Source organism: Sphaeramia orbicularis, chromosome 5, assembly GCF_902148855.1.
Source record: "Sphaeramia orbicularis chromosome 5, fSphaOr1.1, whole genome shotgun sequence".
In the NCBI taxonomy this organism is placed as follows: domain Eukaryota; kingdom Metazoa; phylum Chordata; class Actinopteri; order Kurtiformes; family Apogonidae; genus Sphaeramia; species Sphaeramia orbicularis.
Window position 1 is genome coordinate 60228 of NC_043961.1, and position 72089 is coordinate 132316.

General features: G+C 39.2%; 1 protein-coding gene and 1 pseudogene across 1 annotated transcript; both read right to left on the bottom strand.

Annotated features, from left to right (window-relative positions):
- Positions 1 to 22576: 22576 nt before the first annotated feature.
- LOC115419444 (scavenger receptor cysteine-rich type 1 protein M130-like) lies at positions 22577 to 44638 on the bottom strand. Its single transcript, XM_030134237.1, has 12 exons — positions 44538 to 44638; positions 39588 to 39620; positions 38450 to 38737; positions 36765 to 37061; positions 35716 to 36015; positions 33138 to 33437; positions 31069 to 31386; positions 29893 to 30192; positions 26899 to 27195; positions 24911 to 25237; positions 23020 to 23105; positions 22577 to 22936 (listed from the first exon to the last, which is right to left on the bottom strand). Exons 1-12 carry the CDS (start codon positions 44581 to 44583, stop codon positions 22880 to 22882), a joined length of 2649 nt encoding a protein of 882 aa, XP_029990097.1. The 5' UTR covers positions 44584 to 44638; the 3' UTR covers positions 22577 to 22879.
- Positions 44639 to 60209: 15571 nt separating this feature from the next.
- Positions 60210 to 61195, bottom strand: LOC115418889 (tripartite motif-containing protein 35-like; annotated as a pseudogene).
- Between the last annotated feature and the right edge of the window lie 10894 nt (positions 61196 to 72089).

The following is a 72089-nucleotide window of genomic DNA, read 5'->3' on the forward strand; positions in this document are numbered from 1 at the left end:
TTTGTGTATTAGTGTATGTATTAGTGTGTATCTCTGTGTATTAGTGTATGTATTAGTGTGTATCTCTGTGTATTAGTGTATGTATTAGTGTGTATCTTTGTGTATTAGTGTATGTATTAGTGTATGTATTAGTGTGTATCTTTGTGTATTAGTGTATGTATTAGTGTGTATCTTTGTGTGTTAGTGTATGTATTAGTGTGTATCTTTGTGTGTTAGTGTATGTATTAGTGTGTATCTTTGTGTGTTAGTGTATGTATTAGTGTGTGTCTTTGTGTATTAGTGTATGTATTAGTGTGTATCTCTGTGTATTAGTGTATGTATTAGTGTGTATCTTTGTGTATTAGTGTATGTATTAGTGTGTATCTCTGTGTATTAGTGTATGTATTAGTGTGTATCTTTGTGTATTAGTGTATGTATTAGTGTATGTATTAGTGTGTATCTTTGTGTATTAGTGTATGTATTAGTGTGTATCTTTGTGTGTTAGTGTATGTATTAGTGTGTATCTTTGTGTATTAGTGTATGTATTAGTGTGTGTCTTTGTGTGTTAGTGTATGTATTAGTGTGTATCTTTGTGTATTAGTGTATGTATTAGTGTGTATCTTTGTGTGTTAGTGTATGTATTAGTGTGTATCTCTGTGTATTAGTGTATGTATTAGTGTGTATCTCTGTGTATTACTGTATGTATTAGTGTGTATCTTTGTGTATTAGTGTATATTCCTGTGCTCATATTGTCGGTCGCTGTGTGTTTCCACTTCTCTGAACAGCCTGTCAGTCTGGGCTCCACTTCCTGTCCCTGTTCCCGCCCACAGAGCGTTCCCTGACTCTGCACAGGAGAACGTCCTCACCCATCTCAGACCTGCCGCCCATGTTTGGACCTTCTGCGTGGTGTGAAGCCGGTGCAGACCAGCTGACTGACACTGACTCCAAACCTGGGGCGGTGGAGGATCTGTGAGACGGTGACGCTGATGATGTTCTCGTCCTGTAGGACGCGGTGAGGAAGGAGAAGGAGGTGGACGTGTCCGTCCTACGCAGGAGCTTCTATCTGCGGAACCTGCCGGAGAGTCTGCCGGCGTCACAGCTGTTCGGTCCCAGAATATCCCAGTGTGACTTGAATGCAACATCATGGACATCCCAAATCAGATGTGCTCCTGAATGCACCGTGACGTCACCTCATCCTCACACCGGTGTCCACAGAAGAAGTTCACCGTCTGCATGTGCAGCTGTAGAACGTCAGTGAGTCAGTGTTTGGAACGCAGTTGGCTCTGTGTTGGAGTCTTTGTTTGGCACTTCATTTTTTTGGATTCTTTTGTTCATTCTTGTATTTTCTGATGATTTTTTTTATTCACTTTTGTTCATTTTCTGGATTTTTGGTCTTCATTGTTGCTCATTTTATTTGTAATTTTTTTCATTTTGTTGACTGTGTTCTTTTTGTTGATTATTTTTGTTCAATTTGCCGACCATTTTGTTCATTTTTGCTCTTTCTGATGATTATTTATTAATTTTTGCTCATTTTTGTTGATTATTTTGTTCTTTCGGTTTGTCATTTTAGTCATTTGTATCCTTTTTATGTGTACATTTTTTTCATTTTTGTTAATTTAGTTGACCAGCGGCGTGGTGCCATTATACGGTAGCATGAGAGGCTCAAATCTCCCATCATACCTCCCAACTTTTGAATATGGACACAAAATGGTGCCCAGTAAACAGTCAGGTCATGTTTGTGTTCGTTTGGTGAGTTTGTCGTGTGTGGGCAGAGGAACGCCTGCACGAACGCCCTCCAACACCCATCCAACGGACAACCAGACGCAGAACACAGAACGCACACAGAACGCTCACAGAACGCACACAGAACGCTCACAGAACGCACACAGAACGCACACAGAACGCTCACAGAACGCACACAGAACGCACACAGAACGCACACAGAACGCACACAGAACGCTCACAGAACGCACACAGAACGCTCACAGAACGCACACAGAACGCACACAGAACGCACACAGAACGCACACAGAACGCTCACAGAACGCTCACAGAACGCACACAGAACGCACACAGAACGCACACAGAACGCTCACAGAACGCACACAGAACGCACACAGAACGCTCACAGAACGCACACAGAACGCTCACAGAACGCACACAGAACGCTCACAGAACGCACACAGAACGCACACAGAACGCACACAGAACGCACACAGAACGCACATTACATAGTAGGATCATTGTTGTATGGTTTTTGTTTAATATTTTGTTCTCTTTTGTTGATCATTTTGTTCTTTTTGTTTGTCATTTTGGTATTTTTGTTGATTATTTTGTTGTTTTTTTGTTGATTATTTTGTTCAATTTGTTGACTATTTTGTTCATTTTTGTCTTTCTGATTATTTTATGAATTTTTGTTCATTTTTGTTTATTATTTTGTTCTTTTTGTCATTTTGGTTAATTTCTTGGTTATTTTGTTCTTTTTGTTTATTTTATTCATTTTGTTGATTTTGTTGATAGTAGTTTTTCATTTTTGTTCATTTTGTTGATTATTTTTTTCTTTTTGTTTGTCATTTTGGTTAATTTCTTGATTATTTTGTTCGTTATTTTATTCTTTTTGTTGATAATTGCTTTTAATTTTGGTCATTTTGTTGATTTTTTTTTTTTTTTTACCTCTGCCAAGGGGGTTCTGTTTTTGTCAGAGATGGTTCGTCTGTCTGTCTGTCTGTGTGCAAGATAACTGTAAAAGTTCTGGATGGATTTGAATGAAAATTTCAGGAAATGTTGATACTGGCAAGAGGAACAAATGAGTGCATTTTGGTGGTGATGGGAGGGGGGGGGGGGCACTGATCTGCCTTGGCGGAGGTCTGCATTTCTAATTGTTTGTTATTTTGTTCTCTGTGTCATTTTGGTGGTTATGCTATTCAGTTTGCATTTAATTCAGAGTAGAGTAGAATAGAGTAGAGAAGAGTAGAATAGAATAGAGTAGAGTAGAATGGAGTAGAATAGAATAGAATAGAATAGAATAGAGTAGAGTACAGTAGAGTAGAATAGAGTAGAGAAGAGTAGAATAGAATAGAATAGAATAGAATAGAGTACAGTAGAGTAGAATAGAGTAGAATAGAGTAGAATAGAGTAGAGTAGAATAAAATAGAGTAGAGTAGAGTAGAATAGAGTAGAGTAGAGTAGAGTACAGTAGAGTAGAATAGAGTAGAGTAGAGTAGAAAAGAATAGAGTAGAGTAGAGTAGAGTAGAGTAGAGTAGAATAGAATAGAGTAGAATAGAGTAGAATAGAGTAGAATAGAATAGAGTAGAGTAGAGTAGAACAGAGTAGAGTACAGTAGAGTAGAATAGAATAGAGTAGAATAGAATAGAGTAGAATAGAATAGAATAGAATAGAATAGAATAGAGTAGAGTAGAATAGAATAGAATAGAGTAGAATAGAGTAGAATAGAATAGAGTAGAGTAGAACAGAGTAGAGTACAGTAGAGTAGAATAGAGTAGAATAGAATAGAGTAGAGTAGAATAGAATAGAATAGAATAGAGTAGAGTAGAGTAGATTAGAATAGAATAGAATAGAATAGAATAGAATAGAATAGAATAGAGTAGAATAGAATAGAGTAGAGTAGAGTAGAACAGAGTAGAGTACAGTAGAGTAGAATAGAGTAGAATAGAATAGAGTAGAGTAGAGTAGAGTAGAATAGAATAGAATAGAATAGAGTAGAATAGAATAGAATAGAGTAGAATAGAGTAGAATAGAGTAGAGTAGAACAGAGTACAGTAGAGTAGAATAGAATAGAGTAGAGTAGAATAGAATAGAATAGAATAGAATAGAGTAGAATAGAATAGAGTAGAGTAGAATAGAATAGAATAGAGTAGAGTAGAATAGAATAGAGTAGAATAGAATAGAGTAGAATAGAATAGAGTAGAACAGAATAGAGTAGAGTAGAACACAGTAGAGTACAGTAGAGTAGAATAGAATAGAGTAGAATAGAATAGAATAGAGTAGAATAGAGTAGAGTAGAGTAGAATAGAATAGAGTAGAATAAAATAGAGTAGAGTAGAATAGAATAGAATAGAGTAGAATAGAGTAGAGTAGAACAGAGTAGAGTACAGTAGAGTAGAATAGAATAGAATAGAATAGAATAGAGTAGAATAGAATAGAGTAGAATAGAATAGAGTAGAGTAGAGTAGAGTAGAGTAGAGTAGAATAGAATAGAGTAGAATAGAATAGAGTAGAGTAGAATAGAGTAGAATAGAATAGAATAGAATAGAGTAGAGTAGAATAGAGTAGAGTAGAACAGAGTAGAGTACAGTAGAGTAGAATAGAATAGAATAGAATAGAGTAGAGTAGAATAGAGTAGAATAGAATAGAGTAGAATAGAGTAGAGTAGAACAGAGTAGAGTACAGTAGAGTAGAATAGAATAGAGTAGAATAGAATAGAGTAGAATAGAGTAGAGTAGAATAGAGTAGAATAGAATAGAGTAGAGTAGAATAGAATAGAATAGAATAGAATAGAGTAGAATAGAGTAGAATAGAATAGAGTAGAGTAGAATAGAATAGAATAGAATAGAGTAGAATAGAATAGAATAGAATAGAATAGAGTAGAAAAGAGTAGAATAGAATAGAGTAGAGTAGAACAGAGTAGAGTACAGTAGAGTAGAATAGAATAGAATAGAGTAGAGTAGAATAGAATAGAATAGAGTAGAATAGAGTAGAGTACAGTAGAGTAGAATAGAATAGAGTAGAATAGAATAGAATAGAATCGAGTAGAGTAGAATAGAATAGAGTAGAATAGAATAGAGTAGAGTAGAATAGAACAGAATAGAATAGAATAGAGTAGAGTAGAATAGAGTAGAATAGAGTAGAGTAGAATAGAATAGAGTAGAATAGAATAGAGTAGAATAGAATAGAATAGAGTAGAGTAGAATAGAATAGAATAGAGTAGAATAGAATAGAGTAGAATAGAGTAGAGTAGAGTAGAACAGAGTAGAGTACAGTAGAGTAGAATAGAATAGAATAGAATAGAGTAGAATAGAGTAGAATAGAGTAGAGTAGAACAGAGTAGAGTACAGTAGAGTAGAATAGAATAGAGTAGAATAGAATAGAATCGAGTAGAGTAGAGTAGAATAGAATAGAGTAGAATAGAATAGAATAGAATAGAGTAGAATAGAATAGAGTAGAGTAGAATAGAATAGAATAGAATAGAGTAGAATAGAATAGAATAGAGTAGAATAGAGTAGAATAGAATAGAGTAGAGTAGAACAGAGTAGAGTACAGTAGAGTAGAATAGAGTAGAATAGAATAGAATAGAATAGAGTAGAATAGAATAGAATAGAGTAGAATAGAATAGAGTAGAGTAGAACAGAGTAGAGTACAGTAGAGTAGAATAGAGTAGAAAAGAATAGAGTAGAATAGAATAGAGTAGAGTAGAGTACAATAGAATAGAGTAGAATAGAATAGAGTAGAGTAGAATAGAGTAGAATAGAATAGAGTAGAGTAGAACAGAGTAGAGTACAGTAGAGTAGAATAGAATAGAGTAGAGTAGAATAGAATAGAGTAGAGTAGAAAAGAGTAGAGTAGAATAGAATAGAATAGAATAGAGTAGAATAGAATAGAATAGAGTAGAGTAGAGTAGAGTAGAGTAGAATAGAATAGAATAGAATAGAGTAGAATAGAATAGAATAGAATAGAGTAGAATAGAATAGAATAGAATAGAATAGAATAGAATAGAATAGAGTAGAGTAGAATAGAATAGAGTAGAATAGAATAGAGTAGAGTAGAACAGAGTAGAGTACAGTAGAGTAGAATAGAGTAGAATAGAATAGAATAGAATAGAGTAGAGTAGAGTAGAATAGAGTAGAATAGAGTAGAATAGAATAGAGTAGAGTAGAGTAGAACAGAGTAGAGTACAGTAGAGTAGAATAGAATAGAGTAGAATAGAATAGAATAGAATAGAATAGAACAGAATAGAGTAGAGTAGAATAGAATAGAATAGAATAGGAGTAGAATAGAATAGAATAGAGTAGAGTAGAGTAGAACAGAATAGAGTAGAATAGAGTAGAATACAATAGAGTAGAATAGAATAGAATAGAGTAGAGTACAGTAGAACAGAGTAGAGTACAGTAGAGTAGAGTAGAATAGAATAGAGTAGAATAGAATAGAATAGAGTAGAGTAGAATAGAATAGAGTAGAATAGAATAGAATAGAGTAGAGTAGAGTAGAATAGAATAGAATAGAATAGAATAGAGTAGAATAGAATAGAGTAGAACAGAGTAGAGTACAGTAGAGTAGAATAGAATAGAATAGAATAGAGTAGAATAGAATAGAGTAGAGTAGAGTAGAACAGAATAGAGTAGAATAGAGTAGAATAGAATAGAATAGAGTAGAATAGAATAGAATAGAATAGAATAGAATAGAATAGGAGTAGAATAGAATAGAATAGAATAGAGTAGAGTAGAGTAGAACAGAATAGAGTAGAATAGAGTAGAATACAATAGAGTAGAATAGAATAGAATAGAATAGAATAGAGTAGAGTAGAACAGAATAGAGTAGAATAGAGTAGAATACAATAGAGTAGAATAGAATAGAGTAGAGTACAGTAGAACAGAGTAGAGTACAGTAGAGTAGAGTAGAATAGAATAGAGTAGAATAGAATAGAGTAGAGTAGAATAGAATAGAGTAGAATAGAATAGAGTAGAATAGAATAGAGTAGAGTAGAATAGAATAGAATAGAATAGAGTAGAATAGAATAGAGTAGAGTAGAACAGAGTAGAGTACAGTAGAGTAGAATAGAATAGAGTAGAATAGAATAGAGTAGAATAGAATAGAATAGAGTAGAGTAGAACAGAATAGAGTAGAATAGAGTAGAATAGAATAGAATAGAGTAGAATAGAATAGAGTAGAGTAGAGTAGAATAGAATAGAATAGAATAGAATAGAATAGAATAGAATAGAATAGAGTAGAGTAGAGTAGAGTAGAGTAGAGTAGAGTAGAACAGAATAGAATAGAATAGAATAGAATAGAATAGAATAGAATAGAATAGAATAGAAGATTCAATTCACGATGTCCAGCAGCTCACACCAAATCCCCCATCACAACACAACAGTACAAGTCTGTACATGAACAGGTATTTAAATTAAGAAACATAAAAGTTATATGTAATTGAAAAAAGGTTCGTAGCTGTAAAAGTAAAAATTAAATCATTGTTTAACACGACCCAGTCCAGCCTGTATGTGGTCATTTTTTTACCACTGTCAGTGATGGTTTGTGTTAAGTTTCTCAGGCACAGTTGTTTTGGAGGTGATTGGTCACTGATGTAGAAGCAGTTTGGAGGTCAGTCTGTTGAGTTGAACGACACTGACGAATGAATGAATGAATGAATGAATGAATGAATGAATGAAATGTTTATTTTGAACATGTAGACAGTGAAATCAAAACAAAATCAACCAGCAAAAAATATAAGTACTGGTACAGAAATGACTGATGAGCAAACAAACCACAAAATTCAAGAAATAAATAATAATAGTAATAGTAAATAATAATAATAATAATAATGCTAATAATAATAATAATGATGACAATAAAACAGATTAAATGGAAGTGTACATGCTGAAACAGGAGTAGGAGGCAGTAAAGCCTTCTCTGGTCCTCCCCCAGTGGAAGGTGTCAGGTGTGGTTTGTGCGGCTGCAGATCAGACAGTCTGTTCTGGGACTGCATGGATGGGAAGCACAGGCGTGGGCGCAGCGCTGCAGCTGCAGGACACTACACAGGTGGACAAAGGTAGGAAGTGTCGACGGAGCCGTGGAGGGGCAGGTAGAGACGGGCTGGGAAGTGGGGGGGCAGGTAGAGAGGGGGTGGGAAGTGGGGGGGCAGGTAGAGAGGGGGTGGGAAGTGGGGGGGCAGGTAGAGAGGGGCTGGGAGGTAGAAGGGGGGGGCAGGTAGAGAGGGGGGGGGAAGTGGGGGGGCAGGTAGAGAGGGGGTGGGAAGTAGAAGGGGGGGGCAGGTAGAGAGGGGGTGGGAAGTAGAAGGGGGGTGCAGGTAGAGAGGGGGTGGGAGGTAGAGGGGGGGGCAGGTAGAGAGGGGGTGGGAGGCAGAAGGGGGGGGCAGGTAGAGAGGGGGTGGGAAGTGGGGGGGCAGGTAGAGAGGGGGTGGGAGGGAGAAGGGGGGTGCAGTTAGAGAGGCGGTGGGAGGTGGGGAGGGGCAGTTAGAGAGGGGGTGGGAGGTAGAGGGGGGGGCAGGTAGAGAGGGGGTGGGAGGTAGAAGGGGGGTGCAGTTAGAGAGGGGGTGGGAGGTGGGGGGGGGGGCAGTTAGAGAGGGGGTGGGAGGTAGAAGGGGGGTGCAGGTAGAGAGGGGGTGGGAGGTAGAGGGGGGGCAGTTAAAGAGGGGGTGGGAGGTAGAGGGGGGGGCAGGTAGAGAGGGGGTGGGAGGTGGGGGGGAGCAGTTAGAGAGGGGGTGGGAGGTAGAAGGGGGGTGCAGGTAGAGAGGGGGTGGGAAGTAGAAGGGGGGGGCAGGTAGAGAGGGGGTGGGAAACACTGCAGCGCCACTGAGTTGAATTGTATCGGTGGCGCTCTGCTGGGAGGCCGGTTAGCTGAAGGCAGCGGATGATGAGAGATGGAACGAAACAGGGGAAGAAGGAGTGGGAGGAAGAGACGGAAACAAAGGGAAGGACGGGATGGGATGGAGTCTCAGAGGGAGGGTGGGTGGGGGGGTGGGGGTGGGGGGTGAGACGGGAATTAAACAGAGCTGGGTTTCAAAAAAAAGAGATGCAGAGAACGGACAGAAAGACAGATGAATGAAAGACAGACAGATGGATGGACGACAGACAGATGGATGAAAGACAGACAGATGGATGGACGACAGACAGATGGATGAAAGACAGATGGACAAAAGGCAGACAGATGGACAAAAGGCAGACAGATGGATGAAAGACAGACAGATGGACGAAAGACAGACAGATGGATGAAAGACAGACAGATGGACGAAAGACAGACAGATGGACAAAAGACAGACAGATGGACGAAAGACAGACAGATGGACGAAAGACAGACAGATGGACGAAAGACAGACGGATGGACAAAAGACAGACAGATGGATGTATGAAAGAAAGACAGATGGACAAAAGACAGACAGATGGACAAAAGGCAGACAGATGGACAAAAGGCAGACAGATGGATGAAAGACAGACAGATGGACGAAAGACAGACAGATGGATGAAAGACAGACAGATGGACGAAAGACAGACAGATGGATGAAAGACAGACAGATGGACAAAAGACAGACAGATGGACGAAAGACAGACAGATGGACGAAAGACAGACAGATGGACGAAAGACAGACGGATGGACAAAAGACAGACAGATGGATGGACGACAGACAGATGGATGAAAGACAGACAGATGGACAACAGACAGATGGATGTATGAAAGAAAGACAGATGGACAAAAGACAGACAGATGGACGACAGACAGATGGATGAAAGACAGACAGATGGACGACAGACAGATGGATGGATGAAAGACAGATGGATGGACGACAGACAGACAGATGGATGAAAGAGACAGATGGACGACAGACAGACGGATGGATGAAAGACAGACAGATGGACGACAGACAGACGGATGGATGACAGACAGACGGATGGACGACAGACAGACGGATGGATGAAAGACAGACAGATGGACGACAGACAGATGGATGGATGAAAGACAGATGGATGGATGACAGACAGACAGATGGACAACAGACAGATGGATGTATGAAAGAAAGACAGATGGACAAAAGACAGACAGATGGACGACAGACAGACAGATGGATGAAAGACAGACAGATGGACGACAGACAGATGGATGGATGAAAGACAGATGGATGGACGACAGACAGACAGATGGATGAAAGAGACAGATGGACGACAGACAGACGGATGGATGACAGACAGACGGATGGACGACAGACAGACGGATGGACGACAGACAGACAGATGGATGAAAGACAGACAGATGGATGAAAGACAGACAGATGGACGACAGACAGATGGATGGACGACAGACAGATGGATGAAAGACAGACAGATGGACGACAGACAGACAGATGGATGAAAGACAGACAGATGGATGAAAGACAGACAGATGGACGACAGACAGATGGATGGATGAAAGACAGACAGATGGATGACAGACAGATGGATGGACGACAGACAGACAGATGGATGAAAGAGACAGATGGACGACAGACAGATGGACGGATGAAAGAAAGACAGATGGACGACAGACAGATGGATGAAAGACAGACAGATGGACGAAAGACTGACAGATGGACGAAAGACAGACAGATGGACAAAAGACAGACAGATGGATGAAAGACAGACAGATGGATGAAAGAAAGACAGATGGACGAAAGAGACAGATGGACAAAAGACAGACAGATGGATGAAAGACAGACAGATGGACGAAAGACAGACAGATGGATGAAAGACAGACAGATGGATGAAAGACAGACAGATGGACGAAAGACAGACAGATGGATGAAAGAAAGACAGATGGACAAAAGACAGACAGATGGATGGACGACAGACAGATGGACAAAAGACAGACAGATGGACGAAACACAGACAGATGGATGGACGACAGACAGATGGACAAAAGACAGACAGATGGATGGACGACAGACAGATGGATGAAAGACAGACAGATGGACAACAGACAGATGGATGGATGAAAGAGACAGATGGACGACAGACAGACGGATGGATGAAAGACAGACAGATGGATGAAAGACAGACAGATGGACGACAGACAGACGGATGGATGACAGACAGACGGATGGATGAAAGACAGACAGATGGATGAAAGACAGACAGATGGACGACAGACAGATGGATGGACGACAGACAGACGGATAGACGACAGACAGACAGATGAAAGACAGACAGACAGATGGATGGACGACAGACAGATGGACGAAAGACAGACAGATGGACAAAAGACAGACAGATGGATGAAAGACAGACAGATGGACGACAGACAGATGGATGGATGAAAGACAGACAGATGGACAAAAGACAGACAGATGGACGACAGACAGACAGATGGATGAAAGACAGACAGATGGATGACAGACAGATGGATGGATGAAAGACAGATGGATGGACGACAGACAGACAGATGGATGAAAGAGACAGATGGACGACAGACAGATGGATGGATGAAAGAAAGACAGATGGACGACAGACAGATGGATGAAAGACAGACAGATGGACGAAAGACAGACAGATGGACAAAAGACAGACAGATGGATGAAAGACAGACAGATGGATGAAAGAAAGACAGATGGACGAAAGACAAACAGATGGACAAAAGACAGACAGATGGATGAAAGACAGACAGATGGACAAAAGACAGACAGATGGACGAAAGACAGACAGATGGACGAAAGACAGACAGATGGACAAAAGACAGACAGATGGACGAAAGACAGACAGATGGATGAAAGACAGACAGATGGACGAAAGACAGACAGATGGACGAAAGACAGACGGATGGACAAAAGACAGACAGATGGATGAAAGACAGACAGATGGACAACAGACAGATGGATGTATGAAAGAAAGACAGATGGACAAAAGACAGACACATGGACGACAGACAGACACATGGATGAAAGACAGACAGATGGACGACAGACAGATGGATGGATGAAAGACAGATGGATGGACGACAGACAGACAGATGGATGAAAGAGACAGATGGACGACAGACAGACGGATGGATGAAAGACAGACAGATGGACGACAGACAGACGGATGGATGACAGACAGACGGATGGACGACAGACAGACGGATGGATGAAAGACAGACAGATGGACGACAGACAGATGGATGGATGAAAGACAGATGGATGGACGACAGACAGACAGATGGACAACAGACAGATGGATGTATGAAAGAAAGACAGATGGACAACAGACAGACAGATGGATGGACGACAGACAGATGGACGAAAGACAGACAGATGGACAAAAGACAGACAGATGGATGAAAGACAGACAGATGGACGACAGACAGATGGATGGATGAAAGACAGACAGATGGACAAAAGACAGACAGATGGACGACAGACAGACAGATGGATGAAAGACAGACAGATGGATGACAGACAGATGGATGGATGAAAGACAGATGGATGGACGACAGACAGACAGATGGATGAAAGAGACAGATGGACGACAGACAGATGGATGGATGAAAGAAAGACAGATGGACGACAGACAGATGGATGAAAGACAGACAGATGGACGAAAGACAGACAGATGGACGAAAGACAGACGGATGGACAAAAGACAGACAGATGGATGAAAGACAGACAGATGGACGAAAGACAAACAGATGGACAAAAGACAGACAGATGGATGAAAGACAGACAGATGGACGAAAGACAGACAGATGGATGAAAGACAGACAGATGGATGAAAGACAGACAGATGGACAAAAGACAGACAGATGGACGACAGACAGACAGATGGATGAAAGAAAGACAGATGGACAAAAGACAGACAGATGGATGGACGACAGACAGATGGACAAAAGACAGACAGATGGACGAAAGACAGACAGATGGATGGACGACAGACAGATGGACAAAAGACAGACAGATGGACGAAAGACAGACAGATGGACAAAAGACAGACAGATGGACGACAGACAGACAGATGGATGGACGACAGACAGATGGACAAAAGACAGACAGATGGATGAAAGACAGACAGATGGACAAAAGACAGACAGATGGATGAAAGACAGACAGATGGACAAAAGACAGACAGATGGACAAAAGACAGACAGATGGATGAAAGACAGACAGATGGATGGACGACAGACAGATGGACGAAAGACAGACAGATGGACAAAAGACAGACAGATGGATGAAAGACAGACAGATGGACGACAGACAGATGGATGGATGAAAGAAAGACAGATGGACAAAAGACAGACAGATGGACGACAGACAGACAGATGGATGAAAGACAGACAGATGGACGACAGACAGATGGATGGATGAAAGACAGATGGATGGACGGTAGACAGATGGATGGATGAAAGAAAGACAGATGGACGACAGACAGATGGATGGATGAAAGAAAGACAGATGGACAAAAGACAGAAAGATGGACGACAGACAGACAGATGGATGAAAGACAGACAGATGGACGACAGACAGATGGATGGATGAAAGACAGATGGATGGACGACAGACAGACAGATGGACGACAGACAGATGGATGGATGAAAGACAGATGGATGGACGACAGACAGATGGATGAAAGAGACAGATGGACGACAGACAGATGGATGGATGAAAGAAAGACAGATGGACAAAAGACAGACAGATGGACGACAGACAGACAGATGGATGAACGACAGACAGATGGATGACAGACAGACGGATGGACGACAGAGACAGATGGATGAACGACAGACAGATGGACGACAGACAGACAGATGGACGACAGACAGATGGATGGATGAAAGACAGATGGATGAAAGAGACAGATGGACGACAGACAGATGGATGGATGAAAGACAGATGGATGGACGACAGACAGACAGATGGACGACAGACGGATGGATGAAAGACAGATGGATGGACGACAGACAGATGGATGAAAGAGACAGATGGACGACAGACAGATGGATGGATGAAAGAAAGACAGATGGACGACAGACAGACAGATGGATGAACGACAGACAGATGGATGACAGACAGACGGATGGACGACAGACAGACAGATGGATGACAGACAGACAGATGGATGAAAGACAGACAGATGGACGACAGACAGACAGATGGATGAACGACAGACAGATGGATGACAGACAGACGGATGGATGACAGACAGACAGATGGATGAACGACAGACAGATGGATGACAGACAGACGGATGGATGACAGACAGACAGATGGATGGACGACAGACAGACAGATGGATGAACGACAGACAGACAGGGCTGGTGTCTGAAAAAACCAACCAGGATGTGGACCAGTGAACGCCACACAGGAACATCATATCGTTAGCCTTCATTAGCATAACTGCCTGTGCCTCACTTAGTGAATAAAAAGTACTTTTACTACTACTGGTACTTTTACTCTTTCTTTCATTTGGAGTATCGTTTACATTTTTACAGCTACATAACATCAGAATGACTTGTCAGTTGTGATAATAGTAAAACGTGTAAAAAAAAAAAAAGAAAGAAAGAAAAAGAAAAATGTGAATTGTCATATCATTAGCATAATTGTCTAAGTCCTATTTTTGTTCAGATTGTGATATCTGGTAACTGTAATCTCCTAACGCTGCTGATTCATTTTGCATCATTAGCCATGAGCAGTAAAATCTGAATTGCCTTATTGTTAGCCTTCGTTAGCATCGTTGCCTCATTTGCAAGTGTCATGACATCCAAAGTACTTTGACTAAGTATAGATGTGTAGTCTACATCCGAACCACTGCAGAACATCACAGTGACTTTGCAGTTATGACAATAAAAGCAAAATGTGCAAAAAAAAAAGTCAAATATTAATTTCCATATCATTAGTATAATTACCCCACCTTTGCCCACAGGATGCTGGGATAGGCTCCAGGCAAATAAAAACAGTTTGATGGAAATGCACCTTCAAAATGTGGGTTCTAAGGGTTGTACTGATATATAATACAAGTAGTAATAAAGTAAAGTTTAATGCAACTGTGTGACTTTGATCTGCTGACCTACTGGGTGTGTTTCAGGTGTTCCATTTATTCTGGATCTGTTTCAGCATATTTTATTTTTTTGTATTCTTAATCACATGTATGTATTTTACTTATATCTTCGGGCACCTTGTGGTCTTCTAAATGTGCGATTTAAATAAACTTGACCTTGACCCATAGCAACAATCCTTACATCCCACATTCTAATGATATGAACTAGCTGCATCGTACCCGTGGTGCCGTTGTACGATAGCGCCCTCCCGTGGTGCAACAGCAGCATTGCACCCGTATGCCGTCCTGTGCTGCGACAGGCGCCGGACAAAGACGCGCAGAACGTCCATTATAGTAGGATCATTAAACAAGTGGTTCCAGGCACAACAAACGCCACCCCTCGCACAAATGTAGGTTTTTATACACGTTTTAAATGTTGCTCATTGTAAGTAAATGGGAGAAGAAAAAAGATTTTAAAATTTAGAAAAAATAATTGAAAACATTAAAAAACTTTGACCTACTTTTCCCAAAATGTAATAATATCTATTCTGAGTCACTGGCAGTCTGTAAACCCAGTTTGGTCTGAATTCAGCCGGTAGTTTTGCTGCTGCAGACAAATGTTGCCCATTATAAGTAAATAGGGATTTTTTTTTTTTTTTAATTCACAATAAACTTTTAGGTTTGACCTGCTATTCCTAAAATGTACTGAGATCTATTCTGGGTCACTGGCAATCAATAAACCCAATTTGGTAAGAATTCAACCAATAGTTTTAACAAACAAACTGAACCTTCGTGGGGGGGGGGGTGTAATGAAATACAACCAGATGCTGCTGTAAAAACGTAGCTTCCTGTAGCATTTACAGCTAAATCCAGCATAAGAAGATGAAAAGACTGTCAGAAAAAGACTAAAAAGACAGAAAATGACCTTTTCACTCAAATACTTCATACATTTTCTACAGTTTTGCAGCATCTGTAAGCTAGCTGATAGCCGTTAGCATGGGCTCTCCCATCAGCCCCTGCAGCTGACTCCGCCCCTCAGCTCTGTGCAGAGGAAGTCAAAGCCTGTTCATTTCCAACACTGATAACACATCCTCTGCACAGACTCACTGAACCCACGCTTTTCTTTCTTGTCTGACTGAACGGTACAGAATACATCCGAACCTACTCATTTCTGTTTTTTTTGTTTTGTTTTGACTCATTTCTGGTTTCCGTCAGCCTCTTAGTCACAGACGACCTAGTGAGGCCACTCAGGATGATGGGCAGCACAAATCTGTGAAGCGTTCTGCTGTTTGTCATTTTCTGACCTCAAAGACATTTTCCAAATCTACCATTAAACTGGGACAAAATGGAGCCGTCACACTTATCAGGATCATTACTGAGCGTATACTGACGGATCTGGACCTTTAGTGTGACTCACCCAGACCTACACAGAACACTCCAGAAAAAGTCCAGGATAATCCACGGTTCTTTATGTTGCCTTCACTGAATATATGCTTTATGATGAAGTAAACACAGCCAAATATTATATTCCTCATATTTGACTTCATAAATGTGTTTGGACTTCCTGTAGTTTTCCTCTTCAGGCTTTGCTATTTTATGAGTGTATTCCTGCAAAGGAAGTGTTTTTAACCCTTAAAGACCCAGCGCTGCTTTTACGGTAGTTCATAAATGACCTTTTCTCTCTATTTTACCTTTCTTAAATGATTTATCACCATTTATTATAATATTATCTTCCATATTTTGCATTTTTCAGTGTAAATGATGTATTTTCCTATATTTATTCACTAATCATGTAGATCACAGCTGTCAAACATACGGCCCGGGGGCCAAAACCGGCCCGCCAAAGGGTCTAATCTGGCCAGTAGGATGAATTTGTGAAATGCAAAAATTACACAGAAGATATGAACAGTCAATCCTTTAACTTCAGGTCCATATAAAGCCCTACTTTAGTCTCAAGTGGGTCAGATCAGTAAAATACGACCATAAAAACCTGCAAATAATGACTATTCCAAATGTTTCCTCTGTTTTAGTGTAAAAAAAGTGAAATTACATGAAAATGTGTAAATTTACAAACTAGCCTTTCACAAAAAAATATGAAAAACTAGAAATGTCCTAAGAGAAGTAAGTGCAATTTGACTAATATTCTGCCAGTTACTCAAATATTTGGTGTATTTTCAGATCCGTTGTGATCTGTCAGTTATAATGCACATTTACAAATGATAAGCAGAGGCAGAATAGAGTTAAAATTGCGCCATAGTAATTATAATATATTTGAAATAAACTGAACTTAACTAAATAAAAAAACTATTAAAGAGCGACAGGAACAGCTGCCTTTAGTAAACACTGCACACTAGTGGCTTTTCCACTGAACCTCAGACTGAGCAAAAATAACCTGCGCATAAAAATTAACCTAATGGAAAAATTTGAGCATAGTACAAATGTTCTATCAGCAAAACTGCAGTGGAAAGACCTTTTTTCCCCAACTAGAGTCAGGTGAATTAAAAACTGGACGTTGACGTACGTTACAACAAGCGAAGAAGAACAAACGTGTGTATGTGTGGACACACCAGGAAAGCACATCATTTTAGAATTTAGTAGGAGATAGAGGAGTAAGACCGAATAATAATGAATACATCTGGAAATCAACACCATATTTATGTTTGTCATGACATGTTACAATAGAATAGAATAGAATAGAATAGAATAGAATAGCCTTTTTGGCATTAGTTGCTTTCCATTGACCCTCAGATTGTGCAAAAATAACTTGCGCATAAAAATTTACCTAACGGAAAAACAACAATTTTTGCGAAACTCTTTTTGCATTTGCAAGAGGTGTTTTTGTGGGCAAAGTGCAATTGGTATATCACGCAAAACTAGAGTCAGGTGAATAAAAAAATAAAAAAGAATGTTGACGGATGTTACAACAAGAGTTTTAAAAGAAACGTGTGTGTGTGTGTGTGTGTGGACACACCAGGAAACCCAATCCTTTTTTTAATTTAGGAGGAGACAGAGGGCTAATATAGAATAATAATGAATCTATCTGTAACTCAACATGATATTTACCTTTGTCGCCATGTTTATGGAATGACTTCTCGGGTCATCTTGCGATAAAAAATAAATAAATCATCGCATTTTTGATTTAATGGAAAAACCAACATTGTGCATTTCTGTTTTTTGGACATTTAGTAAATATGGGTAAAGTTTTTCGCAGATGTCCAGTGGAAAAGAGACTAGTGACGAGTTCTGCATTCATCAGCTGACATAGATAAACAGAATAATCATAAACAGAGTCCAGTGTCCTGAATGTTGCATGTGCAGAATAGCAGTGTGACGTCGAAGTGATAAAAGTGACTCCTCTTCTTCCAGGGTTGTGTGTGGGTTCAGTCATTGTCAGGCGGACTGTGTAACGGGACGTCCGCTGTTCTGCCAGGACACAAACACAGGCCTTATGCGGCTGTAAAATGCAGGTTGTGTCTTGTGTCTGCTTGTCATAAACAGCAGAGCGGCCGGACCAGCTCACAGACTAAATATGGACGTTAGGAGCTGGTGTGTGTTCAGAGCTCCAGTATAAACACACACACACACACACACACACACACACACACACACACACAAGTCATGTCCTGTAGAAGAGGAGCAGCTCTTACATCTATGGAAGTCTGTCACAACTACCACCAGAAGAAGACAATCTGATTCACTTGGTTTCTTCCTAAATGTCAGAATATCTGGTAAATACAAGCTTCAGCTTAATTTAAGGAAGGAAGAGAAAATCTAATAAAACTAACAGTGAAAAGACATTAAATGAAACAAATAGAAACTGTTTTCAGCTTGTACGGATGAAAACTTTTTGTAAAACATGGAAATGTCAAAACTAACAGAGTGAAGGTCAGTTTGTCTAAAACTACTCATAAAAACAAAAACTATTTTTATTATCTTCAAGGTTTATCCATATTTTAGGATGTTTTATGATGAAGATAAAACTGTAAACTCATTAAATCCTTGTAACTTTAACCTCATTATCAGTGGCTGTTGTCTGTAACAGGTGGAGTTTGTCTCCCTCTGCTGGAATAAACCTGCAGCTGTAGCCACAAACAAAGAGGTGCTTAGAGAGATAAAGATAAAGATTATTATTATTAGTATTAGTATTAGTATTATTATTATTATTACCTATGATCAGAGCAGAAGCTGATGAATAAAAGCCAAACCTTTTTTTTCCCACTGCCTCTGGGCTGAGTCAGTTTGGTTTTCACTGCTGTTTGTCAGCGACAGTTTGGTTGAAATGACTGAATGTGTGTCCCAGCGTTTGTGCAGGTTTCAGCTAATCTAATTGAATGCTTTTGAATGCCCTTTTAATGCCACTTTAAACACATTTAATGCCCATGTCCAACTGCAGACACACTTTTATATCTAGTTTTATGACAGTTTACCGTCCACAGGCTTTAACCAGGTTCTAAATAGTTCCTCCTCCAATCACTTCCGCTGAAACTTGCATTTTCCCATTTTTCCCACATTTACTAATATTCGCTCTGCTCTTCTGCCACAGCATGAACACGCTCACAGCACGCTGCATTCCAAGCATCCGCCGCTGTGACTTCGTACATCAGCCATAAACAACAGAAAATTCAAGGGTTCCACCTGTCAATCATCACACTATACTTCCAATCCAAATTATTCAATGTTTATAGAATCAAAATAAATTGTGAACAACAATACTTTTTTCCATCAAGTGTATTTAATTTTTTAATGCCTCTGGACATCAAATTTAAGGCTTTTTAATGCCATTTAAGGCACTAATTTTCACAAAATCTATTTAATGACTTTTAATACTTTTTCCTGACCTGCAGAAACCCTGTGGAAAAGATGGCAGGTTGGACTGAAAGACGGTTTCTCCTCTGAACCTGAACTCAGCACAGCTCAGCATGGAATCACACAAACCTCGACCTGAAAGCCTCACAAAGCAGCCAGGGGGTCGAACATGCAGCCTGTGGACCAAAACCGGCCCACTACAGGTTCAAAACTGGCCCACTACAGGTTCTAATCCGGTCCACTACAGGTTCTAATCCGGTCCACTACAGGTTCTAATCCGGTCCACTACAGGTTCTAATCCGGTCCACTACAGGTTCAAAACCGGCCCACTACAGGTTCTAATCCGGTCAACTACAGGTTCAAAACCGGCCCACTACAGGTTCTAATCTGGCCCACTACAGGTTCAAAACTGGCCCACTACAGGTTCTAATCCGGTCCACTACAGGTTCTAATCCGGCCCACTACAGGTTCTAATCCGGTCAACTACAGGTTCAAAACTGGCCCACTACAGGTTCTAATCCGGTCCACTACAGGTTCAAAACCGGCCCACTACAGGTTCAAAACTGGCCCACTACAGGTTCTAATCCGGTCCACTACAGGTTCTAATCCGGCCCACTACAGGTTCTAATCCGGTCAACTACAGGTTCAAAACCGGCCCACTACAGGTTCTAATCCGGTCAACTACAGGTTCAAAACCGGCCCACTACAGGTTCTAATCCGGCCCACTACAGGTTCTAATCCGGTCCACTACAGGTTCTAATCCGGCCCACTACAGGTTCTAATCCGGTCCACTACAGGTTCTAATCCGGCCCACTACAGGTTCTAATCCGGTCCACAGGATGGATTTGTAAAATACAAAAATGACACTGAGGATATTTCAAGATGAAGGCTGTCAAACGTGACGAACAGGAAGAAAAATGAGTCTTTTTTCCTGTTTGTCGTCTACTTTCTGAATCCCTAGAAGCATTTCTTCCCATGATTTTTTGAAGGACGTCAAAGTTGTTTTAGTTCAGAGGTCACATCCAGACCAGCTGGGCTCTGAAGTATAATAATAGTATAATAACCTGTAGACAATGGCTCCAAGTTTTCTTCTGGGTTTAAAGTGACAAAAATAGTACATTACACCTATAAATAATGATAACAACATTTTCTCTTTGTTTTAGTGCAAAAAACCCCCCATTAAATAATGAAAATATTTACATTTACAAACTATCCTTTAAAAATAAAATGTGAATAACATGAACAAATATGATAATTCTGAAAGGTCTACAGAAAATTAAGGGCAATTTGAAGAATATTCTGTCTGTTACTGAATGTTTAGTGTCTTTGTAGATCTGATCCATAATTCACACGTATAAATGATACGTTTAAGTACAACATTGTTAAAATTGCACGTATTTTCCTTTAAAAATGCCTTTTTTTTTAGGTTATTCAGATGTTTTTTGATTGAATAGTTTGCAAATGTAAACATTATCATACTTTATTGTGTTTTTGTGGAAAAAACCAAAAACCCAAACAAACAAACCTGTCATTATTTACAGGTTATTCTGTTTTTATTTCACTGGTCCGGCCCAGTTCAGATCCCATCGGTCTGGATGTGGAACCTGAACTAAAATGAGTTTGACATCTTTGAAATAAATACTGTGATGTAGACTATTCAAATCAGAATTTTGACATATGCAAGAAAGGAGTGAGTTTGTGAAATGTAATTTAGAGAAGATGAGTTCATGAATGGCTTTTTCAAGTATATGGTGTAACATAAGTTCCACCAGCAGAGGGCGCTGTTGGTCAAACCTGTCATCAGTGACTTCATTAACACTGTCCTCACTGCAGATGGGACTTTTGCCCTGAAGTTCTATTAAAATAAAATAAAATAAAATAAAACATCATCAGTTGAGAGTTAGAGAGAACTGAGGTGTGAGATGATGTGCATGCTGTCATCTAGTGGACAGGAGGGGAACTACATCAACATATGATAGTTTAGATCTTAGTTTCTGTCATCACTTGATTAAATAATAATCACAGAAGGCACATGTTGTGTAGTCTTACATTAACAGTTTCCTCATTTTGCAATTTCAATTAGAATGCTTGAATTCTGTCATTATTTTGTGGGTTAAGACTATCACTGCACGCCAATAATAAAGTTTACCAAAATGAAAGAAAAAAAAAAGTAACTTTTTGGACATTTGTGACCAATATCTGATTTATTTATTTATTTATTTATTTTTATGACAGTCTGAAAAACACAATTCCAATTCTTTCCAATCAGATCCAGGTCACTTTCATATCTGGTCCTAAATTAGATTCATATCAAATGTTTTACAATGTGATGTATTTATTTGTATTAAGTCAGAATATGCTTCTGTAGAATTCAAAAATTGTTCATTTTCGCAGGATTTTTAAAATTCTGACCCAGCCACTAAAATCAGCACATTCTAAACAACGTTAAATTCCTACATTAACACCCTTCTACCAAGTGAGTAAAATATGCACACTGACACATTTTAGAACTGACACATTTGACCAAGCCCAAAAAATAAAACTGAATGTTAACCACCTTTGTTGTTAATCACTGACATATGCCAGGCTGCAAAAAAAGAAAAAAAAAAAAAACTAAATGAAATAAAATAAAAAATGTAATTTTTATGTGGTATATTGAAAAAAAGTTTTATTTTGGGTTTTTTTTAATATCAAAAAATGTAGCTTGTTTACATTATAAACATGGCATTTATAGGGTTAAAATCATACCATCTATCTATCTATCTATCTATCTATCTATCTATCTATCTATCTATCTATCTATCTATCTATCTATCTATCTATCTATCTATCTATCTATCTATCTATCTATCTATCGTATTTAAAAAGCTAATATTTACAGCTAAAATGCACTTATCAATGAACTCTAAAAATGGTGAAACTCGACAAAAACACGGTAAATCACATTAGTAGAACACTCCAAAACAGCCCTATAACTATTATAAATAATTATTTACAAGAATTTACCACCAAAAACACGGCTAAAAACTCACTAAAATGCTGCTAAAAGTAATAAAAATCTTCCATCTCTCTCTCACCGACCACACTCTGCTGCTCTCTGCTCCGCCCACTTCCACCCCTCCCCCTCAGCCAATGCAGGCCTCGACCCAAATGTGTTACAGACCAATATAAAAGAACCTCACCTCAGCCTAAGTTCCTTCAGGAGTTGAAATAATGAGACGCAGACGCAGATGCAGTGTCACCACAGACACAAAAGCTTCAATAATGACGTACACCGCTGAACATAAATGGCAGCTGGAGTCAAACTGCTCTTTTCTAATTGTGAGGGCTTTTGTTTCTGTAAATATACGTGTTTTTTTTTTTTTTTTTATCTTGGCGGTCCTGGTGCTGTGCGGGCCTTCAGTCTGAGCTGCCCCCCCCAGACCTGGAAAACACAAACACACGTCCTGTCGACCCTCCAGGGGAAAAGTCCATGGAATCCAACATGTGATGAACATGTGAACGTACCTTACAGAAGAAGAACATGGAGACGGTGGATATGAAGAGGATGAGGATGACGAGCACCGTCCTGATGACCACTTCCATCACAGAGGCTGAAACGACACAAACACATTCAGTGTTGAACCCAAACTTTCACCTGTTTTAAACCGGATCCAGTTTGAACTCACACTGGAGGACTTTCACCTTTTACAACAGCTGCATTCTCACCTCACACCACAAACTTATGACCCCATATGCTGCTAAGACGTTTTTACACTAGGTTTAAAATATTGCTTAAAAAATGGAATAAGAACCCTGAGCCACCTCACATATAAGTACCATCTGAACAATATTCTGTCTCAGTTGATCATTTACACATGTACATTACAACTGACAGTTTATCTACAGATTCACAAAACTTTTAAGAACAGAAAGCACTGCACTTACTTTTCTGAAGACATTCTACGTAGTTCATATTTATTGTATTGTATGTTTGTACTATAAACATTTTCCTGTAACTGTACTTTTTTTACACCAAAATAATGATAAATATTTGGAGCTGTTGTTATTCAGAGGTTATTATGATGGTATTTTCCTGGTCAGATTCACAAAAGCTCATATTAGTCTGTATCTGGGACCTGAATTAAAATGAGTTTAATACCCTTGACTGTTAATTTTGCACCTCAAAAATTCAACCCATGGGCCGGATCGGACCGTTTACAGGCCGGTTTTGGTCCACGGGCCGTATGTTTATCACCCCTGATGTTGTTGTTTGTAAAAGCTTGGAGTAATTTCAAAAGTTGTTTAATCAAAACAGTGAAAACTGAAGTAAAAATGAGTTTTTCAGCAAAACATTAACTGAACACACTGTTGTACAAATTTGTAGAAAATATGTGCTTCAGACGTTAAATGTACTAAACCTTTGAATAGGATGACTCAGAAAACAAATGACCAAAGCACTGGTTAGCTCATGGTTTCAGTATAAATGATGGTGTGTTATTCCACATACCCTAACCCTTTATGTACATTTATCCAACAGATGCACAAACGTTCTACTGACGGAACCTGTAAAGGGAATGTATTGTCATGTGCAGACAGTCTGAAATAAATGTGGTAGATGTGAGACAAATATTCCTTTTGAATTAATTCTATGAATTGTACATTTTGGCCCAAGACTGCATCTTAGAAACTACAACTGACTAACACTTTGGACTTAGTTTTTCTTTATTAGTGACACAAATTTGGTAAAGTTTAACTACTTTTATTCTGGAAGCATTTTACCTAACCCATAAAGACCCAGTTCTACTTTTGTGTCACTCTCCAAATTAATTTTTCTCTATATCTGACCTTTCTTAAGTGATTTATCACCATTTATTATAATATTATCCTGTGTATTTTGCATTTTTTAAATGAAAATCAAGTATTTTCCAATATTTAATTTACTGATCATGTAGATGTTCATTAAAGCTCAAATTAAAGTTGATTGTCATAATATCAGAAACAGAGAAAAATGAAGAAAATGTGATTTTTTTCAGTTAAATCTCTCATTAACTGAACATAAACCCAGTGTGTCCATTCACTGGCATTGATCCAACTCCATGGGTTTGACTGGAGAATCAATGTTGTAGAAGATGACAGTGTTTCCATGGGAACTACAGAGCCTCTGAACGTCCAAATGGGTCATATCTGATGACCATGAACAGAAGAACTGTATTTGACACCAATTATTGACATGGATTGATAGAATTAGTGGATCAGCAGGTATGAAACAGTTCAGATCAGCAGATGTTTTGGTCGCCAGTGGATGTTTGGGTCTTTAAGGGTTAATTATCCACTTTATAAACTAAACTGATTGGATCTGAACCAGGTCATGTGACTGTCCTGGTGCACTGTGGTGGTTTGTTTCTCCTGAAGTTACCTCCGATGGTGAGATACAGGACTGGGCTCTGAGGCGAGGAGAAGCTGCGGTTGAAAACGTCGAGGTGATAAACACATGTGTAGTCCCCTCGGTGGGCGTGGCCTATGGCAGCGAACAGGAAGTGGGCAGAGTGATTGACAGCTGGCAGGGTGAGGTTCTGTGGGTTCGAGGTGTCGGAGATCAGCTGGAAGGAGCCTCCAGGGTACTGAGGTTCAACGGAACATGTGACGGTGAAGGCGGAGCCCAGCAGCAGCCGGAACCCCCGCTGGTAGACCTCGAAGAGCCCGTCAGACACCGACAGAGAGATGATTGGCTGAGGCAGCAGACCTGTGCACACACAGCCACGTGATTGGATAAGACACAGCTGCTCATAAAATACATGAAGTGACGTTAGGTGAACTTCTGTCTCGTTCTATACAACGACAAAATATTTAATTCTGAAGTATCAAATTTTTTTGTGTTATATACAAATAAATAGAATTCATTTCTTAACCCTTTCACGCATGAATCATGAGAACCTTAGTCAAGATTGTTTTTCTTGTGTGTTTCTATTCTTTTTTAGGCATGAAAATAGAAGAGCAATTAAACATGTTTTATGAACCAATTTTTCATGGAGTTACAAAAATGTGCACTCAGCTGGACACCCTGAGTTTAACTGCAGAAGCAAAGAAATATGTGTTTAACAAACCAATAGCAGACAGTGATAAACTGTGTGAAAACTAATACAGCACTTTCTTAAAAAGCAATTGTGTTGCCAATCTTTGACATATCCAAGACTCTGATCACAACCAATGTCCCATCCTCCAACTATTTAATATATGGAAAATATTACGTTGTGTGTTTTTTTTTTTAATAAATCAATCAGAATTTAAATAATCAGTGGCATCTACAGGGTGGAAATCCTGAAAATGTTTGAATGTTTGGTAGTTCTGAGCAGGACTGAAGTAGTTTAAGAGATTAATTTATGAAAAACAAAACAAAAACAAACTAGAAGCACTCGGAGAGCGCAGACCTCCGCCAAGGCTGATCAGTGGCCCCCCCCCCGTGGGCCCCCCCACCCCCGATCACCACCAAAATTTAATAATTTCTTCCTTATCCCATTTCCAACAAACCCTGAAAATTTCATCCAAATCTGTCCATAACTTTTTGAGTTATGTTGCACACTAACGGACAGACAAACAAACAGACAAACAAACCCTGGCAAAAACAGAACCTCCTTGGCGGAGGTAAAAAAGTAGTTCCAGGTACAACAAAGCCCGCCCCTCACAATGTATTGTAGTTTATTTTGTCATCTTTCCAGCTGATGTCATCATGTGTATGCCTGTGCTGATGTCATCATGTGTATGCCTGTGCTGATGTCATCATGTGTATGCCTGTGCTGATGTCATCATGTGTATGCCTGTGCTGATGTCATCATGTGTATGCCTGTGCTGATGTCAGCATATCAGCTGCCTCTATATATGTGACAGGTTTGAGGTAAATTGAAACAAAATTGATGTTTTTATAGACATGTGAAATTTCACTCATTATAAGTAAATGAAGAAAAAAAAAAGATTTAAAAAAAATTCATAATAAACTTGGACTTTGACCTACTTTTCCCAAAATGTATTGAGATCTATTCTGGGTCACTGGTAATCTATAAACCCAATTAGGTATGAATTCAACCAATAGTTTAGCTGCTAAAGTGTAAACAAACAAAGAAACCACCAAACCGAATCAAAAACAATACCCCTTGTCTCCCTTTTGGGGGGGGGGGGGGGGGGGGGGGTAAATGCATCAACGGAGTATAAAACACATGGAAGAGTAAAAGACACTATTTAAAAAATATGACTAAAAAGAAAAGTTCTTGCCAAATTTCAGCCAAAATGACCAAATGAAAAAAACAAAAAGAGAAACATGTCTAAAACTGCCTGAGGAGGAAATAGGCTCAAACGGAAACAGAAGCAGAGTGAAGAGTCCAGCTGAAGGTCCAGTTTGTGTAGTTCTACCTGAGCAGACCACCTCCACACCAGATGTGTGATTGTCGTTATGATTCATCAGCCAACAGTCTCTGAGTCCAGACGTGGACTTGACGCAGGTAGATGAGATGAACCACACCGGCCTGTCTGGAAAGTCGTCTTTTGTCTTCACTGAAACAGCTGAGCCACAGTCCAGACGCTGACACAGCGCAGACCCAGACTCCAGGCTCCACTGCTCCGACGTTCCCACTGCTCTCCAGTCGCTCTGCTTTTCCATCTCTACAGTCCCGGCACAGCCGCTGGGCTCTCCCACCAACCTGATGGGATCTGAGCAGACACATGGACACGTGAGCCCCAAACACAGCAGTGGATCCACAACCGTCCTTTAAACTTCTGAAGGGCCTGAGTGGAACCACCCACAAGACCTCAGACTCATCTATGAGAAGAGCTCCATGAGTTCTCTACAGCGCAGGTGTCAAACATGCGGCCCGGGGGCCAAATACGGCCCACCAAAGGGTCCAGTCCGGCCCCATAAGTGGATCAGACCAGTGGAATACTATCATAATAACCTACAAATAATGAAAACTATTTTTTTCTCATTGTTTTAGTGGAAAAAAAGGCAGAATTACACAAAAATGTTTACATTAACAGACTTGCCTTTTACATATATAAAAAAAAATGTGAATAACCTGAAATCTCTTAAAAGAAGTCTGTGGAATTTACTAATATTCTGCCAGTTATTTGATGTTGTGTGTATTTGTAGATCCACTGTGATGTGTACGTTGTGATGCACATGTAGAAATGATAAACTGAAGTGTACTATTGTTAACAGTGCACTTATTTTACTAAAGAATTTTCAGGTTGTTCATATTTGTTCATGTTATGTTCAAGTACAGTTCATAGATGTAAACATTTTCAGTACAGAATTGTACTTTTTTCACTCCAAAGTTCTCATTGTATTTTTTCGGTTACTGTACTGGTCCGGCCCACGGCAGGTCAGATTAGGCTGAATGTGGAACTGAACTGACATGAGTTTGACAGACCTGATCTATATGCAAACAAACAGTCAGTGACTCCTTCAGCACAGGATTTACTGACACCCCCCCCCCCCCCCCCCGTTCTAATGGGTTTTCATACAGTCACACATGTGGGCAAATGTCAGTGGACAGGGGGCGGAGCCTGACTGTTCGCCTGTAAACCTTTACAGAGTTCTATTGAAATCATGGAAATAAATGAGTGCTATCAAATGATTAAAATTTTTAATCAGATTAATCACAGGGTTGCTGTGGGTTAATTTTGATTAATCACAATCAAATATCATTCATTACCTCCGCCAAGGAGGTTATGTTTTTGCCAGGGTTTGTTTGTTTGTTTGTCTGTCTGTTTGTTTGTTTGTCTGTTTGTTTGTCTGTCCGTTAGTGTGCAACATAACTCAAAAAGTTATGAACAGATTTGGATGAAATTTTCAGGGTTTGTTGGAAATGGGATAAGGAAGAAATGATTAAATTTTGGTGGTGATCGGGGGTGGGGGGGCCCACGGGGGGGCCCACTGATCAGCCTTGGCGGAGGTCTGCGCTCTCTGAGTGCTTCTAGTTTTTAATCTATATTCATCATGTTTCATTTTGCATGAGCAAACAGACTCAAGAAAGAAGGGAATACATATTATATATATACATATATGCACTTAACATGTTTATTACACATCTTCAACGGTTTCAACTAAACAACTGGAAACAACTGTTCTGTCTTTTTTTTTTTTTGTCCTCATATTTCCATCCAGAAGGTCAACGTGCTGTTTAGCATCTTCCATCTTTATGGGTTGGTTCTGCTGTTTACATCAAATACATGGTATTTAAAAAGTAAAAAGAAATATGACAATTATTACCTCTGCCAAAGAGGTTCTGTTTTCATCAGGATCTGCCTGCCTGTCTGTCTGCCTGCCTGCCTGCCTGCCTGCCTGTCTGTCTGTCTGTCTGTCTGTCTGCCTGTCTCTGTCTGTCTCTGTCTGTCTGTCGGCCTGCCTGTCTGTCTGTCTGTCTGTCTGCCTGCCTGTCTGTCTCTGTCTGTCTCTGTCTGTCTGCCTGTCTGTCTGCCTGCCTGCCTGCCTGCCTGTCTGTCTGTCTGTCTGCCTGCCTGTCTGTCTGTCTGTCTCTGTCTGTCTGTCTGTCTGTCTGCCTGCCTGTCTCTGTCTGTCTCTGTCTGCCTGTCTGCCTGCCTGTCTGTCTGTCTGTCTGCCTGTCTGCCTGTCTGTCTGCCTGTCTGTCTGTCTGTCTGTCTCTGTCTGTCTGTCTGCCTGTCTGTCTGTCTGTCTCTGTCTGTCTCTGTCTGTCTGTCTCTGTCTGTCTGTCTGTCTGTCTGCCTGCCTGCCTGTCTGCCTGCCTGTCTGTCTGCCTGTCTGTCTGTCTGTCTGTCTGTCTGTCTGTCTGTCTGTCTGTCTGTCTGCCTGCCTGCCTGTCTGTCTGCCTGCCTGCCTGCCTGCCTGTCTGTCTGTCTGTCTGTCTGTCTGTCTGCCTGCCTGCCTGTCTGTCTGTCTGTCTGTCTGTCTGTCTGTCTGCCTGTCTGCCTGCCTGCAGGATAACTCCAAAAGTTATGGATGGATTTGAATGAAATGTTCAGGAAGTGTTGATACTGGCATGAGGAACAAATGATGACATTTTGGTGGTGGGGGGGGCAGATCTGCCTTGGTGGAGGTCTGCGCTCTCCGTGTGCTTTTCTAGTTCATTGTGCAAGTTGATGAAAGGCAAAAAAAAAAGTTGAAAACAAACTATATGAAAAAAATTCCGACATTACTATGGTGTTGCACAGATTACACACTTTTTGGGATCAGGACGGACCTGTGTGGGATTACATCAGATACCAGAGGGTCCAATAACAGGAGCAAAGGGACGAGGCGTCCAACAGAACAGAACAGTGTGGTTTCACCACAGCAGAGCCACCAAACATCTGTCCAACACTGATAGGAAGGAATTTTTGGGACTTTTTAAACACAACCCTAAAGCCATCAAAGCCACGCCCCCTTTGTACCTGCACAGGTAACGTCCACAGCTCTTCCAGATGAGCAGGTATCTGACGCTGATCTTCCACAGTCCAACAGAACAGACTCATTTCCTTCACACTGGAACTCACTGGTCCAGACTGGAGCCTCCCCCTGTCCATAGAGCGCCCCCCGGAGGACTGAAGGAGCCCCGCAGCCCAGTTCTCTACAGACCACCTGGGCGTCGTTCAGGTCCAAATCCTCTTCACACACTGAGGACCAGGACTGGTTAGACCGGACCTGCAGTCTGCCTGAACACAGACTGGACCCATGGACCAGTCTGACCGAGTCTGTGGAGCCACAACACACAGGTTTATTCTAAACTGCACTTTTCTGCACCAGACCGAGGCTACATTCAGAACAAAATGAAAATGTGGTAATATTTTAAGGAAAAAAAAAAAAATTGCAATATTTAAGTTGGAACACTGAAGATCCCCTTAATCCCACAGATACAGATACTGTGTTTTTACTGAGTTTTGTCCTTGTAAGTGCTTTTTGGAGTTCAACCAGGTGCCAAAAAGCAGCTGGACTGATTTAGAAAAAAGAGCCCAAAACAAAAACTACTGAGTGTGAATTCAAATACTGGTTAAACATCCTAAATCTCTTACTGATGTACATTCTGAGTTCCTTATTTAGTCAAAACCTGTCGAATTTAAAGTCCTGTCTTTGTCTTTTTCTGTTATTCCACGCTGTTTTGGTTTATAGAAGCTGTTTTTCTCACTGAAACTTTTGTTTTTACTACAGTAAAGTACGTACAGCAGTCCAAACTAAAGTTTCAGTGAAAAAAAAATTAGCTTCTATAAACCAAAGCGGTTGTATTTAGTGTGACCTTCCTTTTAAACTTAACATGTCTTTAATTCTTTCGTTCACTTTCTGATTTTTTATTCCAGGTTTCATTCCACATGCGCCAGATGTTTCTAAGGGTTTTTGTTGCTTCTCGTCATGGGGTCAGGGGTCACTAAGTACTAACCTTTAGAACCCATTTAGTTCATTTTTGGTGTGTCTTTTAAGGCTGTGCACATATTTCCTGTATTTTCTTGTTGTATTTGAAGAAAAGAGACAGAGAAATAAATATGCACGTTCAATTCAACGCTGCAAAAGCAACAAATCTAAAGGCCGCCTGAAACTTTTGCACAGTCCTGGACCGTAGACGTCATCAGAGTTACCTGAACAGTTGAGGAACAGCATGTTTTCACCGCTCATACTATGGTCTGAAGACACACAGTCCCTTAATGTGGAAGTGGATTCAACACATGAGGAGCTGATCGCCCACACTCGATGGTACGGTATTATGGTATGGATGGTGTTATTTCTTCCGACAGAAACAACGGAGCCACAGTCCAGTTGACGACACATTACAGCTGCTGCCTTCAGGGTCAACGGGTAAAAAAAGTTCTCCACGTGTCTCCATTCATCATGTTGTTTTATCTGTACTGACCCATCACAGCGGCTGGCTCCTCCCACCAGTTTGATACCGACAGGATCTGAACAAAGACGAGTCAAAGATGAATCAGATCAAAGTGAGCGAACAGATAAAGCAGGGCTGCCACAGCAGGGGACACACTCAGCCAAATGTGCTCTGAAATGGGCCGCACCAGTGAAATTATAATAGTCCTGGAGCCAGGACAGCCTACCATGCACCCCCCCCCAGCAAAATGTCACCTGATTTTTTTTAACCTTTGTGATGTCCTAAATGACAAACTGAGTGGTAACACTAAAGCAGCTCCTTCCCACTCTACTTTTGGACCTCATGTTTTCAGGTGCTCCGAAGCGCCATATTTTCCACTGCTCTTGTGGTTCGTTTTTGCCACAAATTGACATCGGTATCGTATCCATTTATCCCATGGCAACTGCAGCATGTTGTACAGCAGAAAAAAGCCTAGAGTCTGTAGTTTCCAAATATGATCATTTTGTTTTTGTATCTTTATCACAATAAAAATGACATATGATATAAGGACAGCATGTCTTAAAGTTAACATTTACGCAAAAAAAATTTCATGGCAGCAAATAAACTTTTAAGAAATATAAATGTCTGACAACTATTCTGGTGATATATGACACATTCCTGATAGAACGCAGTATATATTCCATATTCATGCTAGAATTACATGCATTACAATGTTTTGATGCCTACATGTTTAGATATTAGGGTATTCAACAGTTCAATATTTTCTGCTCCTCTTTCAGTTCGTTTGATCATAAATTGACATAAGTATTGTAGGAATACATCTCTTGGCAATGTTAGACATCTTGACACAGTCTATAATCTCTAGTTACAAGTCAAATAATGTTATTCTTGTAATTATAACATACTAAAATGACAAAATGATTAAACATTACTCTGCCAAATCTTCAGTATTTATAAACACGTTACTTGAAACGACTCAAAATGTCACAGATTCCTGTCATTCTACAAAACCTAAACTACCAAACTTACTGTTTAAATCATTAAGCAAATTCTAAAGAGTGAATATTATTTGTGTGTCTCAATGTTGCATTTGGGACATCACAAAGGTTAAAAAAAAAATCAGGTGACATTTTGGTGTGTGTGTGTGTGTGTGTTGGGGGGCAGGGGGTCATGGTAGGCTATCCTGGCTCCCAGACTATAACAGAATAATACAGAAATAATGTCAACTCCAAACTTTCCTTGATGTTTTAGAGCGAAAAAGTAAAATTATGTGATAAAAATGTTTACATCTACCAACTATCCTTTAAAACAATGTGAATAACATGAACAAACTGACATTTCTGAAGAAAACTAAGTGCAATTTTAACCATATTATTTCACAGTTTATCATTTACACATGAAAATTATAACTTACAGATCACAGTGGATCTACAAATACATGAAACATTTAATAACAGACAGAATATTGGTAAACTTGCACTTCAGACATTTCGAAATGCTCATATTTGTTCAGGTTATTCTTGTTTTGTGAAATGTTAGTTTGTTTTAGTGTAAATACAGTAAAATGACATGAAAATGTTTAAGAGAAACATTTAAAGTTGGCCTTATTTCTGGGTTCTTCTGACAGTATTTGACTGGTCTGACCCACTGCAGATGAAACTGGTCTGTTTGTGGAACCTGAACTAAAAGGATTCACATCTTCAGTGTAATTTTTGCTTTTCACAAATTCATCCCAGGGGCCAGACTGGACCCGTAGGGGGGCCGGATTTGGCCCCCGGGCCAAATGTTTGACACCTGTGAGATAAAGGCTGTGAATTAAAGCTCCACCTGAGCACGAAACGTCCACAGCTCTTCCAGATGAGCAGGTATCTGACGCTGATCTTCCACAGTCCAGCAGAACAGACTCATTTCCTTCACACTGGAACTCACTGGTCCAGACTGGAGCCTCCCCCTGTCCATAGAGCGCCCCGCGGAGGACTGAAGGAGCCCCGCAGCCCAGTTCTCTACAGACCACCTGGGTGTCGTTCAGGTCCAAATCCTCTTCACACACTGAGGACCAGGACTGGTTAGACCGGACCTGCAGTCTGCCTGAACACAGACTGGACCCGTGGACCAGTCTGACCGAGTCTGTGGAGCCACAACAACACACACACAGATGATTAAAGTGACAAAACAGCAACAGTAGATCTGAAGAATTCATTAAAAGAGTTAGGCTGGGTTGTGTTCTGTCACCAACGCCCCCCCCCCATTTGATCTGTACAATGAGCATATATTTAGAAACACAGAGTGTCAAGACTCAGTGTTAGGTCACACATTAACAACATACGATATGCAGATGATACTGTACTATTAGCAGGAACCAAAAATGACCTCCAAAGTCTAGTTACAATTGTGAAAAATAAAAGTGAGGAATGTGGGCTGAAAATGAATGTCACAAAGACCAGGAAAATGATAATTACAAGGAAGGAAGACATACCAACACTAACAATTCAAATAGGAACAGGAACTTGGAATAACAAGTGAAAAGTTTCCCATATCTAGGACAGCTCAGAACACAAGATGGTTGGCCTAATTAACAAATTAAGGATTGGGCAGGAAAAGACAATGTTCAACAAAATGGAAAAAATCTCGACAAACAAAAGGCTACACTACTCTAGAAAATGCAGCTGCTGCAGTGCTACATGTGGCTAATTTTGATGTGCACTTCTGAAACCTGGACCCTCACTTCCAGCTTAGACAAGAAAGATCCATGCTTTTGAGGCACTGGCAAACAGAAGAATAGGTAGAATATTATGGAAACAGGGGAAATGAAAGTGGGGGTTGATGAACCGTGCATTTTAAAAACCATACCTAAAAGCTGCATCTGACTTTCGTCACCAGTTTTGTAAATCTGTAAAACCTGAGTAATATCTTAAGTATCACAAATCTGTAAGTCTTTCTGTGAACATGCATCTGAATGTCTTCCCTTCCAGTGAACTATATCGAAGTGTCCTCCACCATAAACAGTTCATTTGTTTACACACAAAGCCAGCAGGTCACTTGGGCATTTTTGGAAATTGGTTGCGACGTGCATTGTGGAAGTGGAGCTCCACGCAGCTGCAGTAGCAAGAGGCAATGAAGCCGTTTCTGTGGTTGTGGCCGCTGCGGTCATAATGCAGCTGCATGGAGTTCCACAGGGTAAATATCACACAAATGTAGAACGACTTCATTGTGGCTCTTCAACAATACTTTATGTCTGAAAAATATTAAAAATTAAAATTAAAAATACTATATCTCTGAAAAATAAAGTTGTTATACATCTTTTTAAATTTTGTGATGTTTTCATTGCCAGGCGGATCGGTGCAGCGTCTGCAGTGATGCGGTCGTCGTATCGGTCTGTCGTGGTAAAGATTTACCGTCAATCTATGTTCCTACTCCCACGACTGTAAGGACAAGATCCCGGATAGAAGCAGTCCAAGTGAGTTTCCTCTGTAGGGTGGGTGGGCGTAACCCTTACAGATAGGGGGAGGAGCTCAGTCACCAGGGAGGAGCTTAGAGTAGATCCGCTGCTTCTCCACATCCAGAGGAACCAGCTGAGGTGGAGCAGACATGTGTGTCTGATCCTCCTGGACGCCTCCCTGGGGAGGTGTTCCAGGCATGTCCCACCAGGGGGAGGAGTCCGAGGAGAGGGAGGTGTTCCATGCACGTCCCACCAGGAGGAGGAGTCTGAGGAGAGGGAGGTGTTCCAGGCATGTCCCACCAGGGGGAGGAGTCTGAGGCCTCGGGGAAGACCTAGGACAATGTGTAGGAACTATGTCTCTGGTCTGGGAATGCCTTGAGCTGGAGGAGGAGTCTGAGGAGAGGGAAGTCTGGGCATCCCTGCTTAGACTGTTGCCTCTGCGACCTGGCCCCGGATGGATGGATGGATGGATGGATGGGTGGATGGATGGATGTTTTCACACTGTTTGGTATTTAGATCCAATCCATTCCACAAACCCACTCCCCTAGATGAAATGCACATCTTCTTCAGATTTGTTCTGGTGAAATGTGTCATATTTCGTTTCTGTCTGTCGTTAGAACCACCCTCTTTGTCTGTGAATAATCTGTTACTTGGACGTTATTTATTTCTTGCTTTCTATAATATTTTGTGCTGTTTTAATTTCCACTAAATCATTAATTCATTGGCTGTTGCTGAAAGTTGTTTCCTCAGTGTATTAAAGGGTTTGTTGCAGATGTGCACCCTGATAGGCTAACTGATTCTAAATCACCTGCAGGCGTCAAAGGGAGAAGGAACGTTCTTCATGTCATATGGTGAGCTGGTGACTTGATGCAGGCTGGGATAAGCCCCACCCCCCTAGGATCCTTCAGATGATTAAGCAGGTATGGTAAAAAAAATGAATGAATGAATACATGTGAGTAGTCTTACCTGCACAGACGAGGTTCATGGCGGCGTTGAGCATCATTTTGACATTTGACACACAGTCTTTGACTGCAGACGTGTTCTGAATGCAGGTGGAGCTCACCAGCCACAGAGGACGATATGAACGATCTTCTCGAACTGTAGAAAGAGCAGAGCCACAGTCCAGATGACCACAGATCACATCTGCCGTCTTCAACATCCACAGAACAGAATGGCTCTCCATGTCTCTCCATTCTCCATGTTGTTCTATCTGCAGTGACCCATCACAGCGACTGGCCCCTCCCACCAGTCTGACACCAACACGATCTGAACAAAGACGAGTCCAAGATGAACCAGATCAAAGTGACTGAACAGATAAAGCAGGTCTGTCACAGCAGAGGTCACATTCAGCCAAATCTGGTCTGAAATGGGCCGCACCAGTGAAATAATAACAGAATTATACTGAAATAATGTCAACTCCAAACTTTCCTCTATGTTTTAGAGCCAAAAAAAGGAAAATTATGTGATGAAAATGTTTACATCTACCAACTATCCTTTAAAACAATGTGAAGAACATGAACAAACTGACATTTCTGAAGAAAACTAAGTGCAATTGTAACAATATTATGTCACAGTTTATCATTTACACATGAAAATGATAACTTACAGAGGATCTACAAATACATAAAACATTTAATAACAGACAGAATATTGGTAAACTTGCTCTTCAGACATTTCAAAATGTTCATATTTGTTCAGGTTATTCTCGTTTTTTGTGAAATGGTAGTTTGTTTTAGTGTAAGTACAGTAAAATGACATGAAAATGTTTACATTTGCAAAGAGAAACATTTGGAGTTGTATTTCTGGGTTCTTCTGACAGTATTTGACTGGTCTGACCCACTGCAGATTAAACTGGTCTGTATGTGGAACCTGAACTAAAAGGACTGACATCTTCAGTGTAATTTTTGCATTTTGCAAATCCCAGGGACCAGACTGGACCCTTTGGGGGGCTGGATTTGGCCCCTGGGACGCATGTTTGACACCTGTGAGATAAAGGCTGTGAATTAAAGCTCCACCTGAGCAGGAAACATCCGCAGCTTTTCCAGATGAGCAGGTATCTGACGCTGAGCTTCCACAGTCCAGCAGAACAGACTCATTTCCTTCACACTGGAACGTCCTCCACAGAGGAGCTTCAGTTTCTCCATAGAGCACCCCCCGGAGGACTGAAGGAGCCCCACAGCCCAGCTCCCTGCAGACCACCTGGGCATCCTGAAGGTCAAAATGTCCTTCACATACTGAGGACCAGGACTGGTTAGACCGGACCTGCAGTCTACCTGAACACAGACTGGACCCGTGGACCAGTCTGACCGAGTCTGTGGACCCACAACAACACACAGATGATTAAAGTGACAAAACAGCAACAGTAGATCTGAAGAATTCATTAAAAGAGTTAGGCAGGGTTGTGTTCTGTCACCCCCCCCCCCCCCTTCAATCTGTACAACAAGCGCATATTTAGAAACACTGAAAGAGTGCCAAGACTCAGTGATGGAGGTCATATAATAACATATGATATGCAGATGATACTGTACTGTTAGCAGGAAACAAAAATGACCAGTTACAGCAGTGAAAGATAAAGGTGAGGAATACAGGCTGGAAATGAATGTCACAAAGACCAGGACAAAAGCTGGTTCTCAATATGAAGAACGCAGACTACGGTCTTGTAAACTCAGTGAGTCTTGGTAAGAACGGTCCCAGAGAACGTACTTCCTAAGAACACAAGTCTATCTGGAATTGGAACAGCTGCGTACTTGTGAACGTTCCTCCTATCTCTGCTGTATTTCTGTCATCTGCTCCAGAACGCATTTCCTTCAAATCCCCACAATGCCACTTGATTTGATTTCAATACATATGTACTAGTATTTAAATGTCATTTATACATTTTGCTTATTTTCCAAAATTGTAATACATTTCATCGGTTCAGCCAGTCACAGCTGACCGCCTCCTGACCGAGCTGAGCGATGTCCAGAAGAGTTTATGAAGTTAATGGAGTAAACCAAAGGAAATACAGAGGAGATGCTTTCATCATGAAGATGGAATAAGACAAACACATAAAAAATAGAATGGACGACAATAATATAAAAGATGAATCAAGACAAAAATAACATGAAAGAATACATTGTATATGATGAAGACAAAAATGATATAAGGAAGAAACTATTAAAAAAGAAAGTCAAATTTAATTTTAAGCCCTTCTCATTTCATTTCACCTCTGCATTGCCATGCAAATTCAGACATATCTGTATCTATCTCTCTCTCTCTCTCTCTCTCTATGTGTATATATATATATATATATATATATATATATATATATATATATATATATATATATATACTTTATGCATTGTTACCTCCACCAGGAGGTATTGTGATTGCTTTGCTTTGTGTGCGTGCGTGCGAGCGATCACCACCAAAATGTAATCATTTCTTCCTTGTGCCAGTATCAACATTTCCTGAAAATTTCATCCAAATCCGTTTAGAACTTTTGGAATTATCTTGCTAACAAACAAATAAACAAACACACATGCACACACAGGAGGCAGATCTGTCCTGGTGGAGGTCTGCGCTCTCCCAGGGCTTTTCTTGTTGTGATTGTGGATTTTGTGTGAGCTGCTGGACACCATGAATTTCCCCCATGGGATGATTAAAGAGCTAAAAGTATATTACAAGTCTATTCTGTTCTGTTCTATTCTATTGCTCTTACCCGAACACTTCAGCTCCAGTGCTACAGAGCATGGGATCGATGAAAAACAGTCGATCAGTGAAGTTTTGTCACATTCCATTTCCATTTCCCACATGTCTCTTGTCGACACCTCCTCTCTTTCTCTTGTTGACAGAGCAGTTCCACAGTCCAGTTCTGCACATGCTCTGTTTGCTAACCACAGGTTCCAGTAAACCCAGCTCACTGATTTCCAGTCTTCATCCTGCAGTTTCATTTGCAGTTCACCATGGCAACGGCTGGCTCCTCCCACTAACCTGTACTCATAGGACGCTGTAGGAATAAGACAGAGTTGAGTCCTGAAGCACCGACAAACCACCCACAGCAGTTCTTATAAGACATCTAAGTCCAACTGGACCCATAAAGACCCAGACAGACACTGATCTGAACCGTTTAAGACCCACTGAGCCGCTAACTCTATCAGTACATGGAAATAACTGGTGTCAAATACAGTTCTTCATCTTTTCATGGTCATCAGATGTGACCCATTTGGACGTTCAGAGGCTCTGTAGTTACCGTGGAAACACCGTCATCTTCTACAACACTGATTCCCCAGTCAAACCCATGCAGTTGGATCAGTGACAGTGGATGGACACACTGGGTTTATGTTCAGTTAATGAGAGATTTTACAGTAAAAGTCACTTTTTCTTCAGTTTTCTCTGTTTTGATATAATAACCCTCAACTTTACTCTGAACTTTGTGAACATCTACATGTTCAGTAAATTAAATACTGAAAAATACCTGATTTTTACTGAAAAAGGCAAAAAAAGGAAGATAATATTACAGTAAATTGTGACAAATGACTTAAGAAAAGTTCATGAAGAGAAAAATGTATTTAGGAATTGCCTGAAAAGTAGCACAGGGTCTTTATGGGTTAAGTATTTCACAACGAAATATTGAAAACAGCCTCTAAAATATCATCCTCTTTCTTTTTGTTCTCTTAAAATGTGACGCTTTTAACGTCAAAGTCAGAAAAATCCCAGAAACTAGAGCTGGCAGTCATCAGAGGATCCTCTACAAATTGATAATTAATTCATTCCCTGGATTCTCCACTTGTGTTTATTTTCAAACCCTCTTTAGCGTCGTATAAAATATCTCCTTTAACTTTTCCATTTATTTTTACCTGTTGAGCTGTTTTTCATTTCCACCAGCAGCCCTGAAGGGAAAAATAAGAAAATAAATTAATGAAAGTGGAAGACATCAAGTTTAATCTAATCAATCTAAACAAAAGTTTATCAAATACTGCAAAGTGATGAACCAAACTGACCACTACTGACCAATTAATGAAAACCAGTTGGGACCCACCTTTGGGTTTGATTAAATAATTAAACAAATAAAATGGACAAAAGCCTCCAGAAACACAACAAAGTGTATGAACAACAAAATAATTTAATTATCACCTGCATAGATGTCACATTTATAGCTACTGTATCCCACCTCACATTAACACAGACATAAAAAGCATCAGCAAAGTGACATATTTTCTACTTATATGCAGATGACATGTTATTTAACGTATATACAGATGATATGTTATACAACTCATATGCAGGTGATATGTTATTCAACTTGTATGCAGATGACATGTTATCCTACCTATATGCAGATGTTATTCCACTTATATGCCAATGACGTTATTCTACTTAAATGTGATGACATGTTATTCTACTTATATGCAGATGACATGTTATCCTACCTATATGCAGATGATGTTATCCCACTTATATGCCAGTGACGTTATTCTACTTATATGCCGATGACATGCTATTCTACTTATAGAACCCAAATCTCACTATGAGATATCATGACCATATTTAGGTGATTCCTACAAATTTAGCTTTAAATTTGTTTATGTTGTACTAAAGTCAGAATTTTTTATAGAATACTTGTACTTCCCAACACTTCAAATGCCACTGTGTCTGTATCAATGTTTATTTGTTTCTTTTGTCTGTGGTTCAGTCTTGCTTTCTTTCTCTTATGAAAGGAAAACAGCATCAGGAAGAAAAAGTAAAACTCATCCTCCACAAAGTGTCGCCATTTCCTCATCACCTTTTTGTTTTTTGTTTTTTTATCTGTAACTGAACATCTCAGATGTTCAACTCCCCTTTCTCTTTTATTACCTACAGTTTGATCTAGTTCTGCTGGTCACTGTGTCCATTATTTTACTACATTATTTCTTTTATTATGTTTTTATTTTATGTGTCTTTTACCTGTGTCATCCTATTTGGGTGTGGAAGTGAGGAAACACTCAATTAACTACACTAAAAGTACAATTCAACATCATTTGAAAATGTTTCTTTGGTTGTTGTGAAGCACATTTGTTTATGTGCTGCAGATTAATAGGTTACCTAGAATAGATTTTTTGTACTTTAATTCTTTAGTCTATCCTATTCCATTCTACTTTTTTCTTTATATATGAAGAAATTTCATTTTTCACATGGAAATGCATGTATGTGGATTAAAAATAAATATTTGAAAATCTGGTTCAGCTCTTCGTTGAAGTGTAAATACAGTTTTCTGCTGATGAATCGTCTGCATTATGGGTAATGGGTTTCCTGTAAAAGTCACTTTAACCACAACACTTACACATAATGTTGAGTTTGGCTCAGAATATACAAATTTTTTATAGGTACATTTATTGATGTATTTATTCATTTATTTGTACTTTATTTGTTACATGGCTGAAAAAGAAACAGGAAATGATTAAATGTAAATATAGAATGATTCCAGTCAGAAAAAAGATGCGTTTCTATCTGATGTTCTGATCTATTTCACTTACAGGAAACTCACAATCATTAAGTTTAATCTGAGTGCCTCTAAACTCTGTTGAATCATGTGGTATTGAGTACAGTTATGATACAAAAACATGTTATGATGTAACAGGAGGAGATGGAGAATAGGAAGTGGACAGAAATATTGAACCTCATTATTACTGATAAAACTGCAGTCAGTTTAAAAAAACAGAATTGTACTCTTGTAAAAGAGAAAAAACTGATAATTTGAACTGAACATTTACTGGTTTGATAGTAAAATAAAAGCTAAATAAACAGGTTGTGAGATTGAAATGCGTTATTACAGTAAAACCAGCTGATGGACAAACTGTGGAACCAATCAGAGAGCAGGAAACACAAGAAAGAAGAAGTGATGCAGTCAGATGTCAAGAAGCTTCATGTACTGATATGATGTGAAATAGACTTTTTTTTGTTTTGTTTTGTTTGAATATGCAATAAGACAAAGTAATCATACTAAGTCTTTAGAAATAAAACAGGTACTAAGAAGTCATGGGGGGAAAAAACGTACACACACACACACACCTCAGAAAATTTGAATATCATGAAAAAGTTGAGAATTTTTTGTCACTCATTTCAGAAAGTGAAATCTATTATATAGACTCTGAGTGAAATATTTCAAACCTTATTTCTTGAAATTTTGATGATTATGGCTTACAGATAAAAACCCAAAATTCAGTGTCTCAGAAAATTAGAATATTGCATAAAATGAATAAAAAAAATAAAAAAAAAAGAAAGGATATGTTGAACAGAAATGTCAGGCTTCTGAAAAGTCTGTTCCTTTCTATGAACTCCAGACTTGGTTGTGTGACGTCAGCTGGCCGTTTAGCGGTTGGAGGTCAGCGAAACGAGGAAGGAGATGAGGCAGAGGCAGGACATGGCATGGTCCACGATTTTTTAAAAATATTTTCAATGTTACCCATTTCAAACAGAGTGCTGAAAAAGTGCAAAGGCTAAAAAAGTGCAAGTGCATTTGGAGGTGGGAGCATCAGCGTCTTTTCCAGCAGCAGAACCACAACTGATGAAAATGAGTGTTCAGCCCACTGGATAAAACCACTACAACTGCACAGGGGAGTTACAAATCTACAGAAATTGTTAAAACTAACCTAAAACCTCCATAACTAAAACCCACAACCATAACTTATCTAAAACTCAAACACCAAAGATAAATAAAAACCCATAAACTGATCAAATCCACCTCCAGTTCCCACACGTGTCCCTGCCTCGGTCCAGGCCGGAACCTTCTTAAATAAGTACAAACACACTAAACACCATTCACTAAACACTTTCAAATCCACTCACACAGACACTAAAAGTTCAACTTAAATCATTTCCATTGCACTGCCTCTGTTCGTCATCTAATTTGTCTCCTTTTTCTCCAGGGCCGAGCAAGCAATTAAAATACAAGTACCACTGGATGGAAAAACTGAAAAGGAAGACAATAAAATCAATAAGCTACTTTTAAAACCAATCGTGCAATTATTTTGTATATGCAAATATATTTGTTAAAGTGCTGTGCTATCAAAAACTACCAGTGGAAGTTTAAGTGTTCGAGTGAAACCAAGCGCCTGTAATTAGACTGAACCGAAACAAACAGCTGTTTGTTACAGGTTGGTTCTTTCAAGAAACAAGGCTTGAAAGAGTTTACTCTGTCAGATGAGTCTATGCAATAGATGGATTTCACTTTCTGAAATGAGTGACAAAAAATATTCAACTTTTTCATGATATTCAAATGTTTTGCGATGTACGTGTACATGAACTCATTTGTACATTTGAAAAGGAGTGGGAGGAAGTAGAAGTTCTTTAACCCCGCCCCTTCTCCGCGCAGCAGTCCACCCTTTAGCTTCATATCAGCAGAACATTTGAAAAGTCCAGTCCGTTGGATCTTTTGTAAGTAATTAACCTCACATACACACACATCCATACTGACATACCAGAGAAGTAAATAAATAAGTACATACAGAAATCCAACACAAATGAATACACAATAAAGTAAACAATAAGACAAAGTAGACAACAGCAGCATTCAAACAGAACAGAATCAACAAAACACACCAAAACCAGGACCAACTAAATAAAACCAGACAGAATATTCATGTAACAGAAGTATTAGGACTCTCTATCTTTATACTGGGACCAGAAAATCTGTTTATATACCACACTGTATAAAAAAAAAAAAAAAAAAAAAAAAAAAAAAACACGTAAAAAAAGAAACGGTATTCCGGCAGCAGGGGTGCTGAAAAAAATACTGTTAAATAACGGAAAATAACCATCTCATAAAAATACGGTAATTTTTCATCATTAAAATACAGTTTTTTGCCCTAACTTTACATGAGATTTTGTATATTTTTTTGACTTTTTAATGTTTAATGAAGAATATTTTACGTGTATTAAAACAACCCAATTACCTATAAATATGGATGAACATTGTTATAAAACAAATAGGGCTTAAAATTGCAGAAAAGTTCTGTTATTAGTTGGTGTTTATCACATAATTTTGTTAAAAACTTGTATAACAATTAATATTTGATGCAATAAAATGATATACCACACATAAAAACATTTGATTTATCTTTCAAAACCTGTCAATTAACTGTTAATAAACTAGTTTTCTGGATTTTAATTGCAACAATTTACCGTTAATTTCAGTTGATCTAAAGTATGAACATTATATTTATAAGTTATTTCACATTCAGTCATTCATTACAATACATTTGCAAATGTATTTTAACTGTATTTTTCTTTGAAAAAAAAAAAAGTTTTAAAAAAATGGGAATTTTATGGTTATTCACAGTTACAGTTTTTTCATGTTATTTTACATTTGACATGTAAAGTCAGTCTATTTTTGTAATTTCATTGATATTTTCCTGTATCTTAAAAATACAGGAAACATCTGTAAAATAAATGGAAAAATTCTGTTAAATTACAGATTTTTTTTCCGGTGCAGTTTCAATCGGTGGATATTTTTGGCATTACTTGGGTCGGATGTCCAGACTGTTCCAAAGTTCCACTCCACATACAGACACAAAAACATTTACGAGGGGTTTGAAATTTTGGTCGTGGAAAGTCTGCAGATTCTAAAGATACTAAAGTACTTTGTCACAGTTACAAGTGAATCTATATTTGGGTTTCAGCTCCACGGATACGTAAAAAAAACATTTGACGACATGACACCAGACATTTTCATCCTTTTCTGAGAGGTTATGAATCAGTTACATCAATGCAGTATGTGTAACCATGGTAACGAACATCGTCCAGGTCTATCTGTCCGTCATCAGTCTTACCTGAGCTCCAGAGGGACGTGAAGACCACCAGGACCCTGAGATCCATGTCCAGTCGGATCCTCTTCTCTTCTGTGTCGTTCTTTTTACCGTCTCTACATCTGTTATCAAGACAGGAGTCACATCCTCTTATCTACCTGTGTTTTTTTCCCTCAAACTAAAACTCTCAAATCTCCACCCAAACCTCAGACAGACTGAGCAAACAGCTGCTTCTGTGAAACTGGGTTCACTTTAGTGTCCAGCACTTTTCACTTTTACACCCAATAATAAAAGAGAAATGTTTCCCCCCCAGGATGGACCTAATGATGACCTCAGATAAATGCAAAAAAAATTATACTCTTGCTCTGAACCATCCCAAAATTAATGAATTTATAATCAAATATTGGGTCCAAAAACAGGACCCAAAATTGGGACATGAAAAACTACCAAGGTGTGAGTGCATTAGATGTGAAACATGGCTGTAAATGGTCTTCTATGGACTATAAAGAAAGACACTTACATTTGATGATCCTAGTGGTTTTTCTAATCCACACGTGGGTTTGGCATTAATCTCAGTCTCATTCCAGGTTTTGTATGTAACCCATCGTGTCCACTTGTGTTACATGCAAAACCTGCCCATTTAAACACAAATAAATAAGTGATTTTGCAACAGTGTTCATTTTTGTGAAACACTCTGCCTTGCATAATTAGTTCAATTCCCAAAATGCACCTGTGACAGAATAAAAAGATATTCGGTAAAATAGTAGCACACAATGTTTGTGTCCTTTTTACCGTGTTACATGCGGATTTTTGTATAAAAATATAAAAATGTGTTTTATCTGAAAAATAGGTTCTCTTTTATCTCAGTAAATATTTATTTTTCAAAAAGACCCAAAGTGCTTCCAAACCTGCCTCGTAACATTAGTCTACATCTGGTTTGAATTTTTAGCCCCTGTCCTGTTTTCAGAAGCACTAAAGTACTAACGGTACGAACAGTCGTAGAAAAAGTTATTACACCATCAAAAGTCACCAAAAACACTAGTTCTGTAATCCAGTCCTCACTCCTGTGTGTGTCATGTGACTAAAACAGACAGAACAGAAAACATGGAATGAATAAAAGCACTGTTTTTGTCAGAACAATGACACAGATGCTGATGGAAGAACTGAAGGGATTTGGGTTTTTATCCAGAAAACATGTTCAATGCATAGATATCAGCTGTGAAAGTCAACTACTATGAGCTGTTTGTGTTGTTCTCATTATATTTGTCCAAACAAATGGACCTTTAGTTGGACCAGGCATTAAAATGAACAAGAAACTGAAGAAAACAAGGGGTGGTCTAAGAATTTTTCCGTGACTGTATAAAGTATTTACTGGATATACATGACTTTAAACAGACTAAATGTGATCAGAAAACAGAGGAACAGTAAATCTGAATACATAATAGGTTAGTTTAATATATGCCAACATAGTCAGCTAATCAGAATCATCATTAAACGTCACTGTTTTTGGATCATTTTGATGTAATTGTGTATGGAGGTTGAATGCACTTTAATGTATGTGTGACTGAATGAGTAGGAGATGAGGATTAATTGCAGCTAAACTGGTTGAGGCAATAATTCCAAGTTCAGTGGGTGGAAAAGACACTGCACAGTGCATGTGTGGATTTGGAGCTTACACTATTGGAATTCATGATTTAGGGAAAAGGGGTGGATTAAATATGCGTTTACTTCTACCCACTCCTGTTCTGATATGCAAATAACACTGACATTATATTAAGCATTTCTTATTTGGTTTGGTTGTTTTATGTTGATAATTGGCTTTGGGCATTGGCTTGGCTGGTGTTTGTGTTGAGTTTTAACCCATGAAGACCCAAAAAGCCTCCAGCGACCAAATATCTACTGATTTAAACTGTTTAATACCTGTTGAGCCATTACTCCTTTCAATACATGTCAATAATTGGTGTAAAATACAGTTTATCATCTTTTCATGGTCGTCAGATATGACCCATGTGGACGTTCAGAGGCTCCGTAGTTACCATGGAAACAACATCATCTATGACCCATGGAGTCTGATCAGTGACAGTGGATGGAGACAATTGGTTTATGTTCAGTTAATGACAGATTTAGCAGAAAAAGTCACATTCTTATTTTTTTCTGTTTCTAATATTATGACAACCAACTTTAATGAACATCTACATGATCAATGAATTAAATATCGGAAAATACTTGATTTTCAATGAAAAAATGCAAAATACAGAGGATAATATTATAATAAATGGTGATAAATTGCTTAAGAAATGTTAGATATAGAGAAAAATTTGGGAACTGACACAAAAGTAGCACAGGGTCTGTATGGGTTAAGTATGTTTGAAATAAAACATTCATTGACTAGACCTACACTGCTAAAAATAGATATAAGATAAAAAGTTTAGGTGTTATGTTAGTTTAGATGCAGAAATAGACGCCAAACTCTACTGACAAGACAACAGGACCGGTTCATCCCAGATAAAACAGACTGCTCAGCACTATTCTGCCTCCGTTTATCATTTCCACATGTTCATTAGAACGTACAGACCACAGTGGATCTACAAACACACACAACATTTAAGAACAGACTGAATATTGGAACAATCGTACTGACTTCTGTAAAAACATTTCAGGTTGTTCATATTTGTTCAGGTTATTCACATTTTTTGTCAAATTCTACTTTGTTTTAGTGGAAATACGTGAAAATATTTCCATTTCCCAACACAAACATTGTCAGTTGTCATTATTTCTGTTCTGACAGTATTTAACTGGTCCTGTCCACTGCAGACTGAACTGGGCTGACTGTGGAACTGAACTGAAGGACTGGGCAGATTTTAGCGTCATTTTTGCATTTCACTAATTCATCCCAGGGCCGGATTTGGACCCTTTGGTGGGCCGGACTGGACCCTTTGGTGGGCCGGACCGGACCCTTTGGTGGGCCGGACTGGACCCTTTGGTGGGCTGGACTGGACCCCGGGCCGCATGTTTGACACCTGTGCTTTAAGGTTCCAGGTAAAAAGGCTGTTTATTGAGCTAAAGACAAATAATACTGGGAGTGTGGTGAGACAGGCAGAGTCCAAAAATACAGAAACAGCAAAACACTGCAGACAGTGAGGAAGTGTGTGGAGACACACACAAAACAATACACAACACACAATACACCACACAACAGACAGTACACAAAACAATACACAACACACAATACACAAAACAACACACAACACACAATACACTACACAACAGACAATACACAAAACAACACACAACACACAATACACTACACAACAGACAGTACACAAAACAATACACAACACACAATATACTACACAACAGACAGTACACAAAACAATACACAACACACAATACACAAAACAATACACAACACACAATACACTACACAACAGACAGTACACAAAACAACACACAACAGACAATACACAAAACAACACACAATACACTACACAACAGACAGTACACAAAACAATACACAACACACAATATACTACACAACAGACAGTACACAAAACAATACACAACACACAATATACTACACAACAGACAGTACACAAAACAACACACAACAGACAATACACAAAACAATACACAACACACAATATACTACACAACAGACAGTACACAAAACAACACACAACACACAACACACAATACACTACACAACAGACAGTACACAAAACAACACACAACAGACAATACACAAAACAACACACAATACACTACACAACAGACAGTACACAAAACAATACACAACACACAATATACTACACAACAGACAGTACACAAAACAACACACAACAGACAATACACAAAACAATACACAACACACAATACACTACACAACAGACAGTACACAAAACAACACACAACAGACCCACAACTGTAGCGTTAGAATCTGTCTGAGCTGGAGCTGATGAAGGGAGGTCCAGGAGGTGATGAAGGAGAAGTGATGTTAAAAAGCCAAAGAGCAGAGAAGAGACAGACCTGCAGTAGTGTGTGGTGATGAGGACAGGTGTGTGAAGCAAATGAGTGACAGGTGAAAGCAGTGAGGAGTCATGGAAAGGATGAATGAGTGGGCGGGACATAAGCGCTGCAGTTACAAAGTGAAGTGTCACATGTGGAAACACTGTCCAACACTTTGAATAGTTTGCAACAAAAATCTGAAAATAAAACTTAAAAGTAGAAAATAAGATCCTTTCTCTCTATATCCATCTGTGTCTAAACGGACAACAGTTTTACTGCAGAAACTTTAACACATTTAACACAAACTGATGACTGGAATGAAGAGGTTCAACCACAGTTGGCATTCGTCGCTTTTCCATCGACCCTCAAACTGCACAAATAGAACTTATGTGTAAAAATTTGCCTGATGGAAAAACAACAGTTTTGCCAAATGTCTCATTTTTTAATTAAAAGTTTTTGCGCTGGCCAGAGGTGGTTTTTCAGGTGTAGCAGAAGTGGAATATCATGCAAACCTGCAAAAGAAAGAGCTTTCTGCACTAGAGTCACATAAAAAAACAGATGTTACGACAAGTGAAGAAGAAGAGTTTTAAAACAAACATGGAGCGGTTTGTGTGGACACACCAGGAAGTGGAATCAGTTTGAAATGGAGTCGGAGACAGAGGGGTGAGGAGCGTCTAGTTTCAGAACAACACGTTCGTCTCCATGGTTACGGAACGACTTCTGGTGTCTTCTCCTGATCATAAAGAAACAAATCATTGCATTTGTGATTTAAAAACGACTTTACGCACTTCTGACATTGTGGGTTTTATATACTGTGATATGAAAGAATCCTCCGGAGGATAAAACCGCTGTGTGGTGCTGATGTAAACGGTCGGACTACTCAGTGGTTTCCTGTGGTCGTGCAGTGCTGATGTAAACGGTCGGACTACTCGGTGGTTTCCTGTGGTCGTACGGTGCTGATGTAAACGGTCGGACTACTCAGTGGTTTCCTGTGGTCGTGTGGTGCTGATGTAAACGGTCGGACTACTCGGTGGTTTCCTGTGGTCGTGCGGTGCTGATGTAAACGGTCGGACTACTCGGTGGTTTCCTGTGGTCGTGCGGTGCTGATGTAAACGGTCGGACTACTCGGTGGTTTCCTGTGGTCGTGCGGTGCTGATGTAAACAGTCGGACTACTCGGTGGTTTCCTGTGGTCGTATGGTGCTGATGTAAACAGTCGGACTACTCGGTGGTTTCCTGTGGTCGTATGGTGCTGATGTAAACAGTCGGACTACTCAGTGGTTTCCTGTGGTCGTGCGGTGCTGATGTAAACAGTCGGACTACTCGGTGGTTTCCTGTGGTCGTGCGGTGCTGATGTAAACAGTCGGACTACTCGGTGGTTTCCTGTGGTCGTGCGGTGCTGATGTAAACAGTCGGACTACTCGGTGGTTTCCTGTGGTCGTGCGGTGCTGATGTAAACAGTCGGACTACTCGGTGGTTTCCTGTGGTCGTGTGGTGCTGATGTAAACGGTCGGACTACTCGGTGGTTTCCTGTGGTTGTGAGGACACACAGCAGAGGTTCCAGGTTGGTCTTCTGCAGCTCAGATCGTTCCACATAACTGACGGCCTTTTCTTTTTGGCACCAAGTCTTTGCTTTTAGGTCATTTTCTCTCGTTCTCATTTTTCAGTGTTGTTACCAGAGACTCGCTCCATGTGCAGGGGGCGTGGTCTGCTTCGGCAAACTGATTAAGAAGGAATGTGATTGGTGGATGTCTGTGCAGTGTGTCAGGTCCCCAGGATGAGCTTAGATGAGAACACGTTGAGTTAATTTCCCTCTTCCATTGCAGGACCTGCGATGGGACTGCTGCACACATGCACTTTGCGATGACGACGTTCAAACGACACATGGGGCAGCTGTACTCGGATACTATAAAACAAACTGAGTTTGAACTAAGCTTTTGAACAAAGTAAAGTGTGTCTGTACTGACAAATGTTCTGTTGGAGACACTTGAAACTCCTGGGGATGAATTTATTAAAATAAAAACTAAAGTCAGTCCAATGTATTTCTGTAGCACTTATCACAGAGAAAACCTCCCAAAGTGTTTGACAGACACACACAAAAATACAAAAGACAAATGAAAGAGTGTCTGTTCACGGAGTCCAGACGAGTGTGAATGAACTGTCAGATCATGTTCCACGTTTGACACTGATGCAGTTTTACTCACACTTGGATGGACCTGGAGTCTGACGAACACACAGTATTCATAAAAGGATGTCGTACAGACCATAAACACACGCTGGTTCTCACATTCACTGTGTTCGTGCATCAGTAAGTGCTTCATAATGACAAACACTGAAGTCTGATCCAGATCACCGACGGACCAGTCGCACCCAGTTCCTGTGGTTTGTGGTTGCCGTGGTGACCGGGAGCTTGTGGCAGGTGATGACGGTCATTGATGTAAATGCACAGACACCTGATTGGCTGCTGCTGTTACCGTGGTTCCGGTGTACGTTGATGTGCTCAGAGACAGGAAGAGTGCACGATTACGATCAAACCTGTTGACTTTAACATCAGATCTAGAACTGTTCCATGTTTTAAATCAACAGCACATGTAGTTTAATATGAGACAGGTATTATTATGAACAGAAAGAATGAGGCAAACATACTCATCATAATTAACTTTTTTGCTTCTTTAACTAAAATAATTGAAGTTACAGTGAAAATTAACCCATAAAGACCCAAACAGCCACCAGTGACCTAAACCATCTGTTTTAAACAGTTTAATACCTGTTCATCCAGTAATTCTATCAGTACATGTAAAATGTAAAATACACTTCTTCATCTGTTCATGGTCATCAGATATGACCATATTTGGACATTCAGAGGCTCTGCAGTTACCGTGGAAACACTGTCATCTTCTACAACATTGCTTCTCCAGTCAAACCCATGGAGTTGGATCAGTGACAGTGGATGGACACACTGGGGTTATGTTCAGTGAATAATAACTTTGACTGAAAAAGTCACTTTTTCTTCAGTTTTCTAAGTTTTTTTTTTATTTTTATAATAACCCTCAACTTTAATCTGAGCTTTAATGAACATCTTCATGATCAGTGAATTAAATATAAGAAAATAAATGATGTTCACTTAAAACACTTAAAATACAGAGGATAATATTATAATAAATGTTGATAAATCACTTAAGATAAGTAAAAAAAAAAAAAAAAAGAAAAATTCATTTGGGAACTTTAAAACCAGTAGCTCTGGGTCCTTAGGGGTTACAGTAGCAGCAGGAATTCATGTCTAATATTTTCTTCCTTTGCTCTTTGAACTGTTCTGAAATTCATTTTACAAAAATCCTTCTATATCAGGACACCCATGAAGGTAGAAAAAATATGCAGCATAGATTAACATCTAAGGATTGATATTATTCTTACAGACATTTATTTTATATTGGAAGAAATCTGCAGTTAATCACGTCCACCAAACTGGAGGCCATTGGATCACTGACTGTACGTGCAGCTCACACCGTTACTGTAACTGTGCTGCTCTTCAGAAACCTGATCTGCACGAACATGTTTGTTTTTTTAAAAGTGAGCCGTTCATAAAACATGTGAAAGACAGGACAACAAATAAGACAAAACCAGATACTAATTACATATTCATCATTATACACTGGTGTGTGTGTGTGTGTGTGTGTGTGTGTGTGTGTGTGTGTGTGTGTGTGTGAGAGAGAGAGAGAGATGAAAGAAAAGACAAAGGAGTTGGTAATAATAAATGATAATAAAAAAGAGGGGAAAAAAGGTAAAGAAAAAAAATCCTTATCATTAACAAAAGTGGTAATAACAGTGATATTAGCAAAATCAATCATAATGAACACAAACACAAAACTAAACCAGAAGCACTCGGAGAGCGCAGACCTCCGCCAAGGCTGATCAGTGCCCCCCCCGTGGGCCCCCCCACCCCCGATCACCACCAAAATTTAATCATTTCTTCCTTATCCCATTTCCAACAAACCCTGAAAATTTCATCCAAATCTGTCCATAACTTTTTGAGTTATGTTGCACACTATCGGACAGACAAACAAACAGACAAACAGACAAACAAACAAACAAACCCTGGAAAAAACATAACCTCCTTGGCGGAGGTAATAACCAATAATAGTAATAATAACAGCTGGATAAAGGCTACTGATAGAAATGGATAATAATGTTGTTGTACAGGGTGTCGCTCACAGACATAAATGCTCCTTGGTTTCCAAAGAAAGAAAGAAAGAAAGAAAGAAAGAAAGAAAGAAAGAAAGAAAGAGACAGTAACATATTTTAGTGCAAAGGAATTGCTAACTCTAGATCCAGTTTTGAGGATATAATGCTTTGACCCCAAACGCCACCAGCTGATTGGCTCCTTGGTGTTTTGGCGATAACTGGTGTTAGAACATGACACTAGGTGTGGTCCCAAATGCAGCGAGACTCCAGGTTCAGTGGTAAAAAAGGATTTATTTGACAAAAAACAAGAGCACAAAAAGGATAACAAAAAGAGAAGCACAACGTGCTCTACAAAAACCTAAGAAAACTCCAATAAACTAAAAGAGAAGTACAACGTACTCTATAAGGTCTACAAAGCCTGAGAAGATTAAACAAGGAGCAAGAGTCAAGATCCAAAATACTTAAGCATGAGACGTTCTTCACCAGATCACAGATACGACGCACTGACAAGAGACAAAGGGAGCAGGGAGAGTATATAAGGGAGGCAGGGATCAAAACAGGTGTGGACAATAACGAGAGGGACACCAGGTGCAAACAGTGAAGGGAAAGGAAGACAGAGACAAGACTGAGAGAGTGCAGACAGAACAGGAAGGAGACCACTATCACCAAAATAAAACAGGAAAAGACAAAAACCCACAACTAAATCAACAGAAACGACCATGCATGACAACTGGCACAGGTTTGGTTGGAGTTCGAGTGGAAGAACCATGTGCACTTCAGCTTCTCTATGAGGACTGTAAGGCAGCCACATGGTTGAACAGCAGTTTTTTGGACATAAAATGAATGAATATTTGTATTTGTTACAAACAAAACCAGACGTATAAAGAACATCCAATGAACACAGTTAGTAACTGAAAAAGGAAGAAGCAAAGCACAGGCTGATTTATGCTCCTCCTGCTCCCATCTCTGAATCATCTGAAACTGCAACAAATAAAACATTAACCCTTTCATGCACACTGGACACTCCAGTGGTCACTCCAGTGGTCACTCCAGTGGTCACTCCAGTGGACACTCCAGTGGTCACTCCAGTGGTCAGTTCTTCTCCAGCTGTTCTCTTGTATATTCATGGGTTTGTTGTTTCAGTTCCAGATCAGCCGACACAGTGGACACTCATGCACCATCCCATAATAATCCACTGACGTTCCTACCGTTAACATAACTTTGCTGTTTTTGATAAACCTGATCTGCACGAACATGTTTGAGTGGAAAACAATCACTAATTGTTATTAGACTGTAATGAACACTTTTTTTTTAAGGCTTATTTTTTCATATTATCTCCATGAAGTGAGTCAGATTTAGTATTAGGGAATGTTAAAATGTTAAAATGGGAGAAAACATCAGATTCGCAGCATTAAAAATGTTTTTATCGCATACTTTTCCATATCACTTTCTGATATTGTGTTTTAAATGCATGGTGTCCAGCTGAGTGGACATATTTGTAACCCCTTAAAAATCCAAAAACAAACAAACAAACAAAAAAAACCCCTCAATCACACTGTTTTTTTTTTTTTTCATGCCTAAAAGGAATGAAAACACTCAGGAAAACTATCTGACTAAGGTCCTCATAATTCATCCATAAGAGGCCGACTGAGCTCAGATGTGGTCCACAGTGATGGTCTCTCACATGTCCACTTCCTGTCTACCATCCAGACTTCACATGGGCTCATTTTCATTCACTCAGTGGAGTTTTGGGGGAAAATAGTTTCTCGGACCATTATTGTGCGACTCTCAGGTCCACGTAGCTCAAACTGACTTCATATCAATTGTCTAACAATTATTGTGGATAGATTTAAATGCACACTACAAACCAAAAGTTAAGGATATTTGTTTTTTTTGTTATTTTTGTCATTTGTACATAAAATTATGTCTGGTCATTAAAAAATGTGTTTCAATTCACACAAAAAACTGTAAAAAGTGCTGTGCAAGAATCCCAACTGAAAAAAACAGCCCAAAAATTAAAACTATCCTTAAGTTTGTGTTAGTAGTGCAGCACAGGACTGGGGGGACTGGGGGACTGAGGGGACTGGGGGGACTGGGGGACTGAGGGGACTGAGGGGACTGGGGGGACTGGGGGGACTGGGGGGACTGAGGGGACTGGGGGGACTGAGGGGACTGGGGGGACTGGGGGGACTGGGGGGACTGGGGGGACTGAGGGGACTGGGGGGACTGGGGGGACTGAGGGGACTGGGGGGACTGAGGGGACTGGGGGGACTGGGGGGACTGAGGGGACTGGGGGGACTGGGGGACTGAGGGGACTGGGGGACTGGGGGGACTGGGGGGACTGGGGGGACTGAGGGGACTGGGGGGACTGAGGGGACTGGGGGGACTGGGGGGACTGAGGGGACTGGGGGGACACACCCTTGTGCTGTTAACCCCCTCATTTAGAGCCAAATTAACCTTTTTTTTTAAACAAACTTTTGTCCACATATGATCTCCATAAAGTGAGTAACTACTGTCAGAATATGTCAAATATCAGATTAGCAGTATTAAAATGGTTTTTATTTCATAGTTTTCACACAGTATATTGGTTTGTTAAATACATATTTCTTTGTTTCAGAAGTTAAATACCTGGTGTCCAGCTGAGGGGACATTTTTGTAACTCCATGAAAAATAGGTTCATAAAAAATGTACTTGCATCCTTTTTTTCATGTTCAAAGCCGAACAGAAACAGTCAGAAAACAGAATCAGACCAAACCAGTGTGTGCACGCTGCCTTCTCAGTGTATCTGATGTGAAACAGCATCGCCTCCATGTGGATAAAACACAAAAACAGCTGTAAAATAACTGTTCATCTGCTTCTGTGCACAGGTTGTACGGAATATTAAGGATAATGACAATAATTCTACATGTTACAGTGGAGGACTAAATTATTGGCCCCCCTACAAAAATGTCATTGTTTTAAAGGTATTTCCTGAGTGCTTTTACACAGAGCAACACATTTTTAACACAGCTTTTTTAGACATCCTAGTTTTCTTTTGGATGCTTACATGATTTTAGTTTGCACACAGAAATGAAAATATTCCACAAAAAACAAAAAGTACCAGGGTCAAAATTATTATCCCCCTGATCCTAACAGTCAGTTGTGTTTCCTTTTTGCTGGATAACAGCCTGCAGTCATAGTATTTTTTTTATTACAAGTCTCTGACACTTTTTTGAGGAATCCCAGCCCATTCTTCTTTGGCAGATCTTTCCAGCTCCTCCAGATCTGGTGGCCTTCTGGCATGGATGTTCTTTTTTAGGTCACCCCCAATATTTTCAATGGGATTAAAGTCCGGGCTCTGTGCAGGCCACTCAGTTCCATTCACTTTGGTCTTCTGAAGATAGCTCTTCACCAACAGAGATGTATGTTTTGGATTGTTGTCATATTGGAAGATGAAGCAGTGACCCAGACCCAGTGTTACTGCTGAAGGTTTTCTGTCAGAATCTCCACATCTTTCTTCGTTCATGATTCCTTCCACCTTGACCAGATTTCTAGTTCCAGATGCACTATAGCATCCCCACAACACAATACTCCCACCACCATGTTCCACTGTAGGGACGCTGTTCTTTGGGTTCTATGCCTCTGCCTTTTTTCTCCAAACATAAACGCTGCCTCTATGACCACAGAGCTCTAGTTTGGTCTCATCAGACCATAGGACACACTTCCAGTATGCAGAAGGTTTCTCCAGGTTGTCCAGAGCAGATTTAAGTCTGGCTTAAAGGTGTGTCTTCTTCAACAGTGGACTTTTTCTTGGTCTGCGTCCTCTCAGTCCATTCCAGTTCAGAGCTCTAGTGACTGTCTTCTTAGAGACTAGGATTCCTGATGTGGCCAAGTCCTTCACCAGTGTCTTGGCAGTTGTTCTGGGCTCTTTAGACCCATCTCTCACTAGTTTTCTTTCCAGGGTCTTTGAAATCTTTCACTTCCTACCTCTGCAAGGCTTGTTCTGTACTGTGGGGCTGTTTTTGAATTTCTGGATTCTACTTCTCACTCCAGTTCTTGACACTTGGAAATGCTTGGATTGCTTTGTGCATCCCTCTCCTGCTTTGTCTACATCAATAATCCTTTTTCTCGGGTCCAAACGGATTTCTGTAGTTTTGGGCATGGTGCTTTCTCAGCTGACAGCTCAATGAGCCATACTGAGGCTTTTAGACCATGTTTGAACTTAGATGTTCAGTGAAATCACTTGATTCACCTGATCACTTTTAAACACATCACCTGTGAAGTTACAGCACATCACTGCACAAAAGTGGTTTGTGCCATGACTTCATAAATGGTCATTTCTTAAAGGGGGCTAATAATAATGTCCCTGGTTATTTTAGTTTTTTTCTAAATAATGCTGTTTTGGTGTGCAAATAGAAATAATTTGTGCCTTCTAAAGAAAACTAGTATGTTCAGAAATGCTATGTTGAAAATTCCTTGCTCTGTTAAAAAAGTACTGCGGAAAATCTTGAAGAAACTTAAAATTTCATAGGGGGGCTAATAATTTTGTCCTCCACTGTATGTGTGCATCTGTGGCTTTTTCAGGCTTTTCATACTTACACAGATACAGTTAAAAGGAAAACACAACAAAAACAATGAATTAAAATGTTCTTTTAAATACCTAAATGTGCAAAAGAAAATTATATAGCAATAATATGACAAATGAATTAATGTTCCTGATTAAAAGAGAAGAAAATAGTTTTCTGGAAGAGTTGGCAAGTTTTTAAGTGTGAAGATGCAACAAAACCAAAATGATAAAAGATGATATAATTAAACATTTTTATATGATATAATTAAAAATGTAAAAAAAACAAAACAAAAACAAAAAAAAAAAAAACTGAAAGAGACAGTAGAACAGTGAAGAAAAATGTACATCTATGGTAATTCTGACATTTTTGTAAATTTGGGAACCACTGCACTGAACTAATTTGCAGTGCTTTTATTTTTTATTTTATTCTTTCATTTATTTATTTCTATTTCAGAACTGAGTGACTCTTTGACTCAGTGACAGATTTACTTTTTTATTTTTTTTTAAATGTATCTTAAATTTTATTCAATGTTTCATCTATCGCATAAATTGAGAATCTGCAAAAAAAATAAAATAATTTTAAAAAAAAACGTTATTGTGTCTAAATCAGTGGTTAAATCCATTTTAGTTGAGGGTTCGTATTCAGTCCAATATGATCTCAACTGGGCTGAACCAATAAAAAAACAGAGGGGAAAACAAAGGAACATCACTTTATTAAAGTGTTTACATCTGTAAAATGTGAACATGAAGCACCTGAAATTTCTAAAGAAAACTAAGTGTAATTTTAACAATATTACACCTCAGTTTATTATTGACACATGTACATTAAAAATACACAAAACATTTAGTAACAGGCAGATTATTGGTCAAATTTAACTTGTTTTTCTAGGGACATTAAAGCTTGTTCATGTTATTCCCTTTTAGTGACAGTTTGTAAATGTAAATATTTTCATGTCATTTTACAGTCAAACAAAGAGGATCACTGGCCTTGTCCTTATTTCTTGGTTATTACTCTGATAGTATGGTACTGGTCTGACCCACTTCAGATCATGTCGGTCTGGATGTGGAACCTGAACTAAAATGACTTTGACACTTTTATAATTTTTGCATTTGACACATTCCTCCAGTGGGTGACTGCCTCAGGAGGACGCAGAATATTATCAGAGATCCAACCCACCCTGGCTTTTCACTGTTTGAACTGTGACCCTCTGGCAGACGTTTGTGGACATTAAAGTTACATTAAAGTTACGTTACATTAAAGTCCAGCACAAACCGTCTAAAAAACCGTCTGGATCCCAGGGCCAGAACTGACTGAACTCTGCTGGACATGGACTAAGTGTGTGGAGCGCTGAATGTTGTCCAGAGTAGATGAGGAGGTGTGATGGGTCTTTTATTCTTCGAGTAACACTCTTTTTTTATGCTGCTTTTTTTTGTTTTGTTTTTTTTTTTAGATATTTATGCAGTCAGGGTTTTTCTTTTATATTTTAGTTTTTATATTCTTTTATATACATTATTTATACTTTTTTTTAAATGGCACCTAGGACGATTGCACGTTTTTAACCCTTTCATGCATGAGTTATGAGAACCTTCATCAAGATTTTTTGCGAGAGTGTTTTTGTTCCTCCTTAGGCATGAAAAAAACAATGTGATCAAGTTATTTTTTTCATGTCGTTACAAAATGTCCACTCAGCTACACCCTGCGTTTAATTTTTGAAGTAAAGAAACATGTATTTAAAACCCAATCGAGTCCAAACACAGTCCTGTCCCATCAGAGAGCAAACTTGAACCGATTTCCATTCCAACATTTATTTCAATATGAAGTAGCTCCTTGTTTTGGAGAATGCCTTATGGTCCAACTGAAGCAAAAATGAATTTAAAAGTAAAAATGTGGATCATTTAGCAACACTAATCTGTCAAACTGTCTCTAAAATGTCCCGTCAGACAGATTTCAAATACAGTGTTTTGACCCAAAAACAGAAAGTGACATGAAAAGAATGAAACTAAAACATTGTTAACTGCAGCTAATCGGATGTTGTCTCACATTTTAACATATTCTAATACTAGTAATTACTCATTTCATGGAGATAATATGGAAAAAAAAAAACTTTTTGTTTAAAAAAAAACAAAAACTGGTATTTACAGTCTAAATATTAACAACTGCTTTCCACTCAAACCTGTTGGTGCAGATCAGGTTTAACTAGAACAGCAAAGTGACACTGACTGTAGGAACGTCAGTGGATTATTATGGGATGGTGCATGACTGTCCACCGTGTCAGCTGATCTGGAACTACAACAACAAACCCATGAATATACAAGAGAACAGCTGGAGAACAACTGACCACTGGAGTGACCACTGGAGTGTCCACTGGGGTGTCCACTGGAGTGTCCACTGGAGTGACCACTGGGCATGAAAGGGTTAACTTTGTTATACCTGTACAATGACAGTCCAGACCTTCTGTTGTGTTCTACTGGACTCTTTGGGGGCCTGCTTTGGCCCACTTCCTGGTCCCCTCAGTTGTTCCAGTTTCAGGCAGATCTTCAGAGGGGCTACGTGCAGCGGACCCACCGTCGACACAAATGGACACAGTGTGTTTCCAGTGAAATTGTGTGAGATGGTGTGTATGTTTGTGTTTGTAACAGGATCGGACAAGGACAGTTTTCTTCTGTCAAAGTCCAGGTTCACTCGGATCCTCTGAAACACCTTCTTAACTCGCAGAAGACTGAACCCAGCGGTTTGGGTCCCTGCTGAGTATCTACCCTTTAATAACCACATCCCCCACATTTCAGACGGTGTTCCCGCCCCCTCCACACCCTCGGTTGCCGCTCCCAGTATCCAGGTTTCACTGTCTGTGACGTCGACCTCCCAGCCGTGAGTTCCTGAGCTGAAACCTTCTGAGTCCAGGACAGAGAAGGAGTACCGGATCCTCTCTGGGTTTTCTGGAACTCTCTGCTTTTCTTCTCCTCGTGTCACTGAGGTCAGATCTTCAGACACAACGAGAATTTCATGAGTGGTGTTTGGGTCCAGAACCACAGGACTGTATGAGACCAGGTCCTTCATGCGGTTCCAGATGTTGAAGCCCAGGTTGCCCAGATGTTTGGCCTGGTCTATCAGAGCTCCTGAACCCAGAGCGTCCAGTGGGGGGCGCTGCTGCACTCTTTCCACTGCAGTCTTGTATTTGTGCAGGAATGAGACGTGTTGGTGTCTCAGATCGTCTTCTGTGCTTTGGATGGTTTCACTCAGAGCTTCTATCTCTCTGCTCAGAACCTCTATCTTCTCCTTCATTCTCTGCCTCTTCTGCTCCTCTTCCTCCCTCAGAGCTCTGATCTTGGACTCCTCTTCCTCCCAGAGGAAGTGGTGCAGCTTCTTAAACTGATCCTGAATCTGCCTCTCGGTGTGTCGGGCCTGGACCTCCATGTGTTTGGCTGCTCCATCACATTTCGCTTTCAGGTCAATATAAACCTGTAACTTGTCCTTTAACGTCTTCACAGTTGCCTCCAGTTCCTTCTTGTTTTGTTGAGCAGCTTCATCGATGGGTCTGAACCTGTGGTCTTTGTGTTTGTGGGAGTCTCTGCAGATCAGACAAACCGGCTCCAGATGGTCCAGACAGAAGAGTTTCAGTTTCTCCGAGTGCAGGACGCAGATGGACTCTGAACCGGTCTGATCTCAGGACCGCAGATCTTCATTGGGTTCCTTCGACTGTGCGAATAAGAACGACTCGCAGACGTTCTTTAAGACCAGATTAAGAGGTGGATCATCCTTTGAAGACTTTCTCTTACAAAGTGGAAACCCCTTTATAGGTTTTTCTTTCCACCAGTCCTGCAGACAGAGTTTACAGAAGCTGTGGCTGCAGGACAGAACAACAGGATCTCTGAAGACGTCCTGACAGACCGGACAGCACAGATCCTCCTCCGATATGGACGCCATTTAGTCTGAGAGAAGCTGAAAACACAAAGTCCAGTCAGTCAGGGCAACAGTTTAAGTTCATTGTTAAACTACTTTACAACAACGTACAGAAAGGCAACTCAAAAATATCCATCCATCCATCCATCCATCCATCTTCTAAACCACTTTATCCTTGAGAGGGTCACAGGGTGCAGGAGTCTATCCCAGCTACCTATGGGTTGATGGTTCACCCTGGACGTGTTGTCTGTTCATCACAGGGTAGAGATGGACAACCAACTACTGTCACATTCACACCTATGAGCAATTTAGCTTAACCAGTGAACCTATTAGGGATGGGAAGAGGATCCGATATGATCCGATATGATCCGATATGATCCGATATGTACTGATACGCCAACACGCACGTGCACGATCCCAGTGCACAGGTAGAGAAGCTGCACGGGAAGGAAAAGTTTGGAATGATCTGGCATCAGTTATTGAATGTTTGTATGGATAAAATTCGATCCGTTCAGTAGAATATATTGTTGCTGTCATTTTCACTGACTGTGTGTGAGGCACGTGTTCTGAAATTGAACTAAAGCCACTTTGTAAAAAGTCATGGTCTTTTTTGCTAAACACATAATCAAGCTCATTGAATTGCACTGCATATTTTTTTCACCACAATGAATGTGTTGAATCAGAATGTGCTTGAACACTCTGTATCATGATTTGGGTGTGTCGTATTGTATCACGAGGTGCCACGCATGTATCTTTAATATATCAGATCAGAGATGCTGTAACGAGATGCGTATCGTATCGGCCTTACAACTAAGATCCCAACCCCATAACCTATTTAGTAGTAAGTGCATGTGTTTGGACGGTTGGAGTAGCTGGAGTATCCAGACAGAAGCCACACAAACCAAAGCCAGGACCTTTTTGCTGGGAGGCCACAGTGTTGACCTCTGCACCGCCGTGTCGGCCCGCCTCAAAAACACATCAAATAAAAGCAGTCGGACCCATGTCCCTTTATCTAACCAGCGTGTTCTGTCAATAATTAACAGCCCCTTTTACACAGCACTTCTGTTACGGGAATATTTCGCCTTTATTCCGGAACGATGTCTGTGTAAATGAAATGGTGGAATCAGGATTCCAGAACGCTTTGTCAAAGGAACACCAAGAACTGTGTGTGCAACCGCTGTGCCAGGGGGTTTAAGATGAGCGTGGGCCGTGTACAGGGAACAAATAGAACAACCTGACCAGAAAGACGTCCAACTGGGGAGATGACGAGGTCCGTCATCTGCCGTCACTTCGGGTGGAGGACTCTATCCATGCTAACATTTGTGGAACAGTAGAAGACTCTGGAGAGGTTAGCAACAGCGCTATGTTCGTTGTATTTCTGATGCAGAAGTTATACGTCACACATACGCTGCACCGCCTCACTGTCCCTTTGATTCCTGAATGCAGGTCCGCTGTGTAGAAGTCCAGCCTGTCTCAGCTCTGCTACCGCTTTGGCTTGGCTGTGGAAAGGTCAAAGGTGAAATAAAGATGGGATCACCATCTCACCTTTTTTCCGGGCTCTCTGTGTAAAAGTGGCCACTAAGTTGAATTTGTGAGGCTGTCAGGTTCTGTTCTATGTTAGAGTCCTGTGGTTCTGAATCGATACTTTCACTAGAGGATAACTCAACTAATTAAACAAAGTCCATATATGACTTCCTATCAGTGATCAATAGTAACTGTATTGATTTCTGTAACCATTTACATTTTAAAATCTGGACCATTATCAGTAAAGGCACATTTGTAAAATTTCAAACATTTGTCAAAAATTTAAAAAGTCTAAATATCTCAAAAATGTGAACAACTTTGCAGACATTGTCCAAAGGAAGGAACATAAAACATTTGACCTGAATCCAACCAGTAGATTCAGTGGAGAAGAAATGTGAAGAAATTACGATGAAAACGAGACAACAACAGGATACAGGTCCTTTGGAATAACCCCATGGCTAATCAGCTAACGAGTCTACAGAAACAGATATTTATTAGATATTTTAGTGTATTTTAGCATATAGTTTGTGTATTTTTTAGATATTTTAGTGTATTTTAGCATATAGTTTGTGTATTTTTTAGATATTTTAGTGTATTTTAGCATATAGTTTGTGTATTTTTTAGATATTTTAGTGTATTTTAGCATATAGTTTGTGTATTTTTTAGATATTTTAGTGTATTTTAGCATTCTCTTTGTGTATTTTAGATTGGCGTCGATTCAATTAGCTAGAACTTTATTGATCCCTTTGAGCAGAGCCCTCAGAAAATTAAGATTCAAGTAGAAGCACAACACCAAAAAGATAAATCTGTAGGCGTTAAAATATAAACATGGAGGAAATATCACAAGATTTTGGCCTAAAATTTTAACTGCATTTCAGATTTAATTTAAGAATGAAAGAATTCATAAAAATAAAAAATGCTTAATATTTCAAATATGAAAAGTTAATTCTGTTTAATACTCTCTGCAGTTCATTGTGGAAACATTATCAGCGGCTGTAGAACTGATATTCCAGTCAAAGCCCTGCAGTTGGATCCATGACAGTGGACGGACACACTGGGTTCATGTTCAGGTAATGAGAGATTTTGTCTTTAGTTTTCTCTGTTTGATTTAATAACTTTTGAATTCACTCTGAGCTTTAATGAACACCTGCATGATCTGTAAATTAAATATAGGAAAAAATAAGATTTATTCTGAAAAATGCATAGGATAATATTATAATAAAATGTGGTAAATCTTATCAGAAAAGCTACAAAAATTTGTTGTAGGTCTTTAAGAGTTAAGTCAGCCTTAGGTAATTCTAAACCAGGGTCTAAATTAAGGACCTTTTTCTTGTTCATTTTGCTCAGTTTTACTCATTTAAAGCTTGTTTTGGTAATTTTTTTTTTTTTTTTTACTGCTTATTTCATTCAATTGCATTATTTGTTTAGTTCCGTTAATACTAATTTTCTTCATGTTTGTTGATTTATTGCTTATTTTGTACAATTGTGTTGCTAATTTTCAGATTTTTGTTATTTAGTGCCTGTTGTTACTATTCTTCTCTTAATCTAATGCTCATTTTCTTCACTTTTGTTGATTTGATGTCGATTTTATTATTTGTGTTGATTTGTTTTGTTGAGTTAACACTATTTTCTTCCTTTTTGTTCTCTTTTTTAAAGCTTGTTTTCTTCATTATTGTTTCTTTTATTGCTCATTTTCTACATTTGTGCTGCTGTTTTGTCAGATTTGGTTCTTTCGTACTTATGGTCCCTGTTCTTCTGTTGGACCTGTTTGTTCGTTATGTGACATTTACATGTTTTCACACCAGTGTTCATCATCTTTGGTAGAAGAAACAGAAGTATCAGTGCATCGTTGCAGTTTTAAAAGCATCGCTGCGTGTCGATCATTTTGTCGACATATTTGTAAGGTGTGTGTGTGTGTGTGTGTGTGTTGTGTTTCATTTGTGCAGAGCTTTGACACATCAACACAAACTGTAGCTTCTCACACTCTGGTGTTATTTCCTCATAAATGAAGATGGACTCGATGTAGAACGACTGCGACTCCTGAACCACAAGGAAAACATTAATGTGTGTGTGTGTGTGTGTGTGTGTGTGTTGCTCATGCAACTATTAGAGAAGTGACATCATGGCAGTATGAGGTCAACACACACAGTCAACACTCTGTAACTCTTCTGCAATCAGAGGCTGACTTCACCCTTCAACCAGCCGCAGTGTGTGTGTGTGTGTGTGTGTGTGTGTGTGTGTGTGTGTGTGTGTGTGTGTTGGTCAGCGTTGCGCGTTGATTGCACCTCGTTACGGCAGAAAACAGCCGGATGGTGATGGAGAGTGTGTGTGTTTGTTTTTGTTTGTTTCAGAAGGAGATGGGCGAGTGTGTGTGTGTGTGTGTGTGTGTGTGTGTGTGTGTGTGTGTGTGGAGTATTGCCTGAAGTTGCATTTGATGGTTGCGCAGGAGAGCTGAACACACACACACACGTACATGAGAAATTAAATAATAATTAGTATTTGATGCTTTTTTTTTTTATTGTTGCTGTCTTTCTAAACTGACACTCTGTGGTCTTTTGTTGTCATGGTGATGAAAACTTTAATCCCGTTTAGATCAGTTTGATGATTAAAAACTGTTGAAAGTGTTCCAGTGTCAGACTGATGTTTCTGAAGTGAACGTACAGCTGAGAACCTGCAGGTCAAATACAAACCATCATCTGTGCTTTTAACGTTCAGGTTTGAACCAAGAATTAACACCAAGCATTTAAAGAAGTGCACGAAGAGGTTCAACCTTCACTTTATTTTATTTACTGCTTATTTTATTCTTTTTCACCGTTTGTTTTGCTCAGTTAATACTCGTCTTCAGTTTTCTTCTGTATTTTCTTCATTTTTGTTTATTTGTTGCTCCTTTTCTCCAATCGTGCTACTGCTTTTTCCTGATTTCTGTTATTTAAATGCAACCACTTAAACTGATTTTATTTCATGCTTATTGTCAACATTTTGTTACTTTAATACTTGTTTTCTTCATTTTTGTTGTTTTAATGCTTATTTTATTCATTTTCACTGTTTGTTTTGCTCAGTTAATACTTGTTTTCTACAGTTTTGTTCGTTCATTGCTCATTTTCTACAATTGCGTTGCTACTTTTTCCTGATTTCTGTTATTTAAAGTTAATCTCTACTGTTCTGTTGTTTTAATACTTGTTTTCTTTTTTTGTTCTTTAATTTGCTCCTTTTTGTTGATTTAAAGCTTGTTTTCTTCACATTTGTTTTCATTGCTTATTTTATTCATTTTCATTGTTTTGTTCAGTTAATCCTTGTTTTGTCCATTTTGCTCCTCTATGTTGATGTAAAGCTAGTTTTCATTATTTTGTGGTTATAAAATTGCTCATTTTCCACATTTATCCAACCAGTTTTGCTGTTGTTGTTATTTAACACTTATTGTCACCATTCTGTGACTTTAATACTTGCTTTCTTCATTTTTGCTGTTTTAATGTTTATTTTATTCATTTTCACCATTTTTTTTTTTTTGCTCAGTTAATCCTTGTTTTCTACATTTTTCTTTATCGCCCATTTTCTAGAATTTTATTACTACTTTCTCCTGATTTCTGTTATTTAATGCTAATCTCCACTGTTCTGTTGGTTTAATACTTGTTTTCCTCATTTTCGTTCATTTTTGTTGATTTAAAGCTTGTTTTCTTCATGTTTTTTTACTGTTTATTTTATTCCTTTTCATTGTTTGTTTTGTTCAGTTAATACTTGTTTTGTCCATTTTTGTTCTTCATTTTGCTTATTTTTATTGATGTAAAGCTTGTTTTCTTATGTTTTTTGGTTATTTCTTACTCATTCTCTACAATTAAGCAGCCAGTTTTATTATTTTTTAATGCTTACTATCACCATTCTGTTACTTTAATACTTGTGTCTTCATTTTTTGTCGTTTAATTTCTTCAGAACTGCTCTGATATCTAGGAGCAGGATGTGTCCGTGGTTCCTCTGCACTGTTTAAATACCCACAATCCCCTGCGTGAGTCTGTTTTAACCGCCTCTCGACAGGAAGGAGCCAACCGCAACAACAAATGAAACCTCAATGAAGACACACATCAAATCAAAAGCTTTTAGACGCAATTAGGCAACTTCATTAATATTGCATCCCGTCAAACACAAAGACAGTTCAATGTGTTTATGAATAAATAACTGAAACATCAAGGGGAAAATAAAATCATAGAAGAGAAAGACTGAGAAAGAACACAGAATACATCCACATGTTTTTGCAGTAAAATGCACAGTGAAATAAGAATGAAGAGAATTAATGTCATTTGTTGGGATTAAAAATATCTACATTTTAGGTCAAGTTGAATAAAGTTTTCTTCATGTTGCAGCGAAACACACAAAAGTTGCTGCTAAAACTGACGATAACTGAATGATTGTCAACATCCCACTGTAAAAGCAGGCTGATGATCAGCAGACCACACACACCTCCTCTGTCTGCTTTTAAATCCATTCTTCAAACCCATTTTTTCTCTCTGGCTTTTGAAACCATGTGAGATGTTTGAAGGTACGATCTTTATTCTATTGTTTTTATTTGGTAGTGGTTTATTGTTCTCGTTTATCGATTTTATTTATTCATTTTGTTGTTTTAATTGTATGGTTTTTTAATCTCTTGTATTTTATTCTTTTATTTGGGTTTTATTTCTTCTTCTGTGCACCACTTTTTTTCTTTTTTTGTACAGTTTCTATGTCTTTAAATCTATTTCTGTATTTTATTCTTCTATTTTGGTTATTATTATTCTTCTGTACAGCACTGTGGTCCACTGCAGTTGTTTTAAAGTGCTTCACAAATAAAGTCGGATTGGATTGGATGTTTTATATAAACTTTTTCAAGTCAATGTGGCATTTTGTTGATAGGTTGATTAAAGTACAGTGGTTTTTAGTTTTTGTCTGATTTATTTCACTATTTTCATGTAAAAGCTGCTTTTCTTCATATTATTCCACATTATATTAACGTTATATAACTCCAGAGCTTAGTTTCCCAGATGCCAACAGTTATTTTGATGTAACTGGTCATAAATTCCGTCAGTGTCTTTCATTGTGTTGTGACTGAAGTGATTCTGAGAAGAAACAACCTGGTTTCGGTCACTCGCAGCTGTTTTCAAACAGTACATGGGTTAATTTTAGAGGTTTTATTGATCACTGTTCAGACTCAATAGGCCTCATGCAGCAACATTTGGTTACATTTCTTTTTTCATAAAAATCGAACATTCATACCATCCAAATCCGCTCTTATCCAGGTGTGATCAATGTTGAATAAATTATAATCATAAATGTTGTGGGTGTGGCTGATAGGCAATGTGACCACGCCCACTAAAAATCACCAAGGGGCAGGTGTTGTGCCGTGTGCAAACAAAGATGGAAAAAAAAAAAAAAAAAAAAAAGGGCTGACGGGAGAAGAACTTGAGCAGCAGTGAAACAGAGCCGAGCAGAGGAAATGGGATGTTGTGGAACCAGTACTGACATTACACCAAAAAAAGACCACTTTAAGTGTGTGTCGGATCAGCTGATCACGAGCACGAGCCGCGCACGCGCACACCAGACTGACTCTCGCGCATTGTCAGTCGTGTGTAAACTCCGCAGGAATGATCCCGTTCCGCACTTTTAAACCTTTTTCCTCCTCTCCTCTGGACTCACACACATGCACATTTTACTGACCTTTCAAGTTCATGCGGTAACAGCAGCCGAACACCGCATTACTCGGATTTCCAGGTTAAATTAATTTAATTTCGCCCGTTTGGGGAAATTGCGTCACATCCGGAGGCGGGGCTAAGGGCATTCCTCATGTTTTGAAGTGAATATTTATTTTAGTTTAATTATTAATCTTTTTTTTTTTTTTTTTTTTTCTGATAGAAAAGTGTCCAGACAGACGTTCCACTTTGTTCAATTGACAAATTAGATATTTTTCAACCATAAATGTTTACATCAATCATAGAAATTCCTTTCAATCATTTTGGTTCAGGGGCCACATTCACCCCAATATGAACTCAAGTGAAATAATTAATCCAGATGAATAAAACTAGAACAATAGTAACATAATGTGCTGCACACTTTTAATCCCCCTCGGCCTAATATAGTGTAAGAATAGATTGTCTTTGTGTAAAACTTATTACATACATATTTAGATTTGAATATTAGAACTGCACAAGGCCAGCTGACCTTGAAAAAGTAGGTCAAGGTGACTTATTTTCAGCAGGCTTCTGCTCCATGTCAAGATACATCCACGGTATAAATTTGGTGCAGATATGTCAGTGCGTTCTTTGGATAATGTGATTATGTCATTGAACGGACAGACGGACAGACGACAAAATTATTATAATACCCCTTCAACCGGAAGTTGGCTGAGGGGTAAAAGAAACTATAAATAATGAAAACTCCAAATTTATTTCAAAAAAATTATGAAAATGTTTACATTTGCAAGCTATCCTTTCGCACAAAATATGAATAACATGAACAACCTGAAATTTCTGAAGAAAAATAAGTGAATTTTAACAAATAATGCCTCAGTTTATCATTTACACATGTAAATTCCAACTTACAGACTACAGTGGATCTACAAATACACAAAACTTTTAGTAACAGGCATCTGGAAGTGGAAAAATATTAAACATATACTTTGTAAATTCATCCCGTTGGATCTTTTGGTGGGGGATGTTTTTCTATTATCTTGGGTAAAATGCACTCGACCACTTCAACCAACACTAAAAATGTTCTCAACTGGAGGACGAGCAAAAATAAGAAAACTCTGGTGAATCCCACAAAATAAGACTATATGCAGGATGTGAACAAAATAAAAGGAAATTAGTTTTTATGTGATGTCTTACATGAGGCCCATAGGCTTCACTTTTCTACTATTACAAGAAACATCAAGGAAATGTTGTTGTTGTTTTTTTTTTTTCATTTCCTTTTGGACCGAAAGGAGAAAGTGCAGGAGGAAGGTGAGTGTTGTCAGGATGTAGTGATTTATTTTTTTATAAGTTGTCATTTAATTCTTGGTTTTGGACATAATCCATATCAGAGGAACAGACTCAGATCCGCTTCTGTTGAACTGAAGACAAACCAACTCTGAGGCTTCAAAGTAAACACCACACACACACTAAACTGAGAGGTCAGAGGTCAAACCCCTCCCCCGACACATGCCGAGCCTGTCACAGCGGATGGAGTCGTCACGGCGACTGAAGACGTTACCGCCGGTTTCATCACAGACCACGGCAGACCGGCCTCACACAGTATTTAAGTGGCTTCTTATCTCACTTTGCATCATCCCTGGTGACCTCGGAGTGAGAGTGATTTCACAGACTGAAACACACACAACAAAGACACACACGCAGCCACAGCGGCGCCTCCTTTACTACACCGCTCTGTCGACGACTCGCCTCTGATTGGTCCACGCTCTGTGTCCATCTGTTACAGGCCAAGTTCTGATCATGTTTTAATCACAGTCATTTAGTAATAATTATGTGTTCATATCTACGTAATCAGCTGTTTATTAAACAGGATGCTGCACCTCTTATGTATTTTCCATTAATTTTATTTTATTGTATTTTAGTAAAAGACTCTGGATTTTACATGAATCCAGTGGTTTCAACCTTTTTTGTCTCCTGACCACATTTTAACATCACAAATTTCTGGTGACCCCAGACATTCAAAATGGAGACTTTTTTTTTTTTTCCTGCTAAAATTAATTTGTTTTTGATCATGTAATAGTTTGCTATACTATGTTACAAATAAATGTCAATCTTAGAGGACATTTAGTCTATATAATGTGTATTATTGTGGACATTTAGTCTATATAATGTGTATTATTGTGGATATTTAGTCTATATAATGTGTATTATTGTGGACATTTAGTCTATATAATGTGTATTATTGTGGACATTTAGTCTATATAATGTGTATTATTGTGGATATTTAGTCTGTATAATGTCTATTATTGTGGACATTTAGTCTATATAATGTGTATTATTGTGGACATTTAGTCTATATAATGTCTATTATTGTGGACATTTAGTCTATATAATGTGTATTATTGTGGACATTTAGTCTATATAATGTCTCTTATTGTGGACATTTAGTCTATATAATGTCTATTATTGTGGACAGAGGCAGTAAATCCAGGTGTAGATTACTGCACAAAGGCTCAGGATCTGTCCAGTCAGTCCAGCTGGGATTTACAAGGAGGACAATTAATACTGAACAAACAAGAACTGAAACTATGAATTATGAAAGAGCTGCAGCATCTGAAACTGACCACAGTGAACATGTGACACAAACAGAAGCACAGTGCTGCAGTTTCACAACCACAGTTTGTCTGGGATGGATTGGAATTGTCTCTGTCAACTCACCATAGATTTTTATTTGTAAGTTGTTTTTTTGTTTGTTTGTTTTTTATCAATTACTAGAAATTTCAGGCGACCCCATTTAAATTCCAGGTGACCCCACATGGGGTCCTGACCCCAAGGTTGAAAAACACTGCATTAATCCAACAGGTTTTGGTCACTCCCAGGCAGGGCCGGACTGACACTCATTTTCAGCCCTGGAGTTTCATACCTCAGACCGGCCCACTTTAGATCACGACCAATTCTTATTAAAACCATGGAATTCTAACCTTACATGTTAGGTCTACACACCGTTCTGCAAAGCCTTCTAATTCAGTGTATTTTCTAAAATATTTCCAATTCAGTGCAAGTAAAGGTTACTTCACAGTGTGGATTTATTTCAACAGTGAGTGCACATCCACATCTCCAACATTATTATTCCTCACAACAACAGAATCTATATTTTTGTTCTTGTAAGTGTTAACATTTTTCAAACCTTTAAAATGTTTGAAATGAAATAAAAGAATATATAAAAATATTAAATAAAAAAACTAATAAAAAAAAAAAAGCCTGCTGCACTTTCGAATAACTCTATCATTTTTGTATCCTCTGCAACAAAAGATTTCCATCACAACTTACCTGTGGTTTGTTCCATCGTTGCTATTGAAAACTTTTGGTTCAGTGATTTTAGAGGTTTGATGAGGATGATCAGAAAAAACTGTGTGTATATCCTGTGACTGAGGGTGAGCAGAGGAACCCCAGAGGAACCCCAGAGGAACCCCAGAGGAACCCCAGCTCCCACAGACTCCTGTTCATGTGTGTCATTAGTGGTTCAGGTTGTGCTGCTGAGCTGCTCCTCTGTCATCAGTAGACTCTGCTCTCCCTTTCACACTTCCTCCAGTTTCTCTAGACTCTCCTGCACCTGGATCACAATAAAAAATAAGATCTACAGACATTTGGACTTACTGAACCAGTTCAGATCTTTACACTGGCTAAATATGCAGGTTTATTTAATATGACTTTATGCTGTTGCCTTTCAGTTGTGGGCTTTGTGTATTTACTGTCTCACTTTAATAAT

Excerpts from the sequence above, each read along its gene's own strand:
- LOC115419444 (XM_030134237.1), bottom strand. The coding sequence starts at position 44,583 with ATGGATCTCAGGGTCCTGGTGGTCTTCACGTCCCTCTGGAGCTCAG. Across the intron at positions 38,738-39,587 it reads AATGAAAAACAGCTCAACAG|CGTCCTATGAGTACAGGTTA; the intron begins GTAAAAATAAAT and ends TTATTCCTACAG. Across the intron at positions 27,196-29,892 it reads TGTGGACGTTACCTGTGCAG|ATCCCATCAGGTTGGTGGGA; the intron begins GTACAAAGGGGG and ends GTGTCTGCTCAG.